At 49.3% G+C, this 65,265-nt stretch overlaps 2 protein-coding genes across 2 annotated transcripts in view; both read left to right on the top strand.

Moving 5' to 3' along the window:
- The first annotated feature begins 14,026 nt into the window (after window positions 1-14,026).
- Window positions 14,027-46,304, top strand: C5AR1 (complement C5a receptor 1). The gene is made up of 2 exons (XM_058425744.1): window positions 14,027-14,080; window positions 44,180-46,304. Exons 1-2 carry the CDS (start codon window positions 14,027-14,029, stop codon window positions 45,227-45,229), a joined length of 1,104 nt encoding a protein of 367 aa, XP_058281727.1. The 3' UTR covers window positions 45,230-46,304.
- A 14,627-nt stretch (window positions 46,305-60,931) lies between these two features.
- The window catches only part of C5AR2 (complement C5a receptor 2), a 5,757-nt gene continuing 1,423 nt past the window's right edge, over window positions 60,932-65,265 (top strand). Inside the window, exon 1 of the mRNA XM_032169338.2 lies at window positions 60,932-61,022. The gene's annotated coding sequence lies outside the window, so the exon portion shown is untranslated. The remainder of the gene's footprint in view (window positions 61,023-65,265) is intronic.

Here is a 65,265-nt window from a genome sequence, read left to right as displayed (position 1 = left end):
TATTTTTAGTAGAGACGGGGTTTCTCCATGTTGATCAAGCTGGTCTTGAACTCCCGATCTCAGGTGATCCGCCCACCTCAGCCTCCCAAAGTGCTGGGTTTACAGGCATGAGCCACTGCGCCTGGCCTACAAAATCTGTATATATATTGAAGCTACACCCGACTGGATTGGCTGTGGGTTATGGGAGAGGTCAAATCGTTGGAAGGTTGGGCCTGTGCACCTGGGGAGATGGGGAGCCCTTTGCTGAGACCAGAAACGGGGAGCATCAGGGTGGGGGTGTTTAGTGCATTCTCCTCTTCTTCATCTCTCCCTTTTCTCTCTCCTCCAATTCCGAATTATATTGGTTAAAAACTGGCCAGGCGCAGTGGCTGATGTCTGTAATCCCAGAACTTTGGGAGGCTGAGGTGGGTGGATTGCCTGAGGTTGGGGGTTTGAGACCAGCCTGGCCAGTATGGTGAAAACCTGTCTCTACTAAAAATACAAAAATTAGCCAGGTGTGGTGGTGGGCGCCTGTAATCCCAGCTACTCGGGAAGCTGAGGCTTCCCGGTTCAAATGATTCTCCTGTCTCAGCCTCCCGAGTAGCTGGGGCTACAGTTGCATGTCACCACGCCTGGCTAATATTTGTATTTTTAGTAGAGACAGGGTTTCGCCATGTTGGCCAGGCTGGTCTCAAACTCCTGACCTCAGGCGATCCACCCACCTCAGCCACCCAAAGTGCTGGGATTACAGGCATGAGCCACCGCCCCCAGCCTTTTTTTTTTTTTTTTTTTTTTTTGAGACGGAGTCTTGCTCTGTCGCCCAGGCTTGGGTGCACAGTGGCACAATCTCAGCTTACTGGAACCTCTGCCTCCCAGGTTCAAGTGTTTCTTGTGCCTCAGCCTCCCGAGTAGGTGGGATTACAGGCACACGCCACCATGCCCAGGTAATTTTTGTGTTTTTAGTAGAGACGGTGTTTCACCATGTTGGCCAGGCTGGTCTCGAACTCCTGACCTCCTGTGATCCACCCTCCTCGGCCTCCCAAAGTGCTGGGATTACAGGTGTGAGCTGCCATGCTTTGTCTGAGCCTCTGCTGTTAACCTCTCTCTGGTGTCACTGGGGACTGTCAGTTTGCGTTCTCGGGGGAGCAGATGCCAAGACCGGATTACATGTGCAAGAAGTTTGTTGGGGGAAATGCCTGTGAGGGATAAAGTGGGAAGGCGCAGGAGTGCGTGTGCGGCAGGGAGGACCTTCAGACATCATGAGGGTCTGAGAGCTAGGAAAGGAGTGAGGGAAGAAGCGTGGGACAAGCGTCAGGCTGCAGTGTCGTTCTCAGAAAGTCTGGTGGGGAAGTGTTTATAAGGGGGTGGGCCCCTGAGCATAGGTTGCCCATCAGTGGAGTCCTGGGTTGGGCGGCAATGGGTACGAAACCTCACTTGTGTTCTGGCATGGTCTAGGAGCAGCCCAAGGGAGGCATGGATGATCTTGGCACCCCTGTGGTGGAGCTGTCGGCTGGCCTCGGGGCAGCAGGATCACTTAAAGGGAGAACTGGCCAGGCGTGGTGGCTTACACCTGTAAATCTAGCACTTTGGGAGGCCTAGGTGGGCCTTGGGGCCAGCAGTTGACCAGCCTGGGCAACATAGCAGGACCCCATCTCTACAAAAACAAAACGCGTAGCAGTGCCTTTGCGTGGCTGTCAAAGGGACCTAAACTGTTCTCAGGTTTTTGGTGCAGAGTTGTCCCCATCCCTAAGCTGCTTCCCCTCAAGGTTTCGAGGCAGAGTACCCAGACAGGCAGGCACCTGTGAGCAGCTCATTCCCGCCCCCGGGAGCTAAGGAGGCCGGGCCCCTACTGGAGAACCGAAGGGCTTTGCTTCAATCTGATTGGATCAGCATGGGGTCACATGAGAATCTCAGAACCAGTGCCTATGCCAGAGGATCCTCAGATGCTGGTTGGTTAAGGCTTAGATTCCTGAATCACTCATGGGCAAGTGGAGGCGGTATTACTATGAAGGTTTAAACCAATCGGGACCCATCCCTGGATCCAGCCTCAGCCCCTGGACAACCAAACTAGGCAGCACGACTGCAAGGGCTTGGGGCTGCCAAGAGGGGGCGCTCGAGGGTCGTCGTTTCTCTGGATCTTAACCACCCAACCCCAATCTGGAATGGAAAATTTACACCTAGAGCAGGAGTGTACGTGGATGCCAGGTAATAGGGCCTGCTAATCAAATCCGGTATTTGCAATTCCGAATTCCAAAAAGCTCAGCCAGGCCGGGCGCAGTGGCTCACGCCTGTAATCCCGACACTGGGAGGTCGAGGTGGGCGGACGGCTTTGAGCCCAGGAGTTTGAGACCAGCCTGGGCAACATGGAGAAACTCCGTCTCTACAAAAAATGCAAAAAAACAGCCGGGCGTGGTGACGCATGCCTATAGTCCCAGCTACTCAGGAGGCTGAGCTGGGAGGATCGCTTGAGCCCAGGATTTTGAGGCTGCAGTGAGTGGCGATGGCACCACTGCACTCCAGCCTGGGTGACAAGAGTGAGACCCTGTCTCAAAGAAGAAAAAAAAAAAAAAACCCACTCACCCAAGCATTTTTTGGGGGTATGTTTGCCCCAGTGTTACATGGTGGCAAATGAACTAATATGAGCTATTTATACTTGTTATTTATCTTCTTTAGTGTGAATATTCACTTTTTTTTTTTGAGACACGATCTCACTCTTGTCACCCAGACTGGAGTGCAATGGCCTGATCTCAGCTCACTGTAGCCTCCGCCTCCCAGGTTCAAGCGATTCTCCTGCCTTAGCCTCCCGAGTAGCTGGGATTACAGGCATGCACCACCACACCCGGCTAATTTTTGTATTTTTAGTAGAGACGGGGTTTCACCATGTTGGCCAGGCTGGTCTCGAACTCCTGACCTCAGGTGATCCACCCGCCTCGGCCTCCCAAAGTGCTGGGATTACACGCGTGACCCACCACGTCCACCATGCCCAGCCCTGAATAGTCACAGTTTTTGCCGCAAAAATATTACCACGTCTGATGGGAGAGAAGGGGGCACCTGCATCAGGCCTCTGAGAGTGCTACATAATGCATGGTATTCACTCAAAATTGCCTTTCTAAAATTGGAACAATTCTGAGTTCTGCAACTCATCTGTCCCCAAGGACTTCTGCTAAGGGCTTGTGGACCTGTAATTTGGCCCGCTGCCAAACCTAGATTCATCTTAATTATTTGCTCAACATTTATTTAATGGCTCAGGGAAAAAAACTAACTTTCTGTTACAATTTTTTAAAAGTAGAGAATGACGTTCATTTAGTAAGTTACCATTGTCAATGACGTGCTATTTTTAGTGTTGGGTGGTTAGGCGAATATGTGTTTGTGTTTGTGACGGCCTAGATGAGTGTGTCTGTGTGTGAGGGTGTGTTTTTGTGTGACAGTCTGAGTGTGTATATGTGAGTCTGTGTGAGTATGTAAGTGTGAATGTGTGTATTTGACTGTTTCAGTGTGCGTCTGTGTCATTGGGTGTATAAAACTGTGTTTGCTCCTCTAATCGCAGCACTTTGGGAAGCCGAGGTGAGAGGATTGCTTCAGCCCGAGTTCAAGACCAGTCTGGGCAATATAGCAAGACCAAGTTTCCACAAAACATTAAAAGATTAGCAGATTAGCGAGGTGCAGTGGCGTGCACCTGTGGTCCCAGCTACTCGGGAGGCTGAGGCAGGAGAATCTCTTGAGCCTAGGAGGTCAAGGCTGCAGTGAACTGTAATTGCACCACTGCACTCCAGCCTGGGCGGCGACAGAGCGAGGTCCTGTGTCAAAAAAGTATGCACGCATGTCTAGTTGAGTCTGTGTGTGATTGTACATTGAGTGTGACTGTGGGTCTGTGTGTGTGTGTGTGCGCGCGCGCGTGTGCGTGTGTGAGAACGTGCATGAGAAGAGGCATGGTGCAGGGTTTAAAGTTGATATGCTGAAAGAAAGTTCTCATTTCAGGCGACATCTGTGCCCTCCGCTATTAGAATTTCAGCAGACTCCACAAAATCAGCAGAGAAATATTGTGCTGTCAAGCAATACCTTTTATATCCACTAGAGGTCGCCTGTCTACTTTGAGCAGAGGAAACTAATCTATATTTTTACATTTAGTTGCTGGGAGTTTGCAGACACTTCCAGAGATGTGGGAGGTAGGAGTGTGGGGATGAGAGGTGGAGACGTGTGTGTGTGTGTGTGTGTGTGTGTGTGTGTAGTTTAGCTATTGCCTTTACTCACCTCAGCTGTACATAGAGCAGCGATCCTCAAACTTACTAGTCTCAAGACTCTTTCATTCTTTCTTTTTTAGACAAGGTCTTGCCCTATTGCCCAGGCTGGAGTGCAGTGGCCTGATCATGGCTCACTGCAGCCTTGAACTCCTGGGCTCAAGCGATCCTCCCATTTCAGCCTCCCAAGTAGCTGGGACCACAGGCATGCACCACTATGTCTGGCTAATTTTAAAAATATTTAGTAGAGATGGGGGTCTTGCTATGTTGCCCAGGCTGGTCTTGAACTCCTAGACTGGAGCCATCCACCTGTCTCGGCCTCCCAAAGTGCTGGGATTGCAGGTGTGAGCCACCACACCTGGGTGAGATGAATACTATTATAAAAGAGCAAGTTCAGCCCCCTTTTGCCTCTTTGCCCTTCTGCCCTCTGCTATGTAAAGATAAAGCATTCCTGCTCTGCGAAGGATACAACATTCAAGGAGCTATCTTGGCTTCAGAATCACCCAACCTGCCAGTACCTTGACATTGGACTTCCCAGCCTCTAGAACCATGAGCTAATAAATTTCTGTTTATAAATTACCCAGGCTGTGGTGTTATTTTATTTTATTTTGTATTTTTATTTATTTATTTATTTTTGAGACAGAGTCTCACTCTTGTTGCCCAGGCTGGAGTGCAGTGGCACAATCTCAGCTCATTGCAACCTCAGCCTCCCGGGTTCAAGCGATTCTTCTGCCTCAGCCTCCTGAGAAGCTGGGATTATAGGCACCCGCCACCATGCCTGGCTAATTTTTTTGTGTGTTTTTAGTAGATACGGGGTTTCACCATGTTGGCCAGGCTGGTATCAAACTCCTGACCTTAGGTGATCCACCTGCCTTGGCTTCCCGGCTTCCCAAAATGTTGGGATTACAGGTGTGAGCCACTGCACCCAGCCTGTAGTATTTTTTTTTTTTTTTTGAGATGAGGTTTTGCTCTTGTCACCCAGGCTGGAGTGCAATGGAATGATTTCGGCTCACTGCAACCTCTATCTCCCGGGTTCAAGCGATTTTCCTGCCTCAGCCTCCCTAGTAGTTGAGATTACAGGTGCCCGCCACCACACCTGGCTAATTTTTATATTTTTAGTAGAGACAGGGTTTCACCATGTTGGCCAGGCTGGTCTCGAACTCCTGACTTTACGTGATCCACCCGCCTCGGCCTCCCACAGTGCTGGGATTACAGTTGTGAGCCACTGCACCCGGCCTGTGGTATTATTTTATAGCAGTGCCGAATGGATGGAGACAGTGGTTGATCCTAATCCTCAATGTGATGATATTGGGAGGTAGGGCCTTTTGGAATTGGTGCCTTTTTTGTTGTTGTTGTTTTTTGTTTTTTGAGACTATTGCCCAGGCTGGAGTGCAGTGGCGTGATCTCCGCAAACTGCAACCTCCGCCTCCCGGGTTCAAGCAATTCTCGTGAAACCCCGTCTCTACTAAAAATACAAAAAAAAAAAAATTAGCCAGGGTTGATGGTGGGCACCTGTAATCCCAGCTACTTGGGAGGCTGAGGCAGGAGAATCGCTTGAACCTGGGAGGAGGAGGTTGCAGTGAGCCAAGATCATGACACTGCACTCCAGCCTGGGCCATAGAGCTAAATTCAGTCTAAAAACAAACAAACAAAAAATACCAAATGTACCCATGAAGTGAGTTTAACAGGCTACTAAATAAGTTTCCTTAGGAGACTGGGGTCCCTTAAAGGGGGGACAGCAATGTGTGACAAGTGTGTCCCTATTCTAAAGAGGACTATTAAATCATCTGGAGGCCAGGCGAGGTGGCTCATGCCTGTAATTTCAGCAGTTTGGGAGGCCGAGGTGGGTGGATCACTTGAGGTCAGGAGTTTGCAACCAGCCTGGCCAACATGGTGAAACCCTGTCTCTACTAAAAATACAAAAATTAGCTGGGCGTGGTGACAGGTGTCTGTAATCTCAGCTACTCAGGAGTCGGAGGCAGGACAATTGCTTGAACCTAGAAGGCAGAGGTTGCAGTGAGCTGAGATTGTGCCACTGTACTCCATCCTGGGTGACAGAGTGAGACTCTCTCTTTAAAAAATAATGAAAAAGCTGGGCGCGGTGGCTCACTCCTGTAATCCCAGCACTTTGGGAGGTGGAAGTGGGAGGATGGCTTGAGCCTAGGAGTTTGAGACCAGTGTGGCCAACATAGTTAAGACCCCATGTCTACTTCTTTTAACAAAATATAAATTTTGTTAATAAAGAATATTTCTGGCCAGGTGTGGTGGCTCATGTAATCCCAGCTGTAATCCCAGCACTTTGGGAGGCTGAGGCGGGCATATCACCTGAGGTCAGGAGTTTGAGATCAGCCTGGCCAACATGGCGAAACCCTGTCTCTACTAAAAATACAAAAATTACCTGGGCGTGGTGGCAGGCGCCTGTAATCCCAGCTCCTTGGGAGGCTGAGGCAGGAGAATCGGTTGAACCTGGGAGGCGGAGGTTGCAGTGAGCCGAGATTGCACCACTGCACTCCAGCCTGGGAAACAGAGTGAGACTCCATCTCAAAAAAAAAAAAAAAAAAAATTATCTGGAAAGGGTTGTAGGAATGCTGCCCATGATGATGATGAGATAGGTGCTTCTCCCCATCTCAAGCCAAGTGAGAGAAAGTGCTAGAAAACTTGGCATGTTTTCCCTGGAGTTTGGAGGACATGATGACACCATTGTAGAGCTCCAATAATTTTTTTTTTTTAATGAAGTCTCACCCTGTCACCCAGGCTGGAGTGCAATGGCATGATTTCGGCTCACTGCAACCTCTGCCTCCTGGGTTGAAGTGATGCTTCTGCCTCAGCCTCCCGAGTAGCTGGGATTACAGTTGCCTGCCACCACGCCTAGCTAATTTTTTGTAGTTTTAACAGAGACGGGGTTTCTCCATGTTGGTCAGGCAGGCCTGGAACTCCCGACCTCAGGTAATACACCCGCCTTGGCCTCCCAAAGTGCTGGGATTACAGGTGTGAGCCACCGCACCTGGTCCTGCTTTTTTATTAAAAGGAAGCTGTCTCTGGAGTGTCATACAAGTAAAGGGTCCCGTAAGTCTCCAAAGGTTCAGAAATTGTGGTTGTGTTCCATGAACACAACCTTCAGTGAGAAGCCTATTATTCAGATTGTCCATCTGTCAAGGTAATTTGCTGCCCTGGTCCTAAAGTTGTGATTGAAATTGAGTTTTTCCTTTAAGGCTGTGCTGGGCATTTGTCACTTTCAGTTTCCCTGGCAACAGCACACCCTCCCCACACTGAATAATACTGATGGTATAAAAAAACACATGCGGCTGGGTGCAGTGGCTCATGGATGGACATGGTGAAACCCGGTCTCTACTAGAATACAAGAAATTAGCCAAGCGTGGTGGCACGTGCCTGTAGTCTCAGCTACTCAGGAGTCTGAGGCAGGAGAATCGCTTGAACCCGGGAGGCAGAGGCTGCAGTGAGCCGAGATGGCACCACTGCACTCCAGCCTGGGCGACAGATCAAGACTCTGTGCCAGAAAAACCCCAAAAAACAAAAAACATGCAAATAAAGTAAAAAGTGATAGGTGGGAAGGCCACCTGTCAGCTGTTGAGCTCTACTGTGGGAGAAGTTCTGGGGAAGGATTGGGAGGGTGTACGCCATAAAGGATGAGGCCGGGAGTGTTATACGTGTTATGCATAGTAGCAGGTATTGGTTAGAGTGAGATAAGCTGCTCTAACAAATAGAACCCCCCAAGCCAACAATGGCTTAAAAAAGAGAGTTTATGGCTGGGCAAGGTGGTTCACACCTGTAATCCCAGCACTTTGGAAGGCCAAGGTGGGAGGGATAGCATGAGGCCAGTAATTTGAAACCAGCCTAGGCAACATAGCAAGACCCTATCTCTATAAGAGAAAAATATTTTAAAAATTAGTTGGGCTTGGTGGTGTGTGTCTGCGGTCTCAGTATTGGGGCTTAGCCTGGGAGGGTTCTTGACTTTGCCCATGTAAGAATTCAAGGGTGAGCCAGTGGTGTTATTTTTTTTTTTTCATTTTTCTTTTTTGAGACAGAGTCTCACCCTGTCACCCAGGCTGGAGTGCAGTGGCATGATCTCAGCTCACTGCAACCTTCACTTCCCAGGTTCAAGTGATTCTTGTGCCTCAGCCTCCCAAGTAGCTGGGATTACAGGCATGTGTCACCATGCCCAGGTAATGTTTTGTGGAGGTGGAGTTTCACCATGTTGCAGGCTGGTCTTGAATTCCTGGCTTCAAGTGATCCACCCACCTCGGGCTCCCAAGGTGCTGGGATTACACGCATGAGCCACCGTGTCTGGCTCAGTGGTGTTAAATAGCAACTTTTACTGAAGCCTCGGTACACAGCCGCAGCAGAGGAATTGCCCCTTGCAGAGCAGGGCTACCCCATAGGCAGTGTGCCCAGAGGAGCAGCTCAGAGGCAGCACTGCTGTCATATTTATACCCACTTTTAATTATATGCAAATCAAGGGGCAGTTTATGCACAAATTTCTAGGATGAGGGTGGTAACTTCCAGTCACTGGCTCATTGCCATGGAAAGTGGTGCTAACGTCGGAATGTTGCCATGGCAATGGTAAACTGATATGTACACTGGTGGGCGTGTCTTATGGAAAACTGCTTTTGCCCTAGACCTGTTTCAGCCAGTCCTCAGTTTGGTCCCATGTACAAGCCCCGCCTCCTACCTCAGTAGGACAGGGCACTGGGCAGAATTGCGCGACTCCCATTCCAGGCCCCAGCTCCTGGAGGACGTTTCAAACACACCGTGACGGGGAAGGGAAGCTGCTGTGTTGAAGGTAAGGACCCAGTCCTGGCAGGTTCATCACCTGCTGACTAAAGAGCCCTTGGGCCCTGAATAATCGGCAGCGGTGGCCAGGCCAGGTGGTACATGCTGTGGGCCTTGGGTGAGACTCAAACGTGATGGCTTCAGGTGGAACCTGGCACATTCCCAGCCGTGCTGCATGGGAGAGACTCCTTCTGCCTGAGAAAGCAGAGAAAAGCAGAGAGGCCAGGCGTGGTGGCTCATGCCTGTAATCCAGGCACTTGGATCAAGTGGATCACCTGAGGTCAGGAGTTTGAGACCAGCCTGGCCAACATGGTGAAACCCTGTCTCTACTAAAAATACAAAAATTAGCTGGGTGTGGTGGGGGTGGGGGTGGGGGGCATGTAATTCCAGCTACTCGGGAGGCTGAGGCAGCAGAATCACTTGAACCTGGGAGGCAGAGGCTGCAATGAGTCCAGTTCACACCATTGCACTCCAGCCTGGATGACAGAGTAAGACTCTGTCTTGGAAAAAAAAGAAAAAAAAGAAAAGAAAAAGCAAAGCAAAGGGAAGGCTGGGCCTGCTGGCTCATGTCTGTAATCCCAGCACTTTGGGAGGCTGAAGCAGGTGGATCATCTGAGGTCAGGAGTTCAGGACCAGCCTGGCCAACATGGCGAAACCCCGTCTCTACTAAAAATACAAAAATTAGCCAGGTGTGGTGGCATGCACCTATAATCCCAGCTAGTTGGGAGGCTGAGGCAGGAGAATTGTTTGAATCTGGGAGGCAGAGGTTGCAGTGAGCCGAGATTGTGTCACTGCCCTCCAGCCTGGGCAACGGAGCGAGACAGTGTCTCAAAAAAAAAAAAAAAGGAAAGCAAAGTGAAGAGTAAATGCAACTTCGTCTTGCAGCTTAGCTGTTAGCTTGGCCACAGGGGGGTAGAGCCCCAAGTTCACTCTTGGGGTCCCCGATTCCAGGCTATGGCTCTTGGACAGCATTTTTGGACCTGCTCTGGGGCAGAGGGGAGTCCACTGCCTTGAAGAGAGAGTTCTAGGCCTGGCAGGATTCACTACAAGCTGACTGAAGAGCACTTGGGCCTGGAGTGAACATCAGTGGTGGCCAGGCAGTACTTGCTGTGGGCCTGGGGTGGTGGCCACAGGGAGAGAGACTTCTTGGCTTGTGGAAAGGAGAGAGAAGTGTTGAAAGGACTTTGTCTTGTGGCTTGGGTAGCCCCTCAGCTATAGTAGAATAGAGCGCCCGGTAGATTCCTAAGGTTTCCAACTCTGGGTTCTAGCTGCTGGATTGCATCTCTGGACCCACCCAGGGCCAGGGGGACCTCGCCATCCTGAAGAAATGGACACAGGTCCGCTGGCTTCACCACCTACTGACTGTAGAACGCTCGAGCCTGGAGTGAACATAGGCGGTTTCCAGGCTGTGGGTACAGCGGGCCTTGGGGGAGACCCAGTGCTTTGCTGGCTTCAGGTCTGACCCAGTGCAGTCCCAGAGGTGGTGGCCACAGAGGAGCTTGTGTCACCCCTCCCCCATCTCCAGGCATCTCAGCAGAGAGACTCTGTTTGGGAAAAAGTAAGAGAAGAGAACAAGAGTCTCTGCCTAGTAATCCAGAGCATTATTATTATTCTTTTATGAGACGGAGTCTTGCTCTGATGCCCAGGCTGGTCTCGGCTCACTGCAACCTCTGCCTCCTAGATTCAAGTGATTCTCCTGCCTCAGCCTCCCGAATAGCTGGGATTACAGGCACCCACCACAATGCCTGGCTAATTTTTTGTAGTTTTAGTAGAGATGGAGTTTCACTATCTTGGCCAGGCTGGTCTCAAACTCCTGACCTCAGGTGATCCACCCATCTCGGCCTCCCAAAGCACTGGGATTACAGGTGTGAGCCACCATGCCTGGCCTACATATCTTCACTTTTTCCTTGCAGTTTCCCTCTCTCTGTCCCTTACAGGTGCTTCTGGAATATTATTTTCTTTTTTTTCTTTTCTTTCTTTTTTTTTTTGAGACAGAGTTTTGCTCTTGTTGCCCAGGCTGGAGTGCAATGGCGCGATCTCGGCTCACCACAACCTCCGCCGCCCAGGTTCAAGCAATTCTCCCGCCTCAGCCTCCCGAGTAGCTGGGATTACAGGCATGCACCATCATGCCTGGCTAATTTTTTTTGTATTTTTAGTAGAAATGGGGTTTCTCCATGTTGGTCAGGCTGGTCTCGAACTCCTGACCTCAGGTGATCCGCCCACCTTGGCCTCCCAAAGTGCTGGGATTACAGGTATGAGCCACCACGCCTGGCCGTGGAATAGTATTTTCATCTCATCCACTTTTTTTTTTTTTTTTTGAGACGGAGTCTCTCTCTGTTGCCCAGGCTGGAGTGCAGTCGCACGATCTCGACTCACTGCAAGTTCTGCCTCCTGGGTTCATGCCATTCTCCTGCCTCAACCTCCCGAGTAGCTGGAAGTACAGGCGCCCGCCACCACGCCCAGCTAGTTTTTTGTATTTTTAGTAGAGACAGGGTTTCACCGTGTTAGCCAGGATGATCTCCATCTCCTGACCTCATGATCCATCTGTCTCGGCCTCCCAAAGTGCTGGGATTACAAGCGTGACCCACTGTGCCTGGCCTTTTTTTTTTTTTTTTGAAATAAGGTCGGGGTCTGTCGGGAGGGAAGAGAACTGGGCCTGACCTACCTGAACTGACTGGCCCTCTGAGGTGGGTCTGGGACATCCTAGAGGCCCTACATTTCTCCTTGGATAGGGGACCGGGGGGGCTTGGGATGTTGCAAAAAAAAAAAAAAAAAAGTCACCCAAGGGATGTCAGTTTTTTTAAAATCCCTCTGCGTGGGTTGGATTTTCCAAAATCATAATTTGCAGAAGGAAGGCCAGCATTTATGATGCAATATGTAATTATGTATAAGATGGCCACACTAGGGCGGGGTCCTTCCCCCCTCACAGCTTTGGCCCCTTTCACAGATTAGAAACTGGGTTAGAGGACTGCAGAAGACGAGTGGGGAGAGGGCAGGGAAGATGCCTGTCGGGTTTTTAGCACAGTTCATTTCACTGGGATTTTGAAGCATTTCTGTCTGAACACAAAGCCTGTTCTAGTCCTGGCGGGACACACTGGGGGTGGGGGCGGGGGAAGATGCGGTAATGAAACCGGTTAGTCAATGTTGTCTTAATATTGTTGACAATTCTGTAAAGTTCCTTTTTATGAATATTTCTGTTTAAGCTATTTCACCTTTCTTTTGAAATCCTTCCCTTTTAAGGAGAAAATGTGACACTTGTGAAAAAGCTTGTAAGAAAGCCCCTCCCTTTTTTTCTTTAAACCTTTAAATGACAAATCTAGGTAATTAAGGTTGTGAATTTTTATTTTTGCTTTGTTTTTAATGAACATTTGTCTTTCAGAATAGGATTGTGTGATAATGTTTAAATGGCAAAAACAAAACATGATTTTGTGCAATTAACAAAGCTACTGCAAGAAAAATAAAACATTTCTTGGTAACACACAAAAAAAAAAAAAAAGAAATAAGGTCTCACTCTGTCACTCAGGCTGAAGTGCAGTGGTGTGAACATAGCTCACTGCAGCCTCGACCTCCTGGACTCAAGCAATCCTCCCACCTCAGCCTCCCCAGTAGTACTACAGGTGTGCACCACCACACCCAGCTAATTTTTTGATTTTTTTTTTTTTTTTTGAGACAGAGTCTTGCTCTGTCACCAGGCTGGAGTGCAGTGGCGCAATCTCGGCTCACTGCAAGCTCTGCCTCCCAGGTTCACACCATTCTCCTGCCTCAGCCTCTCCGAGTAGCTGGGACTACAGGCGCCTGCCACCACGCCCGGCTAATTTTTTTGTATTTTTAGTAGAGACGGGGTTTCACCATGGTCTCGATCTCCTGACCTCGTGATCTGCCCGCCTCGGCCTCCCAAAGTGCTGGGATTACAAGCGTGAGCCACTGCGCCCAGCCAATTTTTTGATTTTTTATAGAGATGGGCTTTCGCCGTGTTGCCCAGGCTAATTTTGAGCTCCTGGGCTCAAGCGATCCTCCCGTCTCAGCCTCCTAAAGTGCTGGGATTACAGGCCTGAGCCACCAAGCCTGGCCTTATTTATTCATTTTTAAAGCCCTGTCTGTTCTGCCCTCTGATAAACCATCCAACACATAATTATTTCAATAATTGAGTTTTTCATATCTCTCATCTCCAGTTAGGTTCTGCTTCATAACCTCCTCTTCTCGCTTTGACTTGCCATTATCCTCCGTCATTTTTCTGAGGATGTTTGTTATACGTAGTTTACATGCCTTATTAGCTCTACTTCATTGGGGATAGTTTCTTCCAAGCCCAACTGAGATATTTGGGCCTCCTGGGTGTGCTGGCAATTATATGCTTCAGAAAAGGTAACAATTCACTGCTTCTTAAAACTATGATTGTTTATGGCCAGGCATGGCGGCTCACACCTGTAATCCCAACACTTAGGAAGGCCAAGGCGGGCAGATTGCTTGAGCCCAGGAGTTTAAGACCAGCCTGGGCAGCATGGTGAAATCTTGTCTCTACCACCACCACCACCACCACCAACAACAACAACAACCAAACACACAAAAAATCCAAAAAACAAAACTGATAATTTTGAGGGTTTTGTTTTTGAGCATTGATTTAGAGGTGAAGTAGAGAAACCATTTTCTTTTCTTTTTCTTTTTTCTTTGAGACACGGTCTAGCTGTGTCACTCAGTCTGGAGTGCAGTGGTGCAATCTCGGCTCACTGCAACCTCTGGCTCCTGGGTTCAGGCAATTCTCCTATCTCAGTCTCCTGAGTAGCTGGGACTACAGGCTTGTGCCACCAAGCCTGACTAATTTTTGTATTTTTAGTAGAGACGGGGTTTCACCGTGTTGCCCAGGGTGGTCTCAAACTACTGTCCTCAAGTGATCTGCCTGCCTTGGTCTCCCAAAGTGCTGGGATTACAGGAGTGAGCCACTGCGCCTAGCCCTCTCCTCTCTGTTTTCTCTGGCACCGTGGAAACTACTTGGACCCCAGGTGCACCCTGAAAGTGTGGGGATGTGTAATGTCTTCCTGTGTAATGCCCCTGGGCAGCTCTTCCCTAAAGGCCGGGTGAGTATGCTGCATCAATGCCCCAGCCACTTCCTCCTTCATTATTATTTTATTTATTTTTAAATTGCCTTTATAATAATGGCAAAAGCTGGCTGGATGCGGTGGCTCACGCCTGTAATCCCAGCACTTTGGGAGGCCGAGGCAGGTGGATTACCTGAGGTCAGGAGTTTCAGACCAGCCTGGCCAACACGGTGAAACCCCATCTCTACTAAAAATACAAAAAATCAGCCAGGTGTGGTGGCTCAGGGCTGAATCCCAGCTACTCGGGAGGCTGAGGCAGGAGAATCGCTTGAACCCGGGAGGCGGAAGTTGCAGTGAGCTGAGATTGTGCCACTGCACTCCAGCCTGGGCAACAAGAGCGAAACTTCATCTCAAAAAAAAAAAAATGCAAAAGCTTTTCATTTTGATGAAGTGCAATTGGCCAGCCTACATTTAAAAAAAAATTTGAATTTTCATTTTTGATTTTTTAGAGACATGGTCTCCTCTGTAACCCAGGCTGTAGAGCAGTGGTGTAGTCAGAGCTCACTGCAGCCTCGATCTCCTGAGCTCAAGAGAGCCTCCTCTTTTTTTTTTTTTTTGAGACAGAGTCTTGCTCTGTCACCGGGCTGGAGTGCAGTGGCATGATCTTGGCTCTTGGCTGACTGCAACCTCTGCCTCCCGGGTTCAAGCGATTTTCTTGCCTTAGTCTCTTGAGTAGCTGAGACTACAGGCGTGCACCACCATGCCCAGCTCTTTTTTTAATTTTTAGTAGAGACAGGGTTTCACCATGTTGGCCAGGATGGTATCGATCTCCTGACCTCGTGATCCTCCTGCCTTGGCCTTCCAAAGTGTTGGGATTACAGATGTGAGCCACCACCCTGGCCTCTGTTTTTTTTTGAGACAGAGTCTTGCTCTGTCACCCAGACTGGAGTGTGGTGGTGAGATCTCGGCTCACTGCAGCCTCCGTCTCCCAGGTTCAAGCAATCCTCCTGCCTCAACCTTCTGAGTAGCTGGGATTACAGGTGTGTGCCACCAGGCTCAGCTGATTTCTTTGTATTAGTAGTAGAGACAGGGTTTCACGGTGTTGGCCAGGCTGGTCTTGAACTCCTGACCTCAAGGGATCTGCCTGCCTCGGCCTCCCAAAGTGCTGGGATTACAGGTGTGAGCCACCGTGCCCTGCTCATGATCCTCCTTCCTCAGCCTCCCGAATAGCTGGAACTACAGGCACAAGCCCCATGTCTGGCTAATTAAAAACAAATTTTTTTTGAGAGATGGGATCTCACTATGTCGCCCAGACTGATCATGAACTCCTGGCCTCAGGCATTCCTCCCATTTTGGCCTCTCAAAGTGCTGGGATCACAGGCTTGAGCTACCACGCTGGCCCACTCCCCATCCTTCAGTGGGAAGATTCTGAGGTGTTTTCTGCTTGGTTTCTCAGGATCCCCAGCTGTATTGAGCCCCGGTTTCCCCCATCTGTGACCCACTGATCAGCACGCACTTATTGCCTTTTCTCTCATTTCTTTCTTTCTTGTTTTTATTTTTTTTGAGATGGAGTCTTACTCTGTCGCCCAGGCTGGAGTACAGTGGTGCGTTCTTGGATCACTGCAACTTCCGCCTCCTGGGTTTAAGAGATTCTCCTGCCTCAGCCTCCCAGTAGCTGGGATTACAGGCGCCCGTCAGCATACTTGGCTAATTTTTGTATGTTTAGTAGAGACGGAGTTTCACCATGTTGGTCAGGCTGGTCTCGAGCTCTTGGCCTCAGGTGATCTGCCTGCCTTGGCCTCCCAAAGTGCTGGGATTACAGGTGTGAGCCGCTGCGCCTGGTCTTGTTTCTGACTTGGTTCTCTAACTCACTCCTGCTTCCTGGGATCACCTCCCAAATAAATTGCCATCACCAAGTCATTGTCTCAGAATCTGCGTTTGGGGAACCCAAGCAAATCTGCCACTCTTCTGTAGATGTTGATGTAGTTTCATGTGTATTTCTTTCCCCACAAGACCTTGTTACCTTCTTGGAGGGCATATTAAAATGGAGAAAATTGCCAGGTGCAATGGCTCATGACTGTAATCCTAGCACTTTGGGAGGTTGAGGCAGGCGGATCACTTGAGGTCAGGAATTCTAGACCACCCTGGGCAACATGGCAAAACCCTGTCTCTACTAAAAATACAAAAATTAGCCAGGCTAATCATGCACCCATGATCAAATCCAACAAGAGATAGACCCCCTGCTATAAACGAAGAAGGCTGGCTGGGTGTAATGGTTTATGATTGCAATCCCAGTGCTTTGGGAGGCTGAGGCAGGAGGATCTCTGAGGCCAGCAGTTCAAGACCAGCTTGGGCAATATAGCGAGACCCCCCCCATCTCTCCAATAATAATAATAAAAAATTAACCGGGCATGGTGGCGCGTGCCTGTAGTCCGATCTACTCGGGAGGCTGAAGTGGGAGGATTGCTCCAGGAGTTCGAGTCTGCAATTAGCTGAGATCACGCTACTGCACTCCAGCTAGGGCGGTAGAGCCAAATCTTGTCTCAATAAAATCTCCACAAGGGGGCGCCATTTACATGGTGAGAGCAGGAAGGGAACCGGCCAGTGTCTGGTGACGTACTCATTCAGCGCTTCTTAACCTTAAAGGTGACCAGGAATCACCTGGGGGTCTTGTTAAATTCAGGTTCTAATTCAGCAGGGCTGGGGCAGGACTACAGCAATTGCATTTCCTTCCCTCCCTCCCTCCCTCCCTCCCTTCCTTCCTTCCTCCCTCCCTCCCTCCCCTCCCTTCCTTCCTTCTCTTTCTTCTTTCTTTCCTTCTCTCTCTCTCTTTCTTTTTTTTGACAGAGTCTCGGTCTGTCACCCAGGCTGGAGTGCAATGGTGTGATCTCGGCCCACTGCAGCCTTCATCTCCCGGGTTCAAGCAATTCTCCTGCCTCAGCCTCCCAAGTAGATGGTGTCAGGCCTCTGAGCCCAAGCTAAGCCATCATATCCCCTGTGATCTGCACATATACATCCAGATGGCCTGAAGTAACTGAAGAATCACAAAAGGAGTGAAAATGGCCTGTTCCTGCCTTAACTGATGACATTACCTCGTGAAATTCCTTCTCCTGGCTCATCCTGGCTCAAAAGCTCCGCCACTGAGCACCTTGTGACCCCCACCCCTGCCAGCCAGAGAACAACCCCCTCTGACTGTAATTTTCCTTTACCTACCCAAATCCTATAAAACGGCTCCACCCCTATCTCCCTTCGCTGACTCTCTTATTGGACTCAGCCCTCCTGCACCCAGGTGATTAAAAGCTTTATTGCTCACACAAAGCCTGTTTGGTGGTGTCTTCACACGGACTCGAGTGAAAGATGGAATCACAGGCCTCCACCACCACGCCCAGCTAATTTTTTGTATTTTTAGTAGAGACAGGGTTTCACTGTGTTGGTCAGGCTGGTCTCAAACTCCTGGCCTCAGGCAGTCCACCTGCCTTGGCCTCCCAAAGTGCTGGATTACAGGTGTGAGCCACTGCGCCCCGCCAAAATCTTGCATTTCTAACATGTCCAGGAAGCTTGATGCTGCGGATCGGGGAAACACACTTTGGTAGCGAGGGGGCTATGGCCTTAAAGTTGGGTAAGTGAAGGGAACTCTCCACCTGGACCCGTTTGCCCTGTTCCTCAACCCAGCTCAGGTTAGCGTCTTCATTATTTTATTATTTTTATTATTTTTGAGACAGAGTCTTGTTTTGTCACCCAGGCTGCAGTGCAGTGGTGTAATCTCTGCTCACTGCAGCCTCCACCTCCCGGGTTGAAGTGATTCTCCTGCCTCAGCTTCCCAAATAGCTGGGATTACAGGCACCCGCCACCACTCCCAGCTAATTTTTGTATTTTTAGTAGAGATGGGGTTTAGCCATGTTGGCCAGGCTGGTCTCGAACTCCTGACCTCAAGTGATCCGCCCACTTCAGCCTCCCAAAGTGTTGGGATTACAAGCACGTGCCACCACACCCATCTAATTTTTGTATTTTTTTTTTTTTTGAGACGGAGTCTTGCTCTGTTGCCCAGGCTGGAGTGCAGTGGCGCGATCTCGGCTCACTGCAAGCTCCGCCTCCTGGGTTCATGCCATTCTCCTGCCTCAGCCTCCCGAGTAGCTGGGACTACAGGCGCCCGCCACCATGCCCGGCTAATTTTTTTGTATTTTTAGTAGAGACGGGGTTTCACTGTATGAGCCGGGATGGTCTCAATCTCCTGACCTCATGATCCGCCCTCCTCAGTGTCCCAAAGTGCTGGGATTACAGGCGTAAGCCACTGCGCCTGGCCAATTTTTGCATTTTTAATCAAGACAGGGTTTCGCCATGTTGGCCAGGCTGGTCTCAAACTCAAGGCCCCGAGCAATCCTCCTACCTTGGCCTTCAAAGTGCTGAGATTATAGGTGTGAGTCCCTGCATCTGGTTCTAACTGTATTTTTGTACCCATTAACCCATTTTTCTTTTTTTTTTTTTTTTTTTTTTTTTTTTGAGACGGAGTCTTGCTCGGTCGCCCAGGCTGGAGTGCAGTGGCGCAATCTCGGCTACTGCAAGCTCCGCCTCCCGGGTTCACGCCATTCTCCTGCCTCAGCCTCTCCGAGTAGCTGGGACTACAGGCGCCCGCCACCACCCCCGGCTAATTTTTTGTATTTTTAGTAGAGACGGGGTTTCACCCTGGTCTCGATCTCCTGACCTCGTGATCCGCCCGCCTCGGCCTCCCAAAGTGCTGGGATTACAAGCGTGAGCCACCGCGCCCGGCCCCATTTTTCTTTATGTCTCGCTCCGACCTTTCCTTCTCAGCCTCAGGTAACCAACATTCGACTAGAATCACACTCTTAAAGACTTACAACTTTAGAATTAGAGACTTCTAGAATTTTCAGTATAATAATAATATCAGCTTCCATTCTGTATTTTTTTTTTTTTTTTAGTTGTTTTAGAGACACAGTCTTACTCTGTTGCCCAGGCTGGAGTGCAGTGGCAATCACAGCTCACCGCAGCCGGTCGGATAACTCCTGGGCTCAAGTGATTCTTCCACCTCGGCCTCCTGAGTAGCTGGGACTACAGGTGTGTGCTACCGTGCCTGGCTAATTAAAAACAATTTTTCTTTTTTTTTGAGATGGAGTCTTGCTCCTTTGTCCAGGCTGGAATGCAGTGGCGCAATCTCGGCTCACTGCAAGCTCCGCCTACCGGGTTCATGCCATTCTCCTGCCTCAGCCTCCCGAGTAGCTGAGACCACAGGCGCCCACCACCACGCCCGGCTAATTTTTTGTATTTTCAGTAGAGACGGGGTTTCACCGCATTAGTCAGGATGGTCTCGATCTTCTGACCTTGTGATCCGCCCACCTTGGCCTCCCAAAGTGCTGGGATTACAGGTGAGAGCCACCGTGCCTGGCCAAAAACAATTTTTTTTTTTTAGAGATGGGGTCGTGCTATGTTGGCCCGGCTGGTCTTGAACTCCTGGGCTCAGTGATCCTCCCACCTCAGCCTCCCAAAGTGCTGGGATTACAGGTATGAACCACCACGCCTGGCCTCCATTCTGCATTCTGTGAGCTTGCACGTCTCATCTCCACCTACTTTGTTGGTTATGAAGCCTTAGAAGAGCCCCTGGTCCTGAGCAAGCACTATGATTATTACTATTATTTTAAAATTATTATTATTATTATTGTTGAGATGGAGTTTCTCTCTGTTCGTCCAGGCTGGAGTGCAATGGCGACATCTCGGCTCATTGCAACCTCCGCCTCCTGGGCTCAAGTGATTCGCCTGCCTCAGCCTCCCCAGTAGCTGGGATTACAGGCGCGCGACACCATGCCTGGCTAATTTGTGTATTTTATTTATTTATTTATTTTGAGACGGAGTCTTGCTCTGTCGCCCAGGCTGGAGTGCAGTGGCATGATCTCGGCTCACTGCAACCTCTGCCTCCCGGGTTCAAGCAATTCTCCTGCCTTATCCTCCTGAGTAGCTATGATTATAGGCACATGCTGCCACCCTTGGCTAATTTTTGTATTTTCAGTACAGATGGGGTTTTACCATGTTGGCCAGGCTGGTCTCGAACTCCTGACTTTGTGATCTGCCTGCCTCGGCCTCCCAAAGTGCTGGGATTACAGGCGCGTGACACCATGCCTGGCTACATTGTGTATTTTATTTATTTTTTTTTGAGATGGAGTCTTGCTCTGTCACCCAGGCTGGAGTGCAATGGCATGGTCTCAGCTCACTGCAACCTCTGCCTCCTGGGTTCAAGCGGTTCTCCTACCTCAGCCTCCTGAGTAGCTGGGACTACAGGTGTGTGTGACCACACCTGGCTAATTTTTGTATTTTTAGTAGAGACGGGGTTTCACTATGTTGGCTGCGCTGGTCTCGAACTCCTGACCTCATGATCTGCCTGCCTCGGCCTCCCAAAGTGCTGGGGTTACAACCATGAGCCACCACGCCCGGCCCATTTGTGTATTTTTAATAGAGATGGGGTTTCATCATGTTGGCCAGGCTGGTCTCGAACTTCTGACTCGTGATCTGCCCGCCTCGGCCTCCCAAAGTGCTGGGATTACAGGCGTGAGCCACCGGGCCGAGCCACACGGCCCTATTTTTATTCTTATTGCTGGTGCTGATGTTTTCTGCCCGCCTTTGAGACGCCTTCAGCTTGGTGCATCCTCCAGCTTCCTCCAGCCTGTATCCCTCCCCCGGTGCTTATTGTGGCCTCTGGGCCTTACTCAGACCTCCCCTGGTGCTAGAGTTTCTGGTAAATTGGTCAGGCCAGGGTCGGATAACGGCATGGGCACAAGCATTGCCGCTCATGGGGCCACCACATCCTGCCTCAGAAGCCACTGTGGCCACAGCTGAGGAACCCTCGTGCCAGGGGAGGGGAGGGTGGTGAGTGGTGGTCAACCAGCCCAGTTTGGCTGGTTCTGGGCTTCCTGTGGCCACTGGCAAGCTGGTGGCTGGGCACAGCTGCTTCTCCTTGGGATGTGGTAGCTGCAGCCGCCTGCTCAGTCCATCCCTCCTGATGGGGGCTGGCACTGCACGGTGCGATGGGTTTGTGAATGCAGAATAACGCGTGCTCCGTGTGCTCCCTGGTCATGATTCTCTTTCTTTCTTTCTCTCTCTTTCCTTTCCCTTCCCCTTCCCTTCCCCCCCTCCCCTCCCCTCCCCTCCCCTCCCCTGCCCTCCTCTCCCCTCCCCTTCTTTTCCCTTCCCTTCCCTTTCCTCTCTCTTTCTTTATTTTTCTTTCAGTCCCTCCCTCCCTCCCTTCCTTCCTTCCTTCCCTCCCTCTCTTTCTCTCTCTTTCTCTTTCTCTATTTCTTTTTCCTTCCTTCCTTCCTCCCTCCCTCCCTCCCTCCTTCCTTCCTTCCTTCCATCCTTTTCGTCTTTTCTTTTTGTTTTCTTTTCTTTTTTTCTTTTTCTTTTTTGAGACCATTTCACTCTTGTTGCCCAGGCTGGAGTGCAATGGCGCGATCTCAGCTCACCACAACCTCTGCCTCCTGGTTTCAAGCGATTCTCCTGCCTCAGCCTCCCGAGTATCTGGGATTACAGGCACGTGCCACCAGGCCCAGCTAGTTTTGTATTTTTAGTAAAGACGGGGTTTCTCCATGTTGGTCAGGCTGGTTGTGAACTCCCAACCTCAGGTGATCCTCCCGCCTCGGCCTCCCAAAGTGCTGGGATTACAGGTGTGAGCCACCGTGCCCGGCCTCTTTTCTTTTCTTTTCCTTTCCTTTTTTCTTTTCTTTTCTCTCCCTCCCTTCCTTCCTTCCTTCCTTCCTCCCTCCCTCCCTCCCTCCCTCCCTGCCTCCCTCCCTCCCTCCCTTCCCTCCCTCCCTCCCTTCCTTCCTTCCTTCCTTCCTTTCTTTTTCTTTTTTTGATGCAGTCTCACTCCGTTGCCCAGGCTGGAGTGTGCTGGCATGATCTTGACTCACTGCAACCTCTGCCTCCCGGGTTCAAGCGATTCTCCTGCCTCAGCCTCCTGAGTAGCACCACACCTGGCTAATTTTTGTATTTTTGGTAGAGATGGGGTTTCACCATGTTGGCCAGGCTGGTCTCGAACTCCTGGCCTCAGGTGATCTGTCTGCCTAGGCCTCCCAAAGTGCTGGAATTACAGGTGTGAGCCACCGCGCCCAGCTTAAAAAAAGGACTTCTATTGATATATAAAAATACAGACAGAAGAGTTCACCAATAATAAGCTTAAAGAATATTTACAGCTGAATATCCCTGTGTAACCAACACTCAGATCAAGAAAAAGACTTTTTCCAGCACCCAGACACCCCCTTCCAGTTTTTACCCTTCAGAAATAACTTCTTTCCTGGCTTATAACATCGAAGTCTAGTTTTGTGTGTTCTTGATTTTTTTTTTTTTTTTTGAGTTGGAATCTTGCTCTGTCACCCAGGTTGGAGTGAAATGGCACAATCTCGGCTCACTGCAAACTTCGCCTCCTGGGTTCAAGTGATTCTCGTGGCTCAGCTCCCAAGTAGCTGGGATTACAGATGCCCGCCACCATGCCCGACTAATTTTTGTATTTTTAGTAGAGACGGGTTTCACCATGTTGGCCAGGCTGGTCTGGAACTCCTGACCTCAGGTGATCTGCCCACTTTGGCCTCCCAAAGTGCTGGGGTTATAGACGTGAGCAGCCATTCCTGGCCTTATTGATATCTTTTACAATCTATTTTTTTTGGTACTAAGTCTTTGAAATCCAGTATGTGTGTCATTTTCACAGCCCATGTTAATATGGACTCACTGTATTTCAAGCACTCAGTGGCCAGATGTGGCTGGTGGCGGCCGTAATGGGCATTGCTGGTCTGGATCTTGAAGAAGAGGATGAAGAGACACCGGCACGAAAGTTAGCAACACAGGCTGGCGCGGTGGCTCACACCTGTAATCCCAGCACTTTGGGAGGCCGAGGTGGGAGGATCACCTGGGGTTGGGAGTTCACGACCAGCCTGACCAACATGGAGAAACCTCGTCTCTACTAAAAATACAAAATTAACCTGGCGTGGTGGCACATGCCTGTAATCCTAGCTACTCGGGAGGCTGAGGCAGGAGAACAGCTTGAACCCGGGAGGCGGAGGTTGCAGTGAGCCGAGATTGCACCACTGCACTCCAGCCTGGGCAACAAGAGCGACACTCCATCTCAAAAAAAAAAAAAAAGTTACCAACATAAAAAATGGTGTGTACACACTCTGTCCTGCAATTTCATTTCTAGAGAGTCATCTACAATAAATATTTGTACATGCATATGAGAATATATATACAACGATGCTCATTATATTATAACCCAAAATATTGGAAACCACCTAAAATTTCACCATTAGGGAGGTGATTGAGTAAGCAAATTTCAAACTAACAATGGACTTCTTCTTCTTCTTTTCCTTCTTTTTTTTTTTTTTTCTTTTGAGACGGTGTCTCGCTCTGTCACTCAAGCTGGAGTGCAATGGCCTGGTCTCGGCTCACTGCAACCTCCGCCTCCCAGGCTCATGAGATTTTCCTGCCTCAGCCTCCCAAGCAGCTGGGATTACAGGAGCCCACCACCACGCCCAGCTAATTTTTGTATTTTTAGTAGAGACAGGGTTTCACCATGTTGGCCAGGTTGGTCTCGAACTGCTGACCTCGTGATCCACCTGCCTCGGCCTCCCAAAGTGCTGGGATTACAGGCGTGAGCCACCACGTCCGGCCTTCTTCTTCCTCTTTTCTTTTTTGAGACAGGGTCTCGCTCTGTCACCCACGCTGGGTAATCATAGACAGTGGTGCAATCATAGCTCACTGCAGCCTCAATCTCCCAGGCTCAGGTGATCCTCCCACCTCAGTCTCCGGAGTAGCCAGGACCACAAGTGTGCACCACTACACTTGGCTAATTTTTGTATTTTTTGTAGAGGTGGGGTTTCTTCATGTTGCCCAGGCTGGTCTTGAACTCCTAGCCTCAAGCAGTCCTCCCTCCTTGGCCTCTCAAAGTGCGGGGATTACAGGCATGATCCACTGCACCCAGCTAAAGGATTTCTTATGCTGTTAAAACAGAACAAAGTGTTTTAAAATGTATTTACAAAAACATTATTCTGACGCCAGGTGCAGTGGCTCTTGCCTGCAATCCCAACACTTTGGGAGGCTGAGGTGAGAGGATTACTTGAGCCCAGGAGTTCGAGATAAGCCTGGGCAACATAGTGAGACTCCCGACTCTACAAAAAATAATAAAACCAAAACAAAGTGATAAAGAAAAACAAAGTGATAAAGTGCATTACTGGGGCCCAGCATGGTGGCTCACACCTGTAATCCTAGCACTTTGGGAGGTTGAGGCGGGAGGATCACCTGAGGTCAGGAGTTCAAGACCAGCCTGGCCGACATGGCGAAACCCCATCTCTACTAAAAATACAAAAATTCGGTGGCTCACGCCTGTAATCCCAGCACTTCGGGAGGCCGAGGCGGGTGGATCACGAGGTCAGGAGATGGAGACCATCCTGGCTAACACGGTGAAACCCCGTCTTTACTAAAAAAAAAATACAAAAAATTAGCCGGGCATGGTGGCGGGCACCTGTAGTCCCAGTTACTCAGGAGGCTGAGGCAGGAGAATGGCGTGAAGCCGGGAGGTGGGGCTTGCAGTGAGCTGAGATCACACCACTGTACTCCAGCCTGGGCAACAGAATGAGACTCTGTCTCAAAAAAAAAAAAAAAAAAAAGATTAGCCAGGCGTGGTGGTTGGCACCTATAATCCCAGCTACTTGGGAGACTGAGGCAGGAGAATCTCTTGAACTTGAGTGGTGGAGGTTGCAGTGAGCCGAGATTGTGCCACTGGACTCCAGCTTAGGTGACAAATTGAGACTCTGTCTCAAAAAGAAAAAAAAAAAAAGATGTTATTGGAACAACTGGTGAAATTTCAGTGAGGGCTGAGTATAGTGTGATATCAGTGGCATATTTCCTATTTTGATAAATATGTTGTGGTTATGTCAGAATATCATGTCATAACCGCAATATAAGAGATACACAGTGACAAATTTATGGTAAAGGAGCATGATGTTTCCAAAGTACTCTCAAATAATTCCAGGAAAAACGTAAATAGACATAGATATATACGCCTGTATTATTTTTCTAGGGTTTACCAGCCGCCACAATTGCATGAGCCAATTTCTTTCTGTCTTTTTTTCTGTGTGTGTGTGACAAAGTTTCACCCTTGTCACTCAAGGCTGGAGTGCAACGGCGCAATCTCGGCTCACTGCAACCTCCACCTCCCGAGTTCAAGTGATTCTCCTGCCTCAGCCTCCCAAGTAGCTGGGATTACAGGTGCCCACCACCACGCCTGGCTAATTTTTTGTGTTCTTAGTAGAGATGGGGTTTCACCATGTTGGCCAGGCTGGTCTTGAACTCCTGACCTTCAGGTGATCCACCCACCTTAGCCTCCCAAAGTGCTAGTGTTACAGGCGTCAGCCACCGTGCCTGGCCTCTGTCTTTTTTTTTTTTTGAGATAGGGTCTTGCTCTTTTGTCCAGGTTGCAGTGCAGTGGCACAATCATAGGTCACTGCAGCTTTGACCTCCTGGGCTCAGGTTATCCTCCTGCCTCTGCCTCCTAAGTAGCTAGGACTATAGGTATGCTCCACCACACCTGGATAATTTTTTGTGTTTTGTAGAGATGGGGGTTTCAATATGTTACCTAGGCTGGTTTCGAACTCTTTACCTCAAGTGATCTTCCCTCCTCGGCCTCCCAAAGTGCTGGGATTACAGGCGGGAGCCAACGCGCCCGGCCGCTTTTACTATTCTTGCAACTTTTTTCATTTGACATTCCATCGAAATAAAAAGTTAAAAAAAATTTTTTTTCTTCTGAGGGGGTGTTTTATCAAGGACACCTTTATCAAGGGCCCAGGGCCTAAAAATGTTAAGAACCCATGATTTACGGCTGAGGCGGCAACTTCGATCCAAAATCCTAAAAGTCAAGTTCCTGTGACCTGGCTTCCGGAGCCTCCCCGCTCCCCCGCCCCCTGGAGGTCAGGGCCAGAACAACACGGCATTACTACAATGCTCCAAATCGCCACAAATCGACCTTGGAAATCTGGGTGAGTAACGCAGACCGCGCATATGGCTTCAATTAGCGGAACTAAAACTTGCTGAACATCGTGTACCCGCATGTCCATGGCCAAACACAAACTCCACCTTTGTAAAAGTCTAGGTGAATTCGCAGCTGAATTCAGAAGCGTAACAGGAATGGGACTTTTCATTGGTGTTTATCTTTTCTTTTTTCTTTTTTTTTGGAGTGGGGAGGAGTGTATTTCTGGATTGTTTAAATATTTACAATGAGCATGCATTTCCTTTGCAATTAAAAGAAAACCAATTTTTTTTTTTTTTTTTTTTTTGAGACAGAATGTTGCTCTGTCCCCAGGCTGGAGTGCAGTGGCGCGATCTCACCTCACTGCAACCTCTGTCTCCCGGGTTCAAGCAATTCTCCTGCCTCAGCCTCCTGAGTAGCTGGGATTACAGGCGCCCGCCACCACGCCCCGTAGTGACGGGGTTTCACTGTGTTAGCCAGGATGGTCTCAATCTCTTGAACTCGTGATCTGCCTGCCTTGGCCTCCCAAAGTGCTGGGATTACAGGCATGAGGACCGCACCTGGCCGAAAACCAGATTTTTAAAAATTGAAGTTTGCTGCAGAAAAATACTGTGGGAGAAAGTTGTGGGTGGTGTTTTGTGGAGTCGCAGAAGGACATGGGAAAAAAAAATTGAGTGTGTTTCTGTAATCATCATAACAGTCACACTCATTGTGCCGTAGGCTCCAAGGGAGGGCTCTGAGCTGTAGTTACCAGATAAAATACAAGATTCTCAGGTAAAAGGTGAAAAAAAAATTTTTTTTTGTGATCTTAACTCACTGCAGTCTTGATCTCCTGGGCTGAAGTGATCCTCCTGCCTCAGCCTCCCAGGTAGCTGGGACCACAGGCATGTGCCACCATGCCCAGCTAATTTTTAATTTATTTTGTTGAGATAGGATCTCACTGTGTTGCCCAGGCTGGTCTCAAACTCCTGGCCTCAAGTGATCTTTCCTCAGTGTCCCAATGCCCTGGGATTACAGGTATGAACCACCAGGCCCAACCCTGAAATTTAAAGTTAACTGGGCAGTCTGTAATGTGTTTTTGTTTGTGTGGGTGTGTGTGCTAAATCAGGCCACCCTATTCTGAGCAGAGGAGTGCTTTGATCTGACTTAGATTTTAATAGGCTCCCTCTGGTTTCTGGTGGAGATGAGACTACAGAGGGCAGGCAGTGAAGATCCCAGAGAGGAGGCTACTGTAATGGTCCAAGCAGAAGGTGATAGTGATTTGGATCAGGGTAACAGAGCCGAGGTGGTGAGAGGTTGACAGGTCATGCATTTATTTTGAAGGAAAGAACGTGTCCAGGCTCCTTAGCTCAGCATTCAAGGCTTCTCTCCACCGCTGGACACACTCTCTAGCTTCTCAGACCCTGTAGCAGACAGAATCAGGACCCCCGATGATGTCCACATCTTAATCCCCTGAACCTGTGAACAGGTGACCTTCCATGGCAAAAGGGACTTTGCAGATAGGATTAAGTTAAAGATCTTTAGATGGGGGAGTGATTATCCTGGATTGGGTCTGGGTGGGCTCAATGGAATCACAAGAGTCCTTATATGAGGAAGATAGAAATTTGAGACATACGGTACAGGAGGAGGTGATGGGACCACAGAGGCAGGGACGGGTGTGGTGCAGCCACAAGCCAAGGAATTTCGGGAGCCACCTGAAGCTGGGAGAGGCAAGGAACAGATTCTCCCCTGGAACCTCTGGAGGGAGTGCTGACATCTTGATTTTGGACTTCTGGCCTGCAGAACCATGCCAAAATAATTGTCTGGCTTTTTTTTTTCCTTGAGATGGAGCCTTGCTCTGTCGCCCAGGCTGGAGTGCAGTGGTGCCATCTTGGCTCACTGCAACCTCCACCTCCCGGGTTCAAGCAATTCTTGTGCCTCAGCCTCCCGAGTAGCTGGGACTACAGGCATGCACCACCACACCCAGGTAATTTCTGTATTTTTAGTAGAGACGGGGTTTTGCCATGTTGGCCAGGCTGGTCTCGAACTCCTGACCTCAATGATCTGCCCGCCTCAGCCTCCCAAAGCGCTGGGGTTGCAGGCATGAGCCACTGCGCCCGGTCCTGGTGTTAAGCCCACATTTTGTGCTAATTGGTTACAGCAACCACGGGAAGGTAATCTAGGCTCCTTCCTTGCCCCAGGCTCTAGGAAGTATCTTAGAGCAGGGGTCTCCACCCCCCCCCCGGGCTGCAGACCTGTACCAGTCCATGACCTGCTAGGAACCATGCAGCATAGCAGAAGGTGAGTGGCAGGTGAGTAAGTGAAGCTTCATCTGTATTTATAGCCGCGCCCCTTCGCTCATATTACTGCCTGATCTGTCAGATCAGGGGTGGAATTAGATTCTCTTAAGAGCGTGAACCCTGTTGTAAACAGCGCATGTGAGGGATCTGGGTTGCACGCTCCTCATGAGAATCTAATGCCTGATGATCTGTCACTGTCTCCCATCACCCCCAGATGGGACCATCTAGTTACAGGAAAACAAGCTCAGGGATTCCACTGATTCTACATTATGTTGAATTGTATAATTATTTCATTATGTATTACAATGTAACAATAATAGACAGACGGTTGTGGCTTGTGTAGTTGGGGGGTGGAGTAGCGCCATTTTCTATTGCCAACTTCATAACCCTAGAAGGAAGATTTTTTTCTTTTCTTTTCTTTTTTTTTTTGAGATTGAGTCTTGGTGTTGTCAGCCTGGGCTGGAGTGCAATGGTGCAATCTCCGCTCACTGCAACCTCTGCCTCCCGGGTTCCAGCAATTCTCCTGCCTCAGCCTTCTGAGTAGCTGAGATTACAGGCGCCCACTACCACGCCTGGCTAATTTTTGTATTTTTAGTAGAGATGGGGTTTCACCATGTTGGCCAGGCTGGTCACGATGTTTTTTTTTTTTTTTTTTTTTGAGACAGAGTCTTGCTCTGTTGCTCAGGCTGGAGTGCAGTGGTGCGATCTAGGCTTACTGCAACCTCTGCCTCCCAGGTTTAAGCGATTCTTCTGCCTCAGCTTCCCAAGTAGCTGGGATTACAGGCACCTGCCACCACACCTAGGTAATTTTTGTATTTTTAGTAGAGATGGGGTTTCACCATGTTGGCCAGGCTGGTCTTGAACTCCTGACCTCAAGTGATTCATTTGCCTCCCAAAGTGCTGGGATTATAGGTGTGAGCCATTGTACTTGGCCCTAGAAGGAAGATTTAACAGTAAAATATACTTAAATGCTGGGCTACCTCCGCAGACTAGCTTGGCCTCTCTGGGCCTCAAATCAGCCTGGCCGGGAGGCTGAGTGGGGGTTACAATCTCTGCTTTCTTGAATCCCAAGGGAGGGGCTTAAGCCAACTGCATTCCTGAGCTTTTGCCCAGAAGCCTGGCGTCTTAGGAGGAAAGAGATAGATGGCTCCAGGCCGGGTGCGGTGGCTCACACTTGTAATTCTAGCACTTTGGGAGGTCGAGGTGGGTGATTGCCTGAGCTCAGGAGTTCGAGTCCAGCCTGGCCAACATGGCGAAACCCCGTCTTTACTAAAAATACAAAGAATTAGCCGGGGGTGGTGACACACACGTGTAATCCCAGCTACTCGGGAGGCTGAGGCAGGAGAATTGCTTGAACCCGGGAGGCAAAGGTTGCAGTGAGCCGAGATTGCACCACTGCACTCCAGCCTGGGCAACAGAGCAAGATTCTGTCTAAAAAAAAAAGAGAGAGAGAGAGAGAGAGACGGCCCCAAATAGGGAAACCAAGGCCAGGAGAGGGGCCGAGCCTACACAGGAACTTCCTCGGTTTTCCGAGCGCCGGCCCCCCTTCTCTGCCTGGGAGGAGGTGGTGAGAGTCCCTTGGGTGTGTGCCCCGCAGAGGGAGCTGTGGCCTCAGTGCCCAGTGTGCAGACCAATGAGAGCCCCAGAGAGTAAGATGGTCATTTCCTCCCTGCATCTTCCCTTGGGGCTTTAAAAACCACAGCCCTTGGGCAGGAGGGACCTTCGGTCCTCGGGGAGCCCAGGAGACCAGAACATGGTGAGTCTCGATGGGGAATGGGAGCGGGAAACTTTGTCCTGGGTCCCTCCCATCTCTGCTCCTGTGGGTCCTTCTCTCTCCCCAACTCTCGCCATCAACTCTGTCTGTCTCTCCCTTTCCTTCTCTCTCCCTGTCTTCTACCTCCCACCTTCCCTCTCTTCTGCATCCCAGGCTCTCACACTCCAGGGCTGGGATGTGGCCATGGGAATAAGATTGTCAAGATTGTGGGAGCCACAGCAACCTCATGGGGCTGGGGCCTGAGAAGATTCCCCAGGGGAGGGGACCCTTGAGTTGGGTCTCATAAGGTGACTAAGAATTCCACAAGCAGCCGAGCGCGGTGGCTCACACCTGTGATCCCAGCACATTGGGGATTGTGCCAAGGTGGGAGGATTGCTTGAGGCCAGGAGTTCAAGACCAGCCTGGCCAACATAGTGAGACCCCGTCTGTATTTTTTTTTTTTAAAGAATTCCACAAGTGAAGAAATCTAGAAAAGGCCTTCCAGGCAGTGGGAATGACAGAGAAAATGTTGGGAGGCTGGAAAGAACCAGCTTGGAGGAATGGTCAAGTTACTCAGATGCTCTTGCAGAGAGATATTCTTTTCTTTTTCGACTTGGGGTCTTGCACTATTGCCCAGGCTGGAGTGCAGTGGCACCATCATAGCTCACCGCAATCTTGAACTCTTGGGCTCAAGTGATCCTCCCGCTTTAGCCTCCTGAGTATGTGGGACCACAGGCATGCACCACTATGTCCGGCTAATTTTTTACATTTTTATTCTTGTAGAGATGGGTTCTTGCTATGTTGTCAGGGCTAGTCTCAAATTCCTGGCCTCAAGCCATCCTCCCACCTTGGTCTCCCAAAGCTCTGGGATTACTGGCGTGAGGCCATTGTGCCTGGTCGTTTCAGATGTTCTGCATGACAGAGATGGGGAAACTGAGGCCCAGGCAGGAGCAGAGATGGATGGGAACCCTCCGTGGTTGGTGGCAGAACCAGGTTATGCCATGGATTCTGCCAGTGGCAGAAGGAACGCACCCCAGGCTAAATGAGGGTCCCTGTCATCCCTGCATCCGGAAGCCTGGGCACTGAGCCAGCAGAGCTGCGATTCAGCACCTGCTGTAACACAGGCATTGCCTTGCTTCATCTGCGTCAAAGAGGAAACGGAAGATGGTTTGGATGGACCAGGGAGGGGTCTGATGTTGCTTCATTCCTGCATTCCACCCTTGAGATCCGACTTAGGCAAACGGGACTCTCTGATTCTTCTTCTTGTTCTTTTTTTTTTTCTTTCCAAAGCATATTCCAAAGTACCAAAGGATACTTGGTAAAAACTTATTCTTGGCTGGGCGCGGTGGCTCATGCGTGTAATCCCAGCACTTTGGGCGGCTGAGGAGGGCAGATCATGAGGTCAGGAGATTGAGACCATCCTGGCCAACATGGTGAAACTCCGTCTCTACTAAAAATAGAGAAATTAGCTGAGTGTGTAAGTGGGCGCCTGTAGTCCCAGTTACTTGAGAGGCTGAGGCACAACAATCGCTTGAACCCATGAGGCGGAGGTTGCAGCGAGCCGAGATTGCGTCACTGCACTACAGCCTGGCAACAGAGCAAGACTCCATCTCAAAAAACAAACATAGAAAGAAAAACTCATTCTCCCTGCCTACCCCAGACCCTTTGACTCCTTTTCTTTCCTTTTTTTTTGAGACAAAGTTTCACTCTTGTCGCCCAGGCTGGAGTGCAATGGCACGATCTTGGCTTACCACAACCTCTGCCTCCCAGGTTCAAGCAATTCTCCTGCCTCAGCCTCCCGACTAGGTGTGATTTCAGGCATGCGCCACCACACCTGGCTAATTTTTTGTCTTTTTAGTAGAGATGGAGTTTCACCATGTTGGCCAGGCTGGTCTTGAACTCCTGACCTCAGGTGATCCACCCACATTGGTCTCCCAAAGTGCTGGGATTACAGGTGTGAGCCACAGCACCTGGCCCTCTGACTCCTTTTCATCGCCCCCTCCCCTACCCAGAGGCAACCATGGGATGCCAGTTTGTGGTGGATCCTTCCAGAAACAGTTTACAGATGTCTGAGAGCACAGATGCTTAGGGAACAAAGGACTAGCGTGATGCAGGGAACCCCAAAACCGAGCTCAGCTTCTGTCTCTACTGTGAAATAGTTGCAGAGATCTGTCCTCTCCATGCTTCTTTCTCCTTATCTTTTTGTTTTTTGAGACAGTGTCTTGCTCTGTTGCCCAGGCTGGAGTGCAGTGGTGTGATCTTGGCTCACTGTAACCTCCACCTCCTGGGTTCAAGTGATTCTCCTGCCTCGGCCTCCCAGGTAGCTGGGACTATAGGTGCCCGCCACCACGCCTGGCTAATTTTTGTATTTTTAGTAGAGACGGGGTTTCACCATGTTGGCCAGGCTGGTCCTGAACTCCTGACCTCAAGCAATCTTCCCGCCTCGGCCTCCCAAAGTGCTGGGATTACAGGCATGAGCCATCGCACCCAGCCTCCTCCTCCTTGTCTTTAAGGTGAGGATGATACTAGAACCTACGTCATAGGCTAGTTGAGAGAATTGACTGAGTGAATGCATGAAAAGTTCTTGTAACAGTGCCTGGTATACACTTGGTGCTCAATGTGGGTGACATTTCTCAATGTGGGCGCTCAATGTATGTTTATGTATTATAAACATACAGCCTTATAAATAGCAGTATGTTTTGTACAGTACTCTACGTCTGGCTTTTTTTCATGAATAACATATAGTATTATTAACTAGCATTTATTGAGTGCTTACTGCATACCAGGCATTGTATTAAGGCGTTCATTAATTTCCCCTTAAACAACCTTGAGGAAGGTACTTCATTCCCGTGTAGTTCAAGGGAGTTGCCTCCTCCTCCTCCTTTTTTTCTTTATTCTAGACAGGGTCTACTGAGGTCTCCCACCTCAGCCTCCTGAGTAGGTAGGACTACAGGTGCATGCCACCACGCCCAGCTAGATTTAAAATTTTTTGCAGAAGTGGGGTCTTGCTATGTTGCCCAGCCTGGTGCTTCTTTCTTTCTTTTATCAGCTGAGTAATATGCTAATAGGAGGTTTCATCCCCTTCAATGGAAATTTAGTTTGCTTCCAATATTTGGTCTGTTTTGTTTTGTTTTGTTTTGAGACGGAGTCTCGCTCTGTCACCCAGGCTGGAGGGCAGTGGTGCAATCTTGGCTCACTGCACCTCCGCCTCCTGGATTCTGGTGATTCTCCTGCCTCAGCCTCCCAAGTAGCTGGTATTACAGGTGCGTGCCACCACACAGGGCTAATTTTTGTATTTTATTTTAGTAAAGATGGGGTTTCACCACGTTGGCCAGGCTGGTCTCGAACTCCTGACCTCGTGGTCCACCCGCCTCAGCCTCCCAAAGTGCTGGGATTACAGGCGTGAGCCATCGCACCTGGCTTCCAGCCACATTCTTTAACTCAGCATCTGCACACCTTCCAGTCCCATCTTGGCTGCCTGCCAGCCATGCTGACCTTTCGTTTCTGCTGTGCACCACCTACCCTTCCTCTCTCCTTTCAACCTAGAATGCATGCCCCCCCAACTCCCAAGGCACTTTAGGCCTGCCTGGTAGCCACTCAAAGAGAGGGCTCTGGGCTGGGCGTAGTGGCTCATATCTGTAATCCCAGCACTTTGGGAGGCTGAGGTGGGCGGATCATGAGGTCAGGAGATTGAGACCGTCCTGGCTAACACAGTGAAACCCCGTCTCTACTAAAAATACAATTAGCCGGGCGTGGTGGCGGGCACCTGTAGTCCCAGCTACTCGGGAGGCTGAGGCTGGAGAATGGCGTGAATCCAGGAGGCGGAGCTTTCAGTGAGCCGAGATTGCGCCACTGCACTCCAGCCTGGGGACAGAGCGAGACTCCATGTCAAAAAAAAAAAAAAAAAAAAAAAGAGGGCTCTGGAGCTCAGATCTCAGGAGTTTCTCTCCTGTCTCTGTTCTTGCTAACTGAGAAGACTTGGAGAGATCTCTTCATTTCTCTGTAGCCTCATTTTTCTCATCTGGAAAATGAGTGTTGCTATTGCAACAAGTAAGTCTCCTAGGGTTGCTTTGTGGGTTAAATGAGATAATACACAAGAAAGGCTCAGGACAGCTTGGCAATGATTATGGCTATTCTTGTAAGTACTGTGCCTTCTGCTTCACCCTGTTCTCATCTGATCGTTCGCATCTTGCTGCCAGCACCCTTGTCTAAGCCACTGTCATGCCTCACGTCACCTGGACAGTTCCAATCTCCATTTCCTCCTGGCTTCTGCTCTCTGCCCCTTTCTCCATGCAACAGACAAGGGTTATTCCTCTAATGAGCATGGGAATTTAGGAACAGTAATAGTACCCTGCCCTTCGTGCTGTTGCGACATAGACATGCACTGTGATTAGGAAATTACTAAGCCAACACCTGGGAAGCACATGGCATAGTGCCGGGCAATTAGAACCCCCAGAGTAGCCTTGGACCTGCACTGCCCATGTGGGCCATGTGCCACAATGCAGCTACCTACATTTATTTTTCACTATTTTATTTTATTTATTTTATTTTATTTTATTTTATTTTATTTTATTTTTGAGATGGAGTTTTGCTCTTGTTGCCCACACTGGAGTGTAGTGAAGTGATCTCGGCCCACTGTAGCCTCCACCTCCCAGGTTCCAGCGATTCTTCTGCCTCAGCCTCCCAGATAGCTAGGACTACAGGCGCACGCCGCTACTCCTGGCTAATTTTTGTATTTTTAGTAGAGACAGGGTTTCACCATGTTGGTCAGGCTGGTCTTGAACTGCTGACCTCAGGTGATCCACCCGCCTGGGCCTCCCAAATTGCTGGAATTACAGGCGTGAGCCACCGTGTCCAGCCTATTTTATTTTATTTCTTAGGGATGGAGTCTCGCTCTGTCGCCCAGGCTAGAGTGCAGTGGCACTTTCTCGGCTCACTGCAACTTCGGCCTCCCAGGTTCAAGTGATTTTCCTGCCTCAGTTTCCCGAGTAGCTGGAATTACAGGTGCCTGCCATCACACCCAGCTAATTTTTGCATTTTTAGTAGAGACGGGGTTTCAGTATGTTGGCCAGGCTGGGCTTGAACTCCTGACCTCAAGTGATCCGCCTTCCTTGGCCTCCCAAAGTGCTGGGATTACAGGCATGAGCCACCGCTCCTGGCCTCACCCTAGATCTTGGAGGTCTTTCCACATCATTATATAAACAACTTCCTCATTCTTTTTGTTTGTTTTTTTTTTTCTTTTTTGTAGGGATAGGGTCTTGCTAGGTTACCCAGGCTGATCTTGAACCCCTGGGCTCAAGCAATCCCCCTGCTTCAGCCTCCCAAAGTGCTAGGATTACAGGCATGAGCCACTGCACCTGGCCAACTTTTCCATTCTTTTTGATAGCTGTGTAGTATTCTGTTGCCTGGATGTACCATCATTAATTTAGCCAGTCTCCTCTTGCTGGATATGTCAGGTATTTCCAGTCTTTGGAGAGGTGCTGCAGTGGCAAAACTTTGCAAGCCGTTTGTGTCTGAAGATCCTGGAAACCACGAGATGTTGGAATCAGCATATTTTTTCTGCCTTTCTGGAGTCAACCAGAGGAAAGGACTGAGTGAGCTCATGGCAGTAAAGGAGCCTTGTCAGCTGATGAGGGAGTGGCAAGGCAATGTCAGAGCAGAGGGTGGGGACGCTCCCCTTACGACAGTCTGAGTCATTCTGCAGTCAAGGATTGCTGGGAGCTTGTGAAACCAGCAGAGGCAAAATTTACCTTCATGCCTCACAGCCAAGGGGGACATTCAAAATATTTAACAAGGCGCTGAAGTGCAGAGGTCCCCTGGGCAGGGTCTAGGGCTTCCTGCTGCACCTAGCATTAACTCTTTAATGACATGAACGTGGGGACCTGGAGTGGGGGTGTCCCAGAGTAGGAAATAGGAACTTAGGGTGCTGGGAGCGGGCAATAGAAGAAGCTGAGGGCAGGGGCTGTTTACCAATGAAAATATTTTTAAAAATGTTAACCTTCTGTTTGGAAATATTTTCAAACTTACAGAAGAATGACAAGAATGGAACAGGCTCATATACATTTTACCCAGACTCTCCAAATTTACTATATCTATCTCTCCATTATCCATCCATCCATCCATCCATCCATCCATCCATCCGTCCATCCATCCGTCCATCCATTCGTCCATCCGTCCGTCCGTCCATCCATCCATCCATCCATCCATCCATCCATCCATCCATCCATCCATCCGTTATCTAGCTATATTTTTTTTGAGACAGGGTCTTGCTCTGTTGCCCAGGCTGGAGTGCAGTGGCACAATCTTGACTCATTGCAACTTCCACCTCTCAGGTTCAAGCGATTCTCCTGCCTCAGCCTTCCAAGTAGCTGGGACTGCAGGCACACATCACCAGGCCCAGCTAATTTTTTTGTACTTTTAGTGGAGATGGGGTTTCGCCATGTTGGCCAGGCTGGTCTTGATCTTCTGGCCTCAAGTGATTACAGGCATGAGCCACCACGCCCAGCCCATTATCTATCTATCTATCTATCTATCTATCTATCTATCTATCTATCTATCTATCTATCTATCTATCTATCATCTATCTATCTATCATCTATCTATCTATCTATCTATCTATCTATCTATCTATCATCTATCTATCTATATCTGTCTATCTATCCATCATCTATCTCTCAACCGTATCTCTATGTATCCATTGTCTGTCTATCAGTCATCTGTCTATCCATCATCCATGCATCCACTCATTCACCCATTCATTATCTATCCATCCATCCATTCATTTATATCCATCCATCTTTCTATCACCTTTTGTTTTTTTTTTTTTGAGACAGAGTCTTGCTCAGTCAAGGCTGGAGTGCAGTGGCACGATCTCAGCTTACTGCAACCTCCGCCTCCCAGGTTCAAGTGATTCTCCTGCCTCAGTCTCTGGAGTAGCTGGGATGACAGGTGTGCGCCAACATGCCAGCTAAGTTTTGTATTTTTAGTGGCCTTTTGCGACTGGCTTCTTTCACTTAGCATATGTTTTCAAGATTCATCCACATTGTAGCATGTGTCAGCACTTCCTTTTCATGGCTGAGTAATATTCCACCACGTGGCTAAACCCCACCTTTTTCATTCACTCATTAGCAGATACTGACATCTTATCTTTCAATAATTTACTCATGGATATGATTCCACCAGTAAATGCCCACTGCCCATAGCCTGGCTAACCTTGGGCAGGTGCAATGTAAGGGAACTAGAAATAAGAAAAAAAAAACAAAACAATTATCCAGGCATGGTGGCTTACATCTGTAATCTCAGCACTTTGGGAGTTCAAGGCAGGAGGGTTGCTTGAAGTTAGGAGTTTGAGACCAGCCTGTGCAACAAAGCAAGACCCATCTCTACCAAAAACAAAAATACAAAAATACAAAAATTAGCTGGCTGTGGTGGTGCACAACTGTAGTCCTAGCTACTCGAGAGGCTGAGGCAGGAGGATTGCTTGAGCCAGAGGGGTTGGGGTGACAGTGATCCATGATTGCACCACTGCACACAAGCCTGGGTGACAGATCAAGACCCCGTCTCAAAAAAAAAAGAAAAAAAACAAATATAAAAAGAGGGGCTGGGCGTGGTGGTTCATGCCTGTAATCCCAGCACTTTGGGAGATGAAGGCGGGAGGATTGCTTGAACCCAGGAGTTCGAGACCAGCCTGGGCAACACAGTGAGACCCTCCTCTTTACAAAAAATTAAAAATTAGCTGGGCACAGTAATATGCGCCTGTAGTCCCAGCTGCTTGGGAAGCTGAGGCAGGAGGATCACTTGAGCCTGAGAAGTCAAGGCTACAGTGAGCCAAGATAGCACCCCTGAGCTACAGCCTGGGTGACAGAGTGACACCTAGTCTCAAAAAAAAAAAAAAAAAAAAGTGGTTCAGGGATGTGGATCTGAGCTCTTCAATAATTGACAAATAATAATACCAATGGCTGCCACTTCTTGTCCTCTTCTCTGTGTCAGGCACTGTGCTAGGTGCTTAGGCATTTTTCATCTTATTTAATCTTGAGGTGAGTGTTTTAAAGGTATAAAAACCAGGCCGGGCATGGTGGCTCTTGCCTGTAATCCCAGCACTTTGGGAGGCCAAGGCGGGCAGATCACAAGGTCAGGAGTTCGAGACCAGCCTGACCAACATGGTAAAACCCTGTCTCTACTCAAAATACAAAAATTAGCAGGGTGTGGTGGCAGGTGCCTTTAGTCCCAGCGACTCAGGAGGCTGAGGCAGGAGAATCGCTTGAGCCTGGGAGTCAGAGGTTGCAATGTGACCCGCGATCGTGCCACTGCACTCCAGCCTGGCGACAGAGTGAGACTCCATCTCAAAAAAAAAAAAAAAAAAAAGTACAAAATTCCATCTGCAAATTCAAATATTTAGAGCTGCAAATCCATCTCTCAGTATTTCCAGAATGATTTCTATTTCTTGCTGTCCCCTTTTCTCTGGGTTGGTGTCAAAGTAGCCTTCAGGACTGGGCTAGCTCCATAGGTCACAAAACTCACCTCTTGGAAATGGTCAGGGGCAGCCTGTCTGGTTTGCATTCCGGCCTGTATGGGTTCACATCCTCTCTGAGTGACCTGGAACAGCCTACTTCACCTTCTGGTGCCTCCTGCTTCTTCATCAATGAAACGGGCTTGCTTGCTTGCTTTCTTTCTTTCTTTCTTTCTTTCTTTCTTTCTTTCTTTCTTTCTTTCTTTCTTTCTTTTCTTCTTTCTCTCTTTCTTTCTCTCTTTCTTTTTTTTTGAGGTGGAGTCTCACTCTGTCTCCCAGGCTGGAGTGCAGTGTTGCTACCTCAGCTCATTGCAACTTCCGCCTCCCAGATTCAAGTGATTCTCCTGCCTCAGCCTCCCAAGTAGCTGGGATTACAGGTGCCCACCACCACGCCTGGCTAATTTTTGTATTTTTAGTAGAGACGGGGTTTCACCATGTTGGCCAGGCTGGTCTCGAACCCCTGACCTCAGGTGATCTGCCCACCTTGGCCTCCCAAAGTGCTCGGGTTACAGGCCTGAGCCACCACACCTGGCCTGAAATGGGCATATTAACAGAACCTCCTTGTAGGTTGTGGTCAGGAAGGAAAGAGCAAATTCCGTGCCGCATGCATCGTAGGTGCTCAGTAAGTACTGGCTGCTTTCGTGTGATCACTCAGTGCCCTGATGGGTGCTTTTCTGCAGTGTCTGCTGCCTCTGGACACAGATTTCGCCTACAAGGCTTTCTCTCCAGTCCAGCTGCCATGGACTGCAGCCTTTCTTTCTTGGGTGCATGACAGCTTCCTGTAGCTCTGTCTGGGAAGAAGTGATCAGGACCTTTTTGTTCTATTTTTTTTTTTTTTTTTTAGATGGGGTCTCACTCTGTTACCCAGGCTGGAGTGCAATGGGGCTGTCTCGGCTCACTGCAACCTCCGCCTCCTGGATTCCAGAGATTCTCCTGCCTTAGCCTACCAAGTAGCTGGGACTACAGGCACATGCCACCACACCTGGCTATTTTTTTTGTATTTTTAGTAGAGATGGGGTTTCACCATGTTGCCCAGGCTGGTCTAGAACTCCTGACCCAAGTGATCCACCTGCCTCGGTCTCCTGAATTATTGGGATGACAGGCATGAGTCACTGCACCTGGCCTGTTCTTTATTTTATTATGGAAAGTTTCAAACACACAAAAGTGAAGAGAATATTATTAGCCCCTACGAATCCACCACTGCCATTCTTAGTCATCTATAACCCTGCCCTCCTTCCTCCCTCTGTCCCTCTGTCCCTCTCTCCTTTCTTCCTCTCTAATTTCCTCCTCCCTCCTTTGTTTCTTTTCTTTCTTCCTGCCTTTCTCCCTTTCACCCTTCTTCCCTTCCTCATTTCCTCCTCCTTCCCTCCTTCGTTCCCTCCTCCCTCTCTTCTCCCTTTCTTCCTCTTCCCTCCCTTCCTGCCTCCTTCCCTCTCCTCCTCTCTCTCCCTCTAGTTATTCCTTTTGCTGGAGTGTTTTTTGTGGAGTCCTAATTAGGGAAAAGGAGTCAGGCTGGTAGGACCGAGGGAAAGCAAAAAGAGGAAGCAGATAAACTGTACATCTGCCTCTTTTCATGGTCTAGGACACACAGCTCTCCTGTGCAAACAACTCCCAATTTTCCTGCATCCAGCTATCGCCAGCCACTCAGCTAATAGAAAAATGCAAGTTAGCCCACTGCAACCTTGGTGTTATTGGTACTTCACAAAGCCCTTTTCACACACAGCACAAGCACCATCGTATAAAATCACTAGCGAGCCTTTGTCTCTTTGCAGTTAGCTTCTCTCTTGCTGACCTGCCCTTTGCACTCTTGCAACATATTTTCCTACTTTCTCTAATAAATCTACTTTTCTTTACCTACAACTGTCTTGGTAAATTCTTCTACCCTGCATCACTGGCCCCAAATAGTCACATTTAACTATGACATTATTATTATTTTTGGGAGAGAGGGTCTAACTCTGTTGTCCAGGCTGGAGTGCAGTGGCGTGATCATAGCTCACTTCAGCCTTGACCTCCTAGGCTCTAGTGATCTTCCTGCCTCACCCTTCCAAGTATCTAGGACCACAGGAGCACACCACCATACCCGAATACTTTTTTTCTGTAGAGACAGGAGTCTTGCTATGGTGCTCAGGCTGGTCTCTAACTCCTGGGCTCAAGCAATCCTCCCACTTTGGCCTCCAAAGTGCTGGGATCACAGGCGTGAGCCACAGCGCTTGGCAAAAAAATCTATTTCTTATTCCTGTTTGTAACTTCCTCTTGCTGCCCCCAAACATTTTGTTCAGGGTTGGCACCATGATCCTACAATCAGTCTTAGTGTGCCAAGAAGAGAGGCAATTGGAGATTCGGTGCCATTGATGTGAGGCAGCAGGAAAGACGCAGAACCATCTATGAAGTAATTTTTGCCAAAAAAAAATTGTACCTAAATCTAATCAAAGTTCTAGATCTCAACCTACCACTTTACAGCAAAACCAAGGGAGAGAGGAACAGGTTAAATAACACTACACCTAAAAAATCAGCAAAATCTACTTGAAATTGATAACTCCTGGCCAGGCGTGGTGGGTCTTGCCCGTAATCCCAGCACTTTGCGAGGCTGAGGTGGGCAGATCATGGGTCAGGAGTTCGAGACCAGCCTGACCAACATGGTGAAACCCCATCTCTACTAAAAATACAAAAATAAGCCAGGCATGGTGGCATGCCACCTGTAGTCCCAGCTACTCAGGAGGTTGAGGCAGGAGAATCGCTTGAACCCAGGAGGCAGAGGTTGCAGTGAGCCAAGATCGCGCCACTGCACTCCAGCCTGGTGACAGAGTGAGACTCCATCTCAAAAAAAAAAAAAAAAAAGAAAGAAAAAAGAAATGGATAACTCCTCGTAATGGCTTAGGGTTTTGAAATGATATCAGTTAGAACAGATGGGCTGCTGGCCAGGCGCAGTGGTTCATGCCTGTAATCCCAGCACTTTGGGAGGCCAAGGCTGGCGGATCATGTGAGGTTGGGAGTTCGAGACCAGCCTGACCAACATGGAGAAACCCCGTCTCTACTAAAAATACAAAATTGGCCGGGCATGGTGGTGCATGCCTGTAATCCCAGCTACTCAGGAGGCTGAGGCAGGAGAATCGCTTGAACCTGGGAGGCGGAGGTTGCAGTGAGCTGAGTGGGCAACAAGAGCAAAACTCAGTCTAAAAAAAAAAAAAAAAAAACGGATGGGCTGCTCGGCTCTCTATGGGAGTTAACAAGGAGAAAAAGGGAGGTGTGGAGCAGTAGATGAACTTGCAGAGGGTCATGCGGGCTTCACATAGGGTCGTCAGGAACTGAACCCCAGGGACTGACTCCAAAGCCAGTGCTCCTAACCTGAGTGCCATTCTGAGCCCACCATTACTGGACTACTGGAGCCTGGGGCAAAAGCATTCCCATAGACTCATGCCTGTAATCCCAGCACTTTGGGAGGCTGAGGCAGGTGGATTGTTTGAGGCCAGGAGTTTGAGACCAGCCCTGGCAACATAGCAAGACCCTATCTCTACTAAAAATTAAAAAAATAAGCCAGGCATAGTGGTGTGTGCCTGTGGTCACAGCTACTTGGGAGGCTGAGGTGAGAAGATCGCCTCAGCCTCGGAAATCAAGGCTGCAGTGAGCCATGATCACACCACTGTACTCCAGCCTGGGTGACAAAGACCCTGTCTCTAAAAATTTAAAATAATATTTTTGGCCGGGCACGGTGGCTCACGCTTGTAATCCCAGCACTTTGGGAGGCCGAGGCGGGCGGTTCACGAGGTCAGGAGATCGAGACCACGGTGAAACCCCATCTCTACTAAAAATACAAAAAAATTAGCCGGGCGTGGTGGCGGGCGCCTGTAGTCCCAGCCACTTGGAGAGGCTGAGGCAGGAGAATGGCGTGAACCTGGGAGGCGAAGCTTGCAGTGAGCCGAGATCGCGCCACTGCACTCCAGCCTGGGCGACAGAAAAAATATATATATATATATATATTTTTTAAACAACTTTTTTTTTTTCTCTTTTTGAGACGGATCTTGCCTGTTGCTAGGCTGGATCATGGTCAACGGTCCAACTCACCTCCCTCAGCCTCCCGAGTAGCTGGGACTACAGGCGCCCGCCACCATGCCCGGCTAATTTTTGTATTTTTAGTAGAGACAAGGTTTCACTATGTTGGCCAGGGTGGTCTCGATCTCTTGGCCTTGTGATCCGCCCGCCTCCCAAAGTGCTGGGATTACAGGTGTGAGCCACCGTGTCCAGCCCCATACAGTCTTTTAAAGAATCAAAATTAATGCAAAAAAACCATGGTGAGAAAAAAAAATCCAAATTTTAAGTAAAGACCATCTGCTTTCATTTGTTTGTTTTAGCACACTGCATTGCTGCACAACAGGAGCTGTTGGGGCTGGTCCCCAATATTTTATTTTTATGGCCAGTTTATACAGCCACCCACAAGCCCTTTTCCCGACAAGGAACCTTGTTTTCCAATGTACAAATGCCTCGAATTCTCAGCTGAGCGGGTTTACCCAGGTTCACAGTGTGACAAGAGCATGCAATCAGATTGGGCAATGTGGGGCTTTGTGTATAGTCATGGGTGTTTTGTGGTCTTGGGTACTTTTTCTAAGCTTTATAAACTTTTTCTTCTTGGTTCAAACTATGGGAATGGCCGGGCGCAGTGGCTCATGCCTGTAATCCCAGCACTTTGGGAGGTTGAGGCGGATGGATCACCAGAGGTCAGGAGTTCGAGACCAGCCTGGCCAACATGGTGAAACCCCGGCTCTACTAAAAATACAAAAATTAGCCAGGCATGTTGGTGGGCACCTGTAATCCCAGCTACTCAGGAGGCTGAGGCAGAAGAATCGCTTGACGGAGGTTGCAGTGAGCCGAGATCGTGCCACTTCACTCCAGGCTGGGCAATAAAGTGAGACTTTGTCTCCAAAAAAAAAAAAAAGTAACAAGCGTTGTGTCCTGCACTGAGCAGTCTGAATGGGTAGTGGCTACAGCCTTGCAGTAGGGCTAGACTTTAACCATTAGGTTGCTGGATCGTGGGGAAGCCCAGGGGCTTTGAAGGATGGGACTGAGGGGAGAGGTGGCAGGCTGGCAAGGGGTCCAACCAGCGTGGAATCATTTCATTTCATTTTTTTTTTTTTGAGACAGGGTCTCACTCTGTCACCTAGGCTGGAGTACAATGGTATGATCTCGGCTCACTGCAACCTCTGCCTCCTGGGCTTAGGTGATCCTCCTACCTCAGCCTCCTGAGTAGCTGGGACTACGGGCAAGTGCAACCACGCCCAGCTAATTTTTGCATTTTTGGTAGAGATGGGATTTTGCCATGTTGCCCAGGCTATTCTCGAACTCCTGGGCTCAAGCAGTCAGCCCGCCTCGGCCTCCCAAAGTGCTGGGATGACAGGCGTGAGCTATGGCGTCTGCGTCAATATTTTAATAAGTGGTGTGACACCCTAGTTGACTCTCAGCCCTCAGCATCCCCATTTCCTAGTGAGAAAAAGCCACACAGGGAAAAGCCACAAGCCTGGGCCAGGATGCCTCTCCCCGGGCACGTGTCTGCAGACTTATCCTCTCTGCTCTCTCCGATTCCCCTTAGGACTTCTTCAATAATACCAGCCCTGATTATGGGCACTACGATGACAACGATAACCTGGACCTCAACACCCCTGTGGATAAAACTTCTAACACGCTGCGTGTTCCAGACATCCTGGCCTTGGTCATCTTTGCAGTCGTCTTCCTGGTGGGAGTGCTGGGCAATGCCCTGGTGGTCTGGGTGACGGCATTCGAGGTCAAACGGACCATCAATGCCATCTGGTTCCTCAATTTGGCGGTAGCCGACTTCCTCTCCTGCCTGGCGCTGCCCATCTTGTTCACGTCCATTGTACAGCATCACCACTGGCCCTTCGGCGCGGCCGCCTGCAGCATCCTGCCCTCCCTCATCCTGCTCAACATGTACGCCAGCATCCTGCTGCTGGCCACCATCAGCGCCGACCGCTTTCTGCTGGTGTTTAACCCTATCTGGTGCCAGAACTTCCGAGGGGCCGGCTTGGCCTGGATTGCCTGTGCTGTGGCTTGGGGTTTAGCCCTGCTGCTGACCATACCCTCCTTCCTGTACCGGGTGGTCCAGGAGGAGTACTTTCCACGAAAGGTGTCGTGTGGCGTGGACTACAGCAACGACAAACGGCGGGAGCGAGCCGTGGCCGCCGTCCGGCTGGTCCTGGGCTTCCTGTGGCCTCTACTCACGCTCACAATCTGTTACACCTTCCTTCTGCTCCGGACGTGGAGCCGCAGGGCCACAAGGTCCACCAAGACACTCAAGGTGGTGGTGGCGGTGGTGGCCAGTTTCTTTATCTTCTGGTTGCCCTACCAGGTGACGGGGATAATGATGTCCTTACTGGAGCCGTCGTCACCCACCTTCCTGCAGCTGAAGAAGCTGGACTCCCTGTGTATCTCCTTTGCCTACATCAACTGCTGCATCAACCCCATCATCTACGTGGTGGCCGGCCACGGCTTCCAGGGCCGACTGCGGAAATCCCTCCCCGGCCTTCTCCGGAATGTGTTGACTGAAGAGTCCGTGGTCAGGGAGAGCAAGTCATTCACGCGCTCCACAGTGGACACTGTGGCCGAGAAGACCCAGGCGGTGTAGGTGACAGCTTCATGGGCCACTGTGGCCCGATGTCCCCTTCCTTCCTGGCCACTCTCCTTCTGCTTGTTTTCACTCCGCTCTTCGTGGGATGGCGTTACCTTAGCTAACTAGCTCTCCTCCACGTCGCCCGTCTTTCCCAGACTTGTCCCTCCTTTTCCAGCGGAACTCTTCTCATCCTTCCTCATTTGCAAGGTGAACACTTCCTTCTAGGGAGCCCCCCCACCCTGCCACACACACACCGTCTTTCCATCCCAGGCTTTCGAAAAACAAACAGAAACCCGTGTATCTGGGGTATTTCCATATGGCAATAGGTGTGAACAGGGAACTCAGAATACAGACAAATAGAAAGATTCTCGCTTAAAAAAAGTATTTATTTTATGGCGAGTTGGAAAAAATGTGACTGGAATCTCAAAAGTTCTTTGGGACAAAACAGAAGTCCGTGGAATTATCTAAGCTCTTGTAAGTGAGTTGATTTGAAAAAGAAAATTAGGCTGGGTGCAGTGGCTCACGCCTGTAATTCCAGAACTTTGGGAGGCTGAGGTGGGTGGATCACCTGAAGTCAGGAGTTCTAGACCAGCCTGACCAGCATGGTGAAACCCCGTCTGTACTAAAAATACAAAAAAATTAACCGGGCGTGGTAGTGGGTGCCTATAATCCCAGCTACTTGGGAGGTTGAGATGGGAGAATTGCTTGAACCTTGGAGGTTGAGGTTGTGGTGAGCCACGATCACACCACTGCACTCTAGCCTGGGTGACAGAGGGAGACTCTGTCTCAAAAGCAAAAGCAAAAACAAAAACAAAAACACCTAAAAAACCTGCAAGTTTGTTTTTACTTTGTTTTTAAATTATACTTTCTATTTTGAGATCATTGCAAACTCAACACAATTGTAAGTAATGATACAGAGGGATCTTGTGTACCCTTCACCCAGCCTCCCACAATGGGAACATCTTGCAAAACTACAATGTAGTCTCATAACCAGGATATTGACATTGATACAGTGAAGATACAGGACATTCTCATCACCACGAGGATCCCCAGGATGCCCACCTCCCTCCACCCCCACACCCCAGCCTTGTCCCTAACCCCTGGCAACCAGGAATCCACTCTCCATTTCTACAATGTTGTGATTTCAAGAATGTTATTCGATGGAATCATATAGTATGTAACCTGTTTTGAGCTTTAAAAAAAAAAGGTATGCATGACTTTAATGAGGAAAATAAAAATGAATATTGAAATGTTGTGTTATTTCTAATGAATAATTGACCTTGCAGTAGGTATTAGCCTGTTTTCACACTGCTGATAAAGACATACCCAAGACTGGGAAGAAAAAGAGATTTAATTGGACTTACAGTTCTACATGGTTGGGGAGGTCTCACAGTCATGGCAGGAGGCAAAGGCACTACTTACATGGCGGCGGCAAGAGAAAATGAGGAAGAAGCAAAAGTGGAAACCCCTGTGAAACCCATCAGATCTTGTGAGACTTATTAACTATCACGAGAATAGCAAGGGAAAGACTGGACCCCATGATTCAATTATCTCCCCCTGGGTCCCTCCCACAACACATGGGAATTCTGAGAGATACAATTCAAGTTGAGATTTGGGTGAGGAGACAGCCAAACCATATCACAATATTTCTGCTTTGATTGTGTAGTGTGCATGTGCATGGATTATCTAGAAATAGCGTGCAGACCAGCCAGCTGTGGTGGCTCATGCCTGTAATCCGAGCACTTTGGGAGGTCGAGGCAGGCAGATCACTTGAGGTCAGGAGTTTGACACCAGCCTGGCCAACATGGTGAAACCCTGTCTGTCCTAAAAGTATCAAAATTAGCTGGTGTGTTGGTGCACACCTGTAATCTAAGCTACTTAGGAGGCTGAGGCAGGAGAATTGCTTGAACCCAGGAGGTGGAGGTTGCAGTGAGCCAAGATCACGCCACTGTACTCCAGTCTAGAGTGAGACTCTGTCTCAAAAAAAAAAAAAATTAAATTTAGAAATAGTGTACAGACTCAATGTTGTCCAACAGAAATATGATGTGGGCCACGTGTATATCTTTGCTTTCTAGTAGCCACATTAAATAAGTAAAAAGAAATAGATGAAATAATAATATAATACAATCATATGTTATATTAAGAACAATGAGGTGGTGGCTTATGTCTGTAATCCCAGCACTTTGGGAGGCCAGCCTGGGCAACATAGTGAGACTCCATCTTCAAAAAAATTAGTCCAAGCATGGAAGCTCATGCTTGTAATCCCAGCAGTTTGGGAGGCTGAGCTGGGCAGATCAGCTTGGCCAACATGGCGAAACCCCATCTCTACTAAAAATACAAAAATTAGCCAGACGTGATGATGCACGCCTGTAATCCCAGGTACTCAGGAAGTTAAGGCATGAGAATCACTTGAACCCGGGAGGCAGAGGTTGCAGTGAGCTATGATCGTGCCTCGGCACTCTAGCCCGGGCGACAGAGTGAGACTGTCTCAAAAAAAAAAAATTTTTTTTTTAATGAAAAAATTAGCCAGTGTGGTGGTGGTGCCTGTGGTCCCAGCTACTCGGGAGGCCGAGGCTGGAGGATCGCTTGAGCACAGGAGTTTGAGGCTGCAGTGAGTTGTGATCACATTGCTGCACTCTAGCTTTGGTGACAGAGCAAGACCCTGTCTCCAAACAAACAAACAAACAAAAAATTGCCTGAGTGTCTTGATGGACAGATGCTGCAGTCTCTTGAGCTTGCAGAAGTGGCTGTGAGTGGTGTCTGTGCCTGCTTGAGAGTAGACGTTGGTACCTGGGACAAGATCCTCTCTGTAACTTGTGCTCATTAGTGCAGATTCCCCCGGCATCGAGGTCACAGGGAAGGACCTGAGCCCCAGCCGCCTTCAGCTCCTGGGGGTGGGCTCCTGGCAGCTCCCTCCTCAAAAAGACAACACCAGCCTCCTGGCCTCCTGGCCTTCTCCCAGCTGCTCCGGTCTCTTCCGTGGCTGCCCCTGATCTGGATAGTTTCCCTCTGCCTTTCTGCTGGACCTTTCTCCACGTCCTTTGCAGAGTTTTTTTCTCTTCGACATTGGCTTTCCTCAGCTGTGTGTCCAACTCATTTGGTGCGCTCACTCCTGCAGCTTCACCCAATACCTTCAGCATCTCTCTTCCACACCGGGCCTCCCCACCCATTCGCCACAGCCAGACTGAACTCAGCAGTCTCCCCGGAACCTCTTCCTCGCCTTCCCTCCCGGCTCCAGAGACAACCCCGAGGTCCACCCAGTCACCCAGGCCTGAGCCTGGGGCCCATCCTGGATGCTACTTCCTTCCCGCCCCACGCCCTGCCTGGCCCATGCCCTCCATCCTCTCCCATTTGGCTCTCTGCCTTGCCCCTTCCCTGATTTCCTGGCTGCCCAGTCTTTTTTTCCCAGACCATCCCTGCCTCTGTTCTGCCTTCCTTCAGGGGCTACCTCCTCCAGGAAGACCTCCCTGACTTCCTTCTCTGCCTCCCCAACCCCTACGTTCTATCTCTATTCCCAGTCATCCTGTAGCTTTCCTGGCTTCAGGAGTTGCAGGCAGTGGGTATTTTCTACCCACCCTGATTTGGGAAGGAGATAGTGTCCCAAGAGCTGGGAGGCCAAGGAGTGGGAGTTGGAGGCCAAGGAGTGGGATCCAGGTAGCCTTTCCAAGACAGCCCCCATCTGGTGTTGACCAGCCCTGCCCAGGACGGAAGTGGGCTGAAGGGGCAGACAATTGCCAAATCTGCAGCTTGGGGAATCTGCTGGGTCAACAAGTTCCGACGGGGAAGTGATAGGGAAGGGAAGTGAATGATGGGCTTGGCTGAGTCAGGCTGTGTTCCCTTTCCAGCACCCACCCCCACTCCCTGCAGCCCTGGGATCTTATTCACACATCTACTCTGCAGACCAGGGTGCCCCCACGTCCTGGGGCCAAAGCCTCCTCCTCTTTATCTGTGCCACGTGACCTTCCTGAACCTCACACCTCTCAGAGCTAGGAGGGCATTTCTCTAGATGAGCACAGTCCCATAGAAATAGACTGTGAGTGGCCGGGCGCGGTGGCTCACACCTGTAATCCAGGGCTTTGGGAGGTAATCCAGGATCCCACCTGAGGTCAGGAGTTCGAGACCAGCCTGGCCAACACGGCAAAACCTCGTCTCTACGAAAAATACAAAACCTAGCCGAGTGTGGTGGCACATGACTGTAGTCTCAGCTACACGAGGCTGAGGCAGAGGAATTACTTGAACCCAGGAGGCGGGAGTTACGGTGAGCTGGGATCGTACCACTGCACTCCAGCCTGGGCGACAGAGCAAGACTGTCTCTAAATAAATAAATAAATAAATAAATAAAATAAAGAGAAAGTAATAGACTGTGAGCCAGGAGGCAGGAGGAGCGCTAGCGCCCAGGAGTTTAAGACCAGCTTGGGCAACATAGCGAGACCCTGTCTCTACAAGAAAATTAAAACAAACAAATGAAATAGCTGGGTGCGCAGGTGTGCACCTGTAGTCCCAGTTACTCAGAAGGCTCAGTTGGGGAATTGTTTGAGCTCAGGAGAGACTGAGGCTGTAGTGAGCCAAGATCACACCACTGCACTCCAGCCTCGGTGACAGAGTAAGACCCTGTCTCAAAAAAAAAAAAAAAAAAAAAGAAATAGAATGATATTTATATTTTCCCATAGGCAAGCAACAGACAAAAAGAAACAAAAAGAATCAGGTAAAATTAATTTTGGTAATACATTTTATTTAACACAATATATTTAAGAGGGTATCATTTTAACATGTGTTCAATAGAAACAAATTCTTGAGACTTCATATTCTGTTTTTTTGGTACTGTGTTTTCAAAATCTGGTGTGTATTTTCCACTCACAGCACTTCTTATCTCGGACCCGAGGACATTTCAAGTGGTCCGTAGTCTCTTGTGGCTGGTGGCTGCAGTGCTGGACCGCTCGGGGCCAGACTTCCTTGACTAATGTACAGAGCGTCTACAGAATTTGAACATCTAACTGTTGGAGCGGTGCTTCTAACCCTCCGAGGTTCTGGTGTGATATTCTAGGATCCTGTGATTCAAATAGCCTGTAACTCACATTATAGGATCTTTTAGGTTCAATAGTCTATGATTCCAACATTTTAAGAGTCTGTGATTCTAATACTCTGGTCTCCAGAGTCTTTGATTGATTGATTGATTTTGAGACGGAGTCTTGCTCTGTCACCCAGGCTGGAGTGCAGTGGTGCGATCTTGGCTCACTGCAACCTCTGCCTCCCGGGTTCAAGGATTCTCCTGCCTCAGCCACTCGAGTAGCTGGGATTACAGGCACCCGCCATCATGCCCGGCTAATTTTTTTTTTTTTTTGAGACAGAGTTTTGCTCTTGTCACCCAGCTGGAGTGCAATGGCACAATCTCGGCTCATTGCAATCTCCGCCTCCTGGGTTCAAGTGGTTCTCCTGCCTCAGCCTCCTGAGTAGCTGGGATTACAGGCGACCGCCCCACGCCCAGCTAATTTTGTATTTTTAGTAGACACGGGGTTTCACCATGTTGGCCAGGATGGTCTCAATCTCTTGACCTCGTGATCCACCCACCTCGGCCTTCCAAAGTGTTGGGATTACAGGCATGAGCCACCGTGCCCAGCTGCGATTGTGTTTTATGACTCTCATATATGTTAAGACATTCTCTCCTATGCATCAAATATCACATAAATATTGTTTCATATTATATTGTTCAAAAGAGAAAAAGTCTACGGTCCTCCCCATCTTAGTCACTCATCCTGTCCAGCCCTGTAATTCCATTAGGTTGAACCCTATGAAATTGCCAAGATTCAGTCATTTTGGGGTGGGGGGTGTGTGTAACTATTTATTTATTTGTTGCTTTTGAAAAACTGTGGTGCCATGGCACAGTGGCTCATATCTGTAATCCCAACACTTTGAGAGGCTGAGGTGGGAGGATCACGTGAGCCCAATAATTCGAGACCAGCCTGGGCAACATAGTGATACCTTATCTCTACAAAAAAAAAAAAAAAAAAAAAAAAGCCAGGTGTGGTGACATGTACCTCTAGTCCCAGGTACTTGAGAGGCTGAGGCAGGAGGATCACTTGAGCCCGGGAGGCAGAGGTTGCAGTGAGCCGAGATCACACCACTGCATTCCAGCTTGGGTGACAGAGTGATCCAAGGTGGGTGGATCACTAGGTCAAGAGATTGAGACCATCCTGGCCAACATGGTGAAACCCCATGTCTACTAAAAATACAAAATTAGCTGGGTGTAGTGGCGGGTGCCTGTAGTGCCAGCTACTCAGGAGGCTGAAGCAGGAGAATCATTTGAACACAGGAGGCGGAGTTTGCAGTGAGCCAAGATGGAGCCACTGCCCTCCAGCCTGGTGACAGAGCAAGACTCCATCTCAAAAAAAAAAAAAAAAGAAAACGAGTAAAAGAAAAATTGTAGTAAAATACACATATCATAAAATTTACCATTAGTGGCATTTTATGCCTTTGCAGTATTGTGCATCCATCACTGCTATCTTGTTCCAGAACATTCTCATCACCCCAAAAGGAAACCCAGTATCCATTAAGCAGTCACTCCCCATTCTTTGCCCCTTCAATCCCTAGCGACCACCCATGTACGTTTTAACTCTACAGATTTGCTGAAATTTGCCCTTGTGGCCTGACATGGTATCTCATGCCTGTAATCTCAGCACTTTTGGAGGCCAAAGTGGGAGGATTGTTTGAGGCCAGGAGTTCGAGACCAGCCTGGGCAACATAGTGAGACCCCTGTCTCTTTTGAAAAAAAAAAAAAAGAAAAAAAAAGAAATTCAACCTTTTTTGACCTAGAAAAATCACGATTTCATATGGATTGACTTAAGAACCTTTTAGGATAGTTGGGTGTGGTGGCTAACACCTGTAATCCCAGCACTTTTGGAGGCTGAGGCAGGTGGATTATTTGAGGTCAGGAGTTTGAGATAACCCTGGCCAACATGGTGAAACCCCGTTTCTACTAAAAATACAAAAATTAGCTGGGTGTGGTGGCAGGTGCCTGTAATCCCAGCTACTCAGGAGGCTGAGGCTGGAGAATTGCTTGAACCTGGGAGGCGGAGGGTATAGTGAGCCAAGATCACACCACTGCACTCGAGCCTGGGTGACATAGCAAGACTCCGTCTCAAAAAAAAAGAAGCAAAAAAAATCCTTGTAAGATGTTCTCATTCAAAGTTTCTCCCAGGAGGAAATGGCTGGTGAGTTGAGGGGGTGGTGCTCGGCTTTTCACAGGGTGGCTAAGAGAGAATCCCTCCACATACACACTGGCCCCCCTCCTGCCTTCCGAGGCCTATAGAGACCCTGTTCTTGGCCCATAGCAACCCCCAGACCTCCAAGTGACAGCCCTCAGCGCCTTCCCAAATCTAAGATTTTTGTTTTGTTTTTGTTTTTTTGAAACGGAGTCTCGCTTTGTGGCCCAGGCTGGAGTGCAGTGGCGCCATCTCGGCTCACTGCAACCTCCGCCTCCCAGGTTCAAACAACTCTCCTGCCTCAGCCTCCTGAGTAGCTGGAATTACAGGTACTCCCCAACCAAGCCTGACTGATTTCTTTTTTTTTTTTTTTTTTTGTATTTTCAGTAGAGACGGGGTTTCACAATGTTGGCCAGGTGCGTCTGGAACTCCTGACCTCAAATGATCCACTGGCCTTGGCCTCCCAAAGTGCTGGGATTACAGAAGCAAGCCACTGCACCCAGCCTCAAATCTAAGACACTTAAAAATTTGTTTTTTTGTTTGTTTGTTTTTTGGGGACGGAGTTTTGCTCTTGTTGCCCAGGCTGGAGTGCAATGGCGTGATCTCGGCTCACTGCAACCTCTGCCTCCCAGGTTCAAGCGATTCTCCTGTCCTAGCCTCCCAAGTAGCTGGGATTACAGGCATGTGCCACCACCCTGGCTAATTTTGTATTTTTAGTAGAGAGGGGGTTTCTCCATGTTGGTCAGGCTGGTCTTGAACTCCCGACCTCAGGTGATCCGCCCACCTTGGCCTCCCAAAGTGCTGGGATTACAGGCGTGAGCCACTGTGACTGGCAATTTTTTTTAATTTTAAATTATTTTTTCGAGTCAGGGCCTTTCTCTGTTGCTCAGGCTGGAGTGCAGTGGTGCATTCACAGTTCACTGCAGCCTTGACCTCTTGGGCTCAAGCGATCCTCCCTCCTCAGCCTCCACCTCCCACTTCAGCCTCCAGAGTAGCAGGACTACAGGCTCGCTCCAACACGCCTGGCTAATTAAAACAAATTCTAGGGGGGCAGATGCTGTGGCTTGCACATGTAATCACAGCACTTTGGAATGCCAATGTAGGAGGATTGCTTGAACCCAGGAGGTCAAGGCTGCGGTGAGCTGGGATCACGCCACTGCACTCCAATCTGGGTGAAGAGTGAGACCCTGGATTAAAAAAAAAAAAAAAAAAAAAAAAAGATATTTTTCCCCCAGAGACAGCACCTCACTATGTTGGCCAGGCTGGTCTCAAAATCCTAGCCTCAAGCAGTCCTCACACCTTGGCCTCCTAAAGTGCAGAGATTACAGGTGTGAGCCATCCTGCCCGGCTGGAATCCTAAGAAATGTATGTTGAGAAACTTAGTGGCCGGATCAGGAGTTTATCAAGATGAAGCATCTGAGGAACAGACCATTGTAAACTTTTCAAGTTAAAGAAAGTTTGAGCTGATAAAGGGAAGGTTCCACCTCGGCTGCTTTCCTCTTAATCTCTTCTTCAGGCCAGGGCAGATTCCCACAGGAGATTGGGGCTGGCAGGATGTGGGAGAGGAGGGGGCCTCCCGGGACAGAAGAGGAGGGGAGGGGACTTGGGGGATGTTTTTCTCTCTGAGGGTCCGGAGTGAGGGTCAGCCAACGCAGGGTCACCTAGTCAGGAAGACAGAGTGGAGGACGCCCTGGGTCAAACAGTGAGTCCCAGCTCCTTGTCTCACGAACAACTTCCTCTAGCAAAGTGATTTCATTCTCTAAAACAATAACAGAAGAAGTGTGTAAATATATCCCTTGAATCCCTAAAGCATGCACAGAAAAAAGCACAAACAGAAAGAACTGCTGAATAAAGAGTTTCCAAAGTTGGGGCTGGAGCCACTTCCTCTTGCTAAGCCTGCATGCTATGTGTACTTTAAGAATTCACGTTACAGTCTTGTTGCTGTTGCGTGAACCTAGCATATACTATGTGTCAGGCACTGTTCTGGTTTTTTTGTTTTTGTTTCTTTGAGACAGAGTCTCACTCTGTCACCCAGGCTGGAGTGCAATGGTGAGATCTCGGCTCACTGGAACTTCCGCCTCCTGGGTTCAAATGATTCTCTTGCCTCAGCCTCCTGAGTAGCTGGGATTACAGGCACGCGCCACCACGCCTGGCTAATTTTTGTATTTTTAGTAGAGATGGTGTTCTGCCATGTTGGCCAGGCTGGTCTTGAACACTTGACTTCAAGTGATCCACCTGCCTCGGCCTCCCAAAGTGCTGGGATTATAGACGTGAGCTACCGCACCCAGCCAGTTCTGTGCGTTTTAAATTTATCCAGCGCTCATGGCAACCATCCACTGCACAGACGAGGAAATTGAGGTTCAGAGGGGCTGAGGCCCTGATCTTTGATGAGGGTGTGTGGACCTGGAATATGAATCTCATCATTCTGGCCCTTGAGTCCTTGTTCTCAGCCGCTGTGGTATGCTGGGAGAGGTTAGGAATTGCTGTCATGGCTGGGCACACTGGCTCACTTCTGTAATCCCAGCCCTTTGGGAGGTCGAGGTGTGAGGATGGCTTGAGGCTGGGCAACACAGCAAGACCGCACCTCTACAAAAATTTTAAAAAATTAGCCAGGTATGTTGGTGCATGCCTGTAGTCCTAGCTACTCAGGAGGCTGAGGTGGGAGGATCACGTGAGCCTAGGAGTTTGAGGCTGCAGTGAGGCATAATGTTGTCACTGCACGCCAGTCTGAGCGACAGAGCAAGACTCCATCTCTAAAAAAAAGTAAAGCATCGCTATGGCCAACAACATCTTCCCATTCTACAGATGGAAAATTGAGGCCCAAGAAAGGAGTTGTTTGTGCTTTTTCTACCACTGAGGCCTTGCGCCCTGCGCTCAGCTGCTGTGGTCTTTTTGTGGAGAATGTGACCCCAGGCTGTATTCCTCAGAGCCAAGGAGGAGGGAGGGATGTTTGTCTGTCCTGAGGCTGCAGAAGGGAGGGGTTGAGCACAGTTAGAGGCCTGGAGGTAGCTGGGGGCAGCTGGCATGTTGTGGGGAAACAGAATCCAGGCCAAGACCTCTAAGGCGTTGAAAAGCAAACTGCATGCAGGTCTGGCTTCCAGGAAGCTGGAACTTCGAGACTGGGGTTGGGGACCTGGGATCAGCCCTCCACCCAACCGAGCCCTCTCCGGCCCTGCCAGCCGCCCCGTAATTTTGGGTTCTGTGAGTCACGGGAAGAAGACAGGGCAACCACACCCTGAGAACGAGACAAGGCCACTCCTATTTTGTACTGCTTATAAAGAGTCACTGAGACCGGTGAGGTGGCAGTGCTCAGCGGCATCCAACAGGAGCCCTGGCAAACAGGACGGATTTCCAGGACTCGACCAGCTGCCAGACAAGGCGGGGATAGACCCCAGACCTCCTGGGTCCTGGCTGTGGGCCCAGATTGGGCTCCCAAGTGGCGTTTGACTCACGTGGGGACACTCTTGGAAGAGACGGTAAGGATGGAGGCAACAAGGGCGGGAAGGAGGGAGAGAGAGAGATCACATGATCTTGGCTTCTCGGAATCGTTACTTTCAGAATCTGGGAAGCAGAACTAGAGTTTGAGAAGTACAGTCTTATTACGGCCACACTGGAACGCACGTCAGAGTCCTGGGCTCTTGGAATTGGGCAGCCCAGCAGCAAAGCTCTTGTCAAAGGATCTAAACTTGTTTTTCTTTCTCTTTTTGGAGACAGGGTTTCACTCTTGTTGCCCAGGCTGGAGTGCAATGGTACCATCTCGGCTCACCGCAACCTCCACCTCCCAGGTTCAAGCGATTCTCTTGTCTCAGCTGGGATTACAAGCGCGCGCCACCATGCTTGGCTAATTTTGTATTTTTAGTAGAGATGGGGTTTCTCCATGTTGGTCAGGCTGGTCTCGAACTCCCGACCTCAGGTGATCCACCCGCCTTGGCCTTCCAAAGTGCTGGGATTACAGGCGTGAGCCACCGCGCCCCGCCCAAATGGTTTTTCACACACAAATGTACGGGAAACAGCCTCTCTCAAACCTGCAGGAATTCCTACAGCTCCGGCAAATCCACCAAATTGTAGCATGCGTAGCGAGCAAGCCCTTTAACTCAGGAATTCCAATTCTTTTCTCTTTCTTTCCTTTTCTCTCTTTCTTTCTTTTGACAGGGTCTCACTCTGTCGCCCAGGCTGGAGTGCAGTGGCGCGATCTTGGCTCACTGCAACCTCCGCCTCCCAGGTTCAAGTGATTCTCCTGCCTTAGCCTGCTGAGTAGCTGGGAATACAGGTGCACGCCACCACACCTAGCTAATTTTTGTATTTTTAGTAGAGACAGGGTTTCACCATGTTGGCCAGGCTGGTCTCTAACTTTTGACGTCAGGTGATCCACACACCTTGGCCTCCCAAAGTGCTGAGATTACAGGTGTGAGCTACTGCATCTGGCCATAATTTTTTTTATATTTTTAGTAGAGACGAGGTTTCACCATGTTGGACAGGCTGCTCTCAAACTCCTGACCTCAGGTGATCCTCCCACCTTGGACTCCCAAAGTGCAGGGATTACAGGCGTGAATCACTGCACCTGGCCCCCTCAATGTTCTATCACAAAATCCGTCCACATTCTTGCATGGTGTTTGTTCATTCTCATCGTGTAGAATATTCCACAAGGTGAACACCCCATGATGTGTTTATCCATTCTGCTGTGGGTGGCTATTTGGATGGTTTCTCATCTTGGGCTGCTGTGAACATTCTGGCACATGTTTTCTGGTGAGCATATGTGTGTTTTTCCGGGAAGGAGGCTGATTGCTGGGTCATGAGGGAGGAATCCTAGAAGATGGATGTTCAGGAAGAAGGAATGTTCAGACTTCTTCTTCTTTTTTTTTTTTTTTTTTTTTGAGATGGAGTCTTGCTCTGTCACCCAGGCTGCAGTGCAGTGGTGCGATCTCTGCTCACTGCAAGCTCCGCCTCCCAGGTTCACACCATTCTCCTGCCTCAGCCTCCCAAGTAGCTGGGACTACAGGGGCCCGCCACCACGCCCAGCTAATTTTTTGTATTTTTAGTAGAGACGGGTGTTTCACCATGTTAGCCAGGATGGTCTCGATCTCCTGACCTTGTGATCCACCCGCCTCAGCCTCCCAAAGTGCTGGGATTACAGGTGTGAGCCACTGCGCCCGGCCAGCCTTCTTTGATTCTGCTCCAGGGTTTTCCAGAGCAGAGGACCCAGCAAGACTGGATGCACGGACAGGCATGCACCAAGAGGCACACGTGAGGGTGCTTGCAATCACAACAAAAGAAACCTAAGTGACCACTTAGTCTCTCTGTGCCTCAGTTTACTCTTTTACCCTTTCACTTACCAAATATCGACCGTGCCTGTGCTGTGTGCCAGGTTCTGTCCCAGATGCCGGGGACACAGCGGCACCCGAGGCTGGAAGGAGCTGAGGTTCTGGGAAATGAGGATGATAATATTGACCTCAAGGGTTTGTGTTGAGGGTTATATCTTGTAGATCATAGGTGCTCAATAAAAGCCATCTATTATTTTAATTATTATGAAATAATAAGAAGGGCACCTATGCTTTAGAATCTAGATATAAGTACAGATGCTCTTTGACTTACAATGGGGTCCCATCTCTATCAACCCATCATAAGGCCGCACACAGTGGCTCACGCTTGTAATGGCAGCACTTTTGGGAAGCTGAGGTGGGAGGATTGCGTGAGCCCAGGAGTTTGAGATCAGCCTGGGCAACATAGTGAGAGCTGTCTGTACAGAAAAAAAAAAAAAAATTAGCTGGGCATGATGGCGTGCACCCGTAGTCCCAGCTACTCCAGAGGCTGAGGCAGGAGGATCACTTGAGCTTAGGAGGTAGAGGCTGTGGTGAGCCAAGATTGAACCACTGAACTCAGCTTGGGTGACTGAACAAGACAAAAACACAAAACAAAAACCCCAACGTAAGTTGAAAATATCATAAATCAAATTGGATTTAATACACCTAGGCTACTGAACATCATAGCCTACCTTTTTTTTTTTGAGACAGGGTCTCACTCTGTTGTCCAGGCTGGAGTGCAGTGGCATGATCTTGGCTCACTGCAGCCTTGACCTCATGGGCATAGCCTACCTCAAATGTGTTCAGAACACTTACATTACCCAACAGCAAGACAAAATCATCTAAGCCAAATCCAATTTTTTTTTTTGTTGAGATGGAGTCTCAGTCTGTCACCCAGGCTGGAGTGCAGTGGTGTGATCTCAGCTGACTGCAACCTCCACCTCCCAGCTTCAAGGGATTCTCCTGCCTCGGCCTCCTGAGTAGCTGAGATTACAGGCACTCAACTCCACGCCCAGCTAATTTTTTTTTTTTTTTTTTTTTAATCTTTAGTAGAGATGAGATTTTACCATGTTGGCCAGGCTGGTCTCAAACTCCTGACCTCAAGTGATCCGTCTGTTTAGGACTCCCAAAGCGTTGGGATTACAGGTGTGAGCTTCTGCACCCGGCCCTGTTTCTCATTATTCTCCTTACCATTGTTATTGAATGGCCTTTAGTTAATAAGCACCACTTGGGCAGACAGTGGACTGTTTTTGATGCTTTGGGGACGAATGGGGTTGATATCTGTACAGATAGACAGGAAAACAGATATCGGACACGTTAAGTGGAAAAGATGAAGAAATGGAACAATGTGTGTTGAAAGCTCCCATTTCTGGTTAAGACGTTACAAAGGAAGTGCCATCTATGATACCATCGCTTTGGGCTTACAGCTGGGCAAATTATGAGGCACAGAAAGTTTCCTGGATTGGGCTGGGCATGTTGACTCACGCCTGTAATCCCAGCACTTTGGGAGGCCAAGGCGGGCGGATCACGAGGTCAGGAGATCGAGACCATCCTGGCTAACACAGTGAAACCCCCGTCTCTACTAAAAATACAAAAAATTAGCCGGGTGTGGTAGTGGGCACCTGTAGTCCCAACTACTCGGGAGGCTGAGGCAGGAGAATGGCGTGAAGCCGGGAGGCGGAGCTTGCAGTGAGCCGAGATCGTGCCACCGCACTCCAGCCTGGGTGACAGAGCGAGACTCCATCTCAAAAAAAAAAAAAAAGAAAGTTTCCTGGATTGTAATCAACAAGGGCCAGGAAGCGTGGAGTCTTTGCGGGGTGAGAGGATGCGTGTGGACAGTGATAACAGCAGCTAGCATACGTATGACACCCACTGAAAACCAGCTCTATACACTCAGCTCTACGATTCTAACTCATTGAATTCTTACGACATCCCCTAAAGCAAGTATATTATTATTCCCATTTTACTGAGGCACAGATAGGTTAGGTGACTTGCCCAAGGCCACACAGCTGGTGGGAATTTGAGGGTTTTTGTTGTTGTTGTTGTTTGTTTGTTTGTTTTTTGTGATGGAGTCTCGCTCTTGTCGCCCAGGTTGGAGTGCAGTGGCATGATCTTGGCTCACTGCAACCTCTGCCTCCCAGGTTCCAGCGATTCTCCTGCCTCAGTCTCCCGAGTAGCTGGAATTACAAGAGCCCACAACCATGCCTGGCTGATTTTTGTATTTTTAGTAGAGACCAGGTTTCACCATGTTGATCAGGCTAGTCTCGAACTCCTGGCCTCAAGTGATCTGCCCGCCTTGGCCTCCCAAAGTGCTGGGATTACAGATGTGAGCCACTGTGCCTGGCTAGGGGGGTTCAGTTTTTAAATGCTGTTCTTTCTTTTTTCTTTCTTTCTTTTCTTTCTTTCTTTCTTTCTTTCTTTCTTTCTGTCTTTCTTTCTGTCTTTCTTTCTGTCTTTCTTTCTGTCTTTCTTTCTGTCTTTCTGTCTTTCTTTCTTTCTCTTTCTTTCTTTCTTCTTTCTCTTTCTTTCTTTCTTTCTCTTTCCTTCTTTCCTTCTTTCTTCCTTTCCTTTCCTTTCCTTTCCTTTCCTTTCCTTTCCTTTCCTTTCCTTTCCTTTCCTTTCCTTTCCTTTCCTTTCCTTTCCTTTCCTTTCCTTTCCTTTCCTTCAAGGGACAGGGTCTCACTCTGTTGCTCAGGCTGGAGTGCAGTGGCGCGATCACGGCTAACTGCAGCCTCAAACTCCTGGGCTCATATGATCCTCCACCCCAGTCTTCGAAAAGGTTGGGATTGCAGGCACGAACCACTATGCCTGGCTAGTTTTTAAATTTTTTGTAGAGACAGAGGGTCTCACTGTGTTGCCTAGGCTGGTCTTGAACTCTTGGCCTCAAGCGATCCTTCCTCCTCAGCCTCCCAACGTACTGGGATTACAGGTGTGAGCCACTGCACCTGGCTAAATTCTGCACACCTTTTACTCTAGGGATAAAAATAATATGAAAGTGGAATGCCAGACTCCAAATACACACACCAAGTGGCCTGGCCTCTTCACTGCTACCTGGCATGAGGGAGGGGAGTGCCTCAACTTCCTCTCTGTCCTTCCTGTTGCCGCAACACCAGCTGGAGTGCTGAACAGTGCCAGCCAACCCATAATAGTCAGCAGAGAGCCGCAGGGCCGGGTCACTCTGACATTATGGGGGTGGGGGGGTGGGGACTCCTGCCTGGGTCCTGTGCTACCCACAGCTTTGTCTACCGGAGCCTGCGTGCCACGTGCTGGACACATCTTAACTCTTCAAGGACTCCCAAAACCAGAGAGGTAGGTTCACCTCGATGACTCTTGTTTCCCCGATGAGGAAATAGGCACAGCCAGCTGCAACTGACACCCACAGTCCTGGAGGCCGGGGCTGCTCAGAGTCACTTGCCGTACTGTCTGCCAGCTCTCCAGAGCCTGAGATTTAGAGATGATAATATTCTAGGGCATGGGGTTCTGCAGTGGGGACTAACACACTTTGAAATTTACCTACTTAGGGCTGGGTGCGGTGGCTCATGCCTGCAATCCCAGCACTTTGGGAGGCTGAGGAGGGCGGATCACAAGGTCAGGAGTTTGAGACCAGCCTGGCCAATATGATGAAACCCTGTATCTACTAAAAATACACAAGTTAGCTGGGCATGGTGGCGGGTGCCTGTAGTACCAGCGACTCAGGAGGCTGAGGCAGGAGAATCGCTTGAACCCTGGAGGCGGAGGTTGCAGTGAACCGAGATTGCGTCACTGCACTCCAGCCTGGATGACAGAGCGAGACTCCGCCTCAAAAAAAATTTTTTACCTACTTAGCTGAGTGATCTTAGGTAAGTTAATTAACTTCTCTGTGCCTTGTCTGTAGAATAAATATAACAGTAGTGTCAAATTCAGACAGTTATTATAAGGTTTCAGTGAGGCCAGGCACGGTGGCTCACGCCTGTAATCCTAGCACTTTGGGAGGCCGTGGCAGGCAGACCACTTGAGGTCAGGAATTCCAAACCAGCCTGGCCAACATGGTGAAACCTCATCTCTACTAAAAATATAAAAAATTAGCCCTCGGCATGGTGGTGCACGCCTGTAATCCCAGCTACTTGGGAGGCTTGTGGCAGGAGTATTGCTTGAACCCAGGAGGCAGAGGTTGCAGTGAGCCGAGATAGCGCCACTGCACTCCAGCCTGGGCAGCAGAGTGAGACTCTGTCTCAAAATAAAATAAAATAAAATAAAATAAAATAAAATAAAATAAGGTTTCAGTGATACAGTGTTTAAAGCTGCATGCTGGCCACTGCCTGTAGTCCCAGCTACACAGGAGGCAGAGGTGGGAGGATCGCTTGAGCACAGGAGTTTGAGGCTGCAGTGAGCCGTGATTGCACCACTGCCCTCCAGCCTTGGCAAGACAGCAAGACCCTGTCTCTAAAAATATATATATATAAATTTGCCAGGTGTGGTGGTGCACACCTGTAGTCCCACGTACTCAGGAGGCTAAGGTGGGAGGACCACTTGAGCCCAGGAGTTCGAGGCTGCAGTGAGCCATGATAGTGCCATTGCATTCCAGCCTGAGTGACAGAGCAAGATCTGTCCCTAAAAAAAAAAAAAAAAGTTGACACAAAACACAAAGTGTTCAATAAAAGGTGGCTTCCAATAATAATAATTTTTTTTTTTATTATTATTGTCAGGCACAGTGGCAATCATGCCTGTAATCCCAGCAGTTTGAGAGGCTGAGGCAAGGCAGGTTGCTTGAGCCCCAGAATTCAAGACCAGCATGGGCAACATGGTGAAACCAGATGACCTCCAAAAAAAAAAAATAATAATAATTAATCAGGCATGATGGTGTGCCCCTGTAGTCCTAGCTACTTGGGAGGGTGAGGTGGAGGGTGCTTGAGCCCATGAGGTGGAGGCTGCAGTGAGCCGAGAAAGTGCCACTGCAGTCCAGTCTGGGCTACAGAGCGAGACCCTGTCTCAAAAAATAGTAATAATATAGTAATAATAATAATATTGTGGCCGGACGTGGTGGCTCATGCCTGCAATCCCAGCACTTTGGGAGGCTGAGGCAGGTGGATCACCTGAGGTCAGGAGTTCGACACCAGCCTGGCTAACATGGTGAAACCCCATCTTTTGTAAAAATACAAAAATTCGCCAGGTATGGTGGCATGTACCTGTAATCCCAGCTACGTGGGAGGCTGAGGCAGGAGAATTGCTTGAACCCAGGAGGCGGACGTTGCAGTGAGCCGAGATCATGCCACCACACTCCAGCCTGGGCGACAGCAAAATTCTGTCTCAAAAAAAAAAATTATTGCTATGATAGATTATGTTGCTTCTCTGCTCAGCACCCTCCTATAGCACCTGTCTCATTTGGAATAAATGATGATGTCCTTGTTTGCCCATGTGGCCCTACACACCGTGGCCCCTGATAACTGTTTTTTTGTTTTGTTTTGTTTTCTTTTTTTGAGATGGAGTCTTGCTCTGTTGCCCAGGCTAGAGTGCAGTGGCATGATCTCAGCTCACAGCAACCTCTGCCTCCCTGGTTCAGGTGATCCCTACTGGCTCAGCCTCCTGAGTAGCTGGGATTACAGGTGCCCACCACCACTCCAGGTTATTTTTGTATTTTTAGTAGAGACGGGGTTTCACCAATTTCGCCAGGTTGGTCTCAAACTCCTGACCTCAGGTGATCCACCTGCCTTGGCCTCCCAAAGTCCTGTTATTACTGGTGTGAGCCACTGTGCCCGGCCCCTGATGACTCTGCTATTGCCTCCCACCCTCTCCCGCTGGCAGATTCCACTCCAGCCACACTGGGCTCCTTGCTGTTCTTGGACATGACCGTCATGTTCCCACCTCAGGGCCTTTGCACTGGCCTTTCTCGATGCCTGAAACACTCTTCCTCCAGATCTCCATGCATCTCTCCCACCGTTCCTTCAGATTTGTATGCAAATGTCACCTTCTCAGAGAAGCCTTCCCTGACCATGCCTGTAAAACTCCAACATAGCCAGCTTCCCTGTGTGACGTTTTTCCCATAGTATTTATCATCTTCTAAAATACTGTGGATTTTGGATTTTGCTCATTTCTTTCTTTCTTTTCCTATTTTTTTTTTTTTCTTTTTTGAGACAGAGTCTCACTCTGTCATCCTGGCTGGAGTGCAGGGGTATGATCAAGCTCACTCAATCTCCTGGGCTCAAGTGATTCTCCCACTTCAGCCTTTTCAGTAGCTAGGATTACAGGCACGCATGACCATGCCTGGCTACTTTTTTTTTTTTTTTTAAAGAAAATAAATGCTTTTATTTTTCCGTGATTACAAACACAACTGAATATCAAATGCACAAAGTAAGAATTATACGGGGAAAAAAAATCAGATACGTTCATATATATATCACCTTTTCAAGGCTATTTCCATCCAGAATAACCTTGGTTTGCCAGGGCCAATAGAAAGAAATCACAAAATCGCCTTTAGTCAAATTTGTGTGTTTGCTTTCTTCTATAATTCCAATACCTCCACCATCAACCACTTGAGATAGCTGCCAAAGTGTTATATAATCAGTGCCAGTGTCTTCATTCATTCTACAACGAAGGCTGTCACTTCACACTTGGAAGGTTGCACAGCGGCCAGGCAGAGGCGCTCCTCACTTCCCAGACGATAGGTGGCCGGGCAGAGGCGCTCCTCACATCCCAGACGATGGGCGGCCAGGCAGAGACGGTCCTCACTTCCTAGACCGGGTGGCTGCCGGGCAGAGATGCTCCTCACTTCCCAGACGGGGCGGCCGGGCAGAGGTGCTCCTCACTTCCTAGACGGGGTGGCTGCCGGGCAGAGGCTGTAATCTTAGCACTTTGGGAGGCCAAGGCAGGCGGCTGGGAGGTGGAGGTTGTAGCGAGCCGAGATCACGCCACTGCACTCCAGCCTGGGCAACACTGAGCATTGAGTGAGCGAGACTCCGTCTGTAATCCCAGCACTTCGGGAGGCCTAGGCGGGCAGATCACTCGAGGTCAGGAGTTGGAGACCAGCCTGGCCAACACGGCGAAACCCCGTCTCCACCCAAAATACAAAAACCAGCCAGGCGTGGTGGTGTGCGCCTGCAATCCCAGGCACTTGGCAGGCCGAGGCGGGAGAATCACGGGAGCCCGAGGCAGGGAGTTTGCAGTGAGCCGAGATCACGCCGCCGCACTCCAGCCTGGGCAACAGAGGGAGACCATCCCAAAAAAAGAAAGAAAGGAAGGAAGGAAGGAGGGAGGGAGGGAGGGAGGGAGGCCTGGCTACGTTTTAAAAAGTTTTTGTAGAGATGCGGTCTCCCTGTGTTGCCCAGGCTGGTCTAGAACTCCTGACCTCAAGCGATCTTCCCACTTTGGCCTCTCAAATCGTTGGGATTACAGGCCTGAACCACCGTGCCCAGCCCCAATATTCCAACGTACTAGGGTTCTAGCATTGTAATATTCTAGAATTCCAAGATGCCACCAAGCTACTTCTAACAGCACTAAGTTCTAGAATTCCTTTTTTTTTGAGATGGAGTCTCACTCTGTCTCCCAGGCTGGAGTGCAGTGGTGCGATCTCAGCTCA

This window comes from Hylobates moloch, unplaced genomic scaffold, assembly GCF_009828535.3.
Source record: "Hylobates moloch isolate HMO894 unplaced genomic scaffold, HMol_V3 SCAFFOLD_12, whole genome shotgun sequence".
NCBI lineage: Eukaryota > Metazoa > Chordata > Mammalia > Primates > Hylobatidae > Hylobates > Hylobates moloch.
Note: the sequence above shows the minus strand (reverse complement) of the source record. Positions and strands in the feature narration are given on the sequence as shown.

What these genes read in the sequence shown, in the direction of transcription:
- C5AR1 (XM_058425744.1), top strand. Translation starts at nt 14,027, where the DNA reads ATGTGTAATGTCTTCCTGTGTAATGCCCCTGGGCAGCTCTTCCCTAAA. An exon ending in AGCTCTTCCCTAAAGGCCGG is followed by an intron (nt 14,081 to 44,179) that starts GTGAGTATGCTG and finishes GATTCCCCTTAG; the next exon opens with GACTTCTTCAATAATACCAG.